Here is a 72,089-nt window from a genome sequence, read left to right as displayed (position 1 = left end):
AGGGTGATGCACTGCAGATCCATTAATGTGTTTTCTGACCTTACCAAGTTAAGTGCCATTGTGAGTGGCAATCATTTCAGGAGGAGTTTTGCTAAAAAAGTAAGCATGTGTAACAGTTCTTTACTTTGAGCTGATGAAAAAGCGCATCATTTTCAGCACAGCCCATAATTGTGTATTAGCAGTTAAATCTTCAAGAATTTAATATTTTTTAAATCTAAAAAATATTTTGTTGAACCCCTAATCTTGGAATGCGTAAAAAATCAATCAAACATTTATTTAAAGTAAAACCATTCTATAAAAGTCCAAAGAAATAAGTTTGTAAATGTTGATACGAGAACTGCAAATTTTTTTAGCAGGGATTCAACTGTTGAAGTGAATCATGACAAATTCAAAACAACTCGACGTGCAAAGTAGCAATGTTTTAAAGTCAAAGATCATTTAAAATTTTTGATTAACATAATATCTGTTGCTATTGTATTAATTTTAAAAAGGGTTAAAAGCAAAATACTGCTTCCACACAACCCATCACTAAAGTCTCAAAAATGATCAAAGTAACACACATTTCCATTATAAAATGCTGCCAGGACATCTGAATGTAAATTCTCTGTCTGTATGGCCTAAGAGCTGCTGTCCCATTTACCAGGAGTAGTGAAATTTTATGTAAACGTCCTTCCTCTGGACACCAAGTTGACCTCACCATAACCCTGTAGGTACACACACTTTTAACTTGAATAACTGTATATTTATAATGAGTGTACTATTCACAGTACCGAGACAATGGTGTAAAGACAAACAAGAGCTTAATTCCTCTTATGAAACTATAGTCTTGTCAAATTTTGATAATAGTATTAAGCATTACAAACCCAAATTTTAAACCTAATTAACATTTAAATATTTCAGAATGCCAAAAGACTCTACAGTATAGAAGCCAAAAGTGAGACAGAAATCCAGAGGCAGAAGGCTTCATTGGGCCTCACTCTCCTCTGCTTGCAGCTTTCTTCTTCTTTCTTCCTATTTTGTCAAAGTCGATTTTAACTGTTTAGCTTTCAGAATGTTTTTGCAAAATGTGTATCTTCTGCTACCCCTTATAATGTGCAGCATTTGCTAAATTTACTTGTTTTCATGGTTGCAAAGTATGTTAATATGTTAATCAATAGCCTGATTGGTTTCTTAGAAAGTTAGTGACCACGGCATCATTATTTATCCGGTTTTAATGTTCTTTATTTTTTCAGCATACTCCCTTGTTTTTTAACTCAACCTTGAGACCTTCTCATGAATTAAGTCACCAGCTCTCTCTATTTAGTGTCCTCAGCTTCCATAATAATGTAGCTTTATGTTAAGCTATGCATTTGACTTCCATAATCATCACACAGGTCAAGAGGAAATGCTGTTCTTCACAACTGCAATTAAGTAAAAGAAAGAGAAGACAACTGCAATCAAGTAAAAGAAAAAGAAGGGGTTAGTGTTATTTGTTTTATTATCGAAAACTCTTAAAATTGAGGAAACAAATGTTATATTCATGTTGGAAACTTGGGACTCTGAAATTAGAAGGAGTCGTTATTTGAAAAGGGAGAACAGATTCTTTCTTTTTGCCTGTGTTAGGTAACTAATTTGCTCTGGACTGAGCAGGAGTCCCTTTTTTTAAAAAGATAAATTATTGTTCTTTTTTGGGGTGATGTTTAGAAAAGCATCAGTACTGACTTCTTATTAGCTAGGAAGCAGATACAGTAACTTTGATATCTGGATTATATTTAGTTTAAACTTTTTCCTTTGCTTTTGTTTCATTGTCACCAGCTACTCTTCTCTGTTCTGTAGTTTATGTTGCTGTCCAGCCAAATGGTATAGTCAGAAGTTGTCTTGTTTTTCTCTGGTTAGCCATTTTACATAAGGTGTGGTAAAAAATTCTTCTTTTTGAATTTTGGACATCCCCAGATCTTGAGTTCTGGAGTTACTTTTACATTCTAGATAAAGAAGATATATAATTTTTATGAACTCTGGTCTCATTTCTTGTCTATGATTCTATGTGGCTTCTAGATATTGAACCGCTGAAAAATCATCAATCCCACACACACAAAAAAGAGCTTTTTATTTTGACTGCAGAACCCATTAAGTACAGGCTTCCCTTGTTTTATAAAGTTAATCTATTCCTCAAAACCTCTTCATAAGATAATTATTCATAAAACAACCATCTAATTACCACTGAGTTACATTGCAAATATTTCTATGTGTTTGCTGCTCCCACCCCCAAAAACTGATCAACTTTTGTTTAAATAACACTTAAATACACAAAATTTGACTAAATTACCTTATATGCTCACGTATAAGTCGAGTCTTGAAACCCAAAAAATTGATCATAAAATCAGACCTGAAATATACGCCCGTTCAAAAATGCAACACTTTTTTTTTTACATCTTCATGCCTCCTCCAATCTTGCATTAGTTTCTCAGACGCATCGAATTTTGTTGCAGCAGCACAGTTACCAATTTCTTTCGCTACTTCAACGACGTTTAATTTAAAACCAGCTCCATCGAAGATAAGGGATGCTCTTACGATAAAGGTGTACAAAAAACACAAATCAGTGCAAACGTTGCTTCAGAATAGTTTGAGTATTACCGTGTGGTCACATAGGCAAAATAGAGAGAGAGAGAGAGAGAGAGAGAGAGAGAGAGAGAGGTTAGGAGCACGTGCTGATACAGCGCATTGCCGCGCCCACATAGAAAAAAAAGGCAGTGTGGATCCGTGGTTACTCTCTCAGGTGGCCGTTAGTATACCATAATCCCTTGTACCAACAGCGTGAGTTTTCCACATTCAATTTATACAACCGACATTATAAAATACCAGAAATGACACTGTAAAATCAAAGTCCAGACTATCCACGGGAGAACTTATCCACGAGTATATGCGGTAGTTTAATAAACACATTAGTCATCGAAACAAACCTTATTAAGACATTGCTCTTCATTATGAACTTTTTAATAAGTTGTTTACCTGCCATTATCTTTTCAGTATTCACATTTTGAAGGACTGACCTTTCAGTCTTTCTTACATTTTTATGAACTCAAGGTATGGAGACTTGATGCTCAGGATAACATAAGAAGATATGTGAACAACACACATGGCAAGCTGAGTTAACTGTAACAAGTGAATGCACAAGTACACCTCACTGCAGCCAGTGGATCCAGCTCTGTCCCATTCAGCAGGCTGCCACAAATACATGTCAGCTGTGAGATTGTGATTATGTGTTAGCAACATCCATCTTTGTCACAAACATCACATGGAGTGCTGCACTCCATTCCACGAGCTGTAGCGAATGACATGACAGTATATAGTGCATGATTGGGTGTTAGTGCTGAATTATAATGTTAGTAGCCACGATCATTCAGTTTTCTAAGTCAAGAAAGGGTTTCTATGTATACCCGAATTTTCTTAAAGCCATTCTTCATAATTCCTGGAAAACGTTTGCTGGCACAGATGCCTAAAGCTTCAAAATTTATTGTAGCACATCTGTAAAATTACAACATTACAATATGAAATTTGTTTTAATGGGAACAGGTCTTTCATCCCAACTACGCTTACCAAAGTCTTACAAAATAACATCAATTTGAGTTTTGAATGCCCTTAGACTCACTACTAGATAACATATTCCATGTGTGAAAATGTACCCTTAACAAGAAAATTTTGGCATAAATCCAAATTCTAATCTGTCCCTTACAGAAAACTAAAAGCGCTATAGTGCAGGCATACAGAATCTACAAAGTGTCATCCTTATCAGTGGTAGAAAAGAAAGTTTAATTTGATGTTTTTGATGCCAGGCAGTACTGCTCACAAATGTACAACTGCTTCTTCTCACTTTATAGAATAAAGACAATTTTAATACTTATATTAGTAATGGTGAAGCAGTAACAATAGTTCCAATGTAATTTGATATTGCTGCATTTGTGATATTTAGCTTTCTTTTATTGTTGTATGTCTTTTATAAACATTGGATTTCCTGGCTAACATTACTTATGATTGGCAAACCCTTTTCAGTTTCTGTTTACACGCTAGTAGGATGTTCATATGGTTAATGTACTATTTAATGATTATTTGATACGTCCTGCAAAGTAGATGGTGCTAAAGTTTCACACATTGTTGATATACAACCTGCAGAATGCTGAGTTCTTACTGTCACCTGACAACACTTTGAAACTTGATGGTTTCCAGATTTACCTCATAGGCAAGTATCTGGAAAAGCCTGGAAAGAAGGGCAAAGCCTTTTTCTTTTTTAATAAGTAGCTCCTGGTGCATGAATGCAGAGGTTTTTAAGACATGCTCTTTTAATCTGTAATACCTGTTGGTAAAATACCATCCCTTTTATCTTCTGAGACAATTCTCTTCAGTTTTTTTCACTTCTTTCTGCATTCATCATTACAGAGATCCTATGATGACATTGACTGAATTGCCGGATGTTATCTATCAGTTTGAGATTTCTTACTTCAAAGACGCCTCCATGGTTACTGGTAATTTTAAGTATCATAATCTTCAAGAATGTTTTCCATAAGTATTTTCCACATGTAATATGTCCAGCTACACCTGTTATAGTTTTAAATTATTTCAATATTACAATATTATTCTGTGTCTATGGAACATAGTGGTACTCATTCTACCTGTCTGTGTAGATATAAAGGGACAGTTCAGTGCTAGTCAGAGCAGTTTATAGTCTTTCATGAAGTTGGTTAAAAGCAGCAGATTAGAGCATTTTTGCACTACAGAATTAATAACAGCAGATACATTATCACATTTTATGAACAGTTACGTGGATAGCAATAACTCCACAAGAATAGTATTTCCATTCAGAATTTTGGTTCATTATGGCTATAAATCAGAATGTGAAATAATCTGATATTTTTATGTCATTTTGTTGTATGTGTTTCAGGACTCAAGAGGATGAATTGTCACTTGCAGAAAAAAACCCTCTTTTGGCATAGATGGCTAAGACGTTTTCTTTTCTTTTTTTTAACAGAACTAATATTTATTCCTCAGAGTAGAACTGAAGGCTTATACTAGTTACTCTGCTACAGCTGTGGATTTAATCTTCTCATTTCCTGAAAGCTTATTGTTAAAGTTATGGATATCTCTACATCTTTAAACAGAATACATTTTTTTTACTGAAAATGATGGGGCATTGATTCACACCCACAGTACACCTCAGTTCAGGTACACCTAAAGACTGTGCTTTAATTTTCAGTTTCTGTCAATAATCCAAATTATTCACTTACTTGTTACTTTGATTTTAATTCTTTTTTGCTGTTCTTCCAAGATTCTGTTTTCTGAAAAAAGGTAATTTGTAACAAAGATCTGGTACATATACCTAGTTTTTGTTAACTCTGCACTTCTAAAAATGTTTTGTAAAATCCTACTAGTGATGAGTGAACACCGCGGATTTTGCTTTGCCGCGAGATTGGCAAAATCATAGAAATGTTCAACTCTTTAAAATGCACTGAAGCCATTAGGCATGGAGGACCTAGACAGGTTTTGAGTGAATTATAATGGTTTAACTTATATTTAAGGTATATCAGAGGGCTAGGACAGCATCTGCCAACTCTGCAAGACCAGGTATTGTGGCCAATAATGTGACCTGATATATGAGGCAGCAGACCTAATCACTGTACCACAGTGCCAAAGAAACCAAAGATGCAGATGGAACAACGATTACAAGAAAAATACAGTCATGTGCCAATTTAAGGCTCCATTTGGGACTGGTAATTCGGCCATATGTCAAATTGGCTGTATGTCGGCCACAAAGTGCACAGGTCATTACAATTGAGACTCTGTGGATCTGGTCTGGGTCACTGGTAGGCATACTTTAAATGCCAGAATGGAGAAGAACAAACCAATGTCCGTATCACTGTGGCCACACACTGGGTCCATGTCAGCCAGTGTTTCTCAACCGCTTATGGGTTGTAGATTGACATTGTTTGTTCATGAATGAAAAGTGGTGGGTCACCTAAGTCGGTGTTCCTTAGCTATTGGGTTGCGACTTGGGTTGCCACCATTGATTTATTGGTTGTCATCATTGGTTCGAGAATGGGTTGTAGTGGGTCACCTGACCAATTGACATTGCTGTGCAATTCGTTTCCCCATTTCTAAGTCAGCTCGTTTCACCAAGGGGCAATTTACAGTTGCTGCTGGTGGGTCTTCAATGAACTTAAAAAGGTAAAGCTGGGGTGCAGGACAATAAATGTTGTGAAACACTGGTGTAAAAAGGCAGTGCAGGCCAAATGCATAAAAATTGGCCATGTGGAGCAGCACCGAACAACACAATACTTAAAGGGCACTCTAAAGAGTCAGAAAATACATGAGACCCTGTGAAATAATAATAACAAAATATTTTATTCCATCTCATTTTGGCACTGTCTAGAGCATTACTACCCAATTATGGCCTTAGCCGTAATAGTGAATTGCCTCAACTCAGTTAACTGCAAATCGGCATATGTCTGTAGAACAAATTGCAATAAACTAGTATTAGGTGCACTTACAAATTTTCAGTCTTGGAACACACATTAGCCACAAAGCAACACTGCAGGTCTAGCTCGCTCTACTTGTTTGAAGATGGGTCTCCAGGCTCAGCTGTAACACCTTTTTTGTTTCTAGATACTTTTTTCTTCCATCAAGAAGTTAGAAACACCTTGTGAATAGCAATACATCTTTCATTATTGTTATTATTTCAAAGAGTCTTATTCTGACTCAATGAGGGGGAGGAGGAGGGCTCCTTTACAGCTTGGTTTGATGCATAAGATTAGCCATACAGTGCTCAGCTAGTACAGGAATAGGTGTTATATATCTGGTGGTCAGCCAATGTACCCTACAAATAAAAATGGTGCAAGGGTTTTTTTTTGTTTTTTTTAAGCACATGCTGGTGCAAATTTAGCTGGATAGTCCCATGATATCACGTGATTGGGCAGCAATCTTAATTAGCATGTGTGAAAGTTCTGTGCATGCATGCTACAGCTCTGTGTTGTCATACTGACCTCGCAAAGCATCATGGGGCACTTGGAAAAAATGTTCATTTAAGCTGTCCACATGGTGGATTTCCAGAATAATATTTGGTGAACAAAGTCAGTGATGAACATATTTGCAGTGTAAAATACTTTGGCGAATTTTACTGATCAGCACTAAAGCTAACATTTATTAAAAACAGACAACAGACTTTTCCAGTGCATGTTTTGTAAATGTATCATGTGTAGTGGGTCCTTTCGCATATTTGAGGCAGGACGCAGTAGTGTCTTTATGTTGAGGTTCAAGACCGGATATTAAATTGCGAGTATCCTTCAATAGGTTTGTCACTGCTCTATAATCTGTGTTTTCTTCTTTTCTACATTTCAAAATATGAACAACAGAAAATAGAACCAAAATCTGGACTACTGAATAATAATTGGGAAATCTTCTACTGAGCTTTCATTTTCAAAGGCTGTTGTAACCACTGAAAGAAAAGTAGTCTGTTTATAGGATATATAGGATGGACTTTGATGCTGAAAGGGTGTCTACAGGGACCAGGGATAGATGAAGCTAATTAAAGTATATCTCTCTTTACAAATAAAAGATGTAAAATTGTCTGGAGTATCAAGTTGTTAGGCTAGCAAGAAGGCACCATGGTATGAAGGAATTGGCGATGGAGTGCAGACAGGATACATTATTGGATGAACCTAGAGGTAGGAGAATAAGTAGGAGAATGCAGGTAAGCTGCTGCTAGAAGGCATTGTACCTCCTCAACTCATAAATTGAGAAATACATAGGCATTTTGTGTGGGTGAACAATCTTTACAGGAAGGTGTGATTTGTAGATTTATGACATGCCAATACTTATGACATCACTCTGAGGTCACTAGGCTAACAGTGGTTAAAAGAGAATAAGAAGAATATTGGGAAATCTCCCACAAAATCACCAAGTGGCAGCACAAAGCCTTTATGGCACCAATGATGCATTATGCCAAGTTAAGGGAAACAGTTGAAAAGGGTGCCTGATCCTAGAGGTATGCATGCTGGCTCAGGAAGGCAGAGGAAACTGGGAGAAGGTGATAGGGCTCTCCTGACTTCAGAAATGGTTCTGGGAGTCACCCTGTAAGTAGTCCCAGGAAGAAGAATTAAGCTTTACTTTAACCAGTGGCTTTTTTTAGCCAGAAGATGGGAGGTGAGATTGGCCAGAGGTCGACTGGCAGGAAGGTATGGTGAGAGGTGGTGAGTTGGAGATAATGCTTGAAACATTGTATTTGGGAGAAAGCCTGCTGGATAAACCTCATCACCTGTAAACATGTATATAACTGGTTTGGATGGCTTCATGGAGGTTCCCCATTACAATTCTTTCTTTTAGTTACAGTTTGCCTATGAGTGAATGGCTAAGTATAGGATCAGCTTCACTATAAAACTGTAGATGATGGCTATTGTAGTAGGGCTGATCACAAATAATGACAAGTTTGCTTATTGATATGTGGCACACATCCTTGCACAGTAAAATCTCAAGGACAACAGAAAAAGTTTGAAAATGAACGCTCATTGCTGGTGAAATTCTACAGGGGTACAACTGAGAACATCTAATTAGCCAGTATGGTACAGTATATGTCAAGTGATACAGGAATCTGGATGTCCAGAATGAGAAGACTCTTTAAAATGAGATTATAGTTTTTCACCTCTCCCAGAGCTGGTTTGTTGACCAGAGCTCTAGATATTATATGACTTTATATTCTGCACCAACAAATTGTCTTGCAAATATGAAGTAAATGCAGCAGTATTAAAAGCAACTTGGACAGTTGGGAGACAAAGTCAGGGGGGCAAGATTGAGTTGGTTTGGACATGTTCAGAGAAGAGATGCTGAGTACATTGGGAGAAGGATGCTAAGGAAAGAACTGCCAGGAAGAGGAAAAGAGGAAGGCCTAAACAAAGGTTTATGGATGTGGTGAGAGAGGACATGCAGGTGATGGGTGTAACAGAGCAAGATGCAGAAGACAGGATGATATGGAAGAAGATGATCCCCTGTGGCAACCCCTAACGGGAGCAGCTGAAAGAAGAAGAAGAGGTAGCAGTATTAAAAGCTCTTCTTTGATCTTTTGAGTATTTTTTAATGCTGTAAACAGAGGCTTAACCTCAGTGATTCATCTAGGGGGCCCCAGATAAACCAGTCTTTGTATTGTTAATCATGGTTACCAAAAAAGAACCGAATGATAGAGAAATGTTTTAGATTCATATGGTTTTTATATGATAAAAAATGAATGTAGTAAGTGACGTTAGAAAAAAATTACACTCCATATTATTTTCTTATACTTTTTGGTTTTGTTGAAATAAAAATATCATGATGAACAGCAAGGACATTTTTTTAATTACATTTGAAGCCTGACTAAACTTTAAGATTGTTCCTAAAACAACAATCAAGTGATTCTCCTTTTAGTACTTACAGCTACATGAATGGAAATATCTTCTTTGAGGGGGTAGTAAATCAAATACAAGTTCAAAGTTTAACTATAGTTAACTTTCATTCATATAGCAGCCACATGACATCAAAAGAAACTAACTGAAGGAACAATTTCATGCAAAAACGTATGATGAAACCCACACTTGTCTGTGCTCAATGTTCATATTTGATCTTTAAAGAAATCACTGAAAATCATGACATTATGTGACAACATCACAAAGAACTTCTGATACTAATCCGTATTCAAAGACTTAGTAGATTACTTACAACTGTTAGCATTTAGTACAAAAAATTATTTTACCTTGAAAAAAAAATCTAAATAATGGTTGATGGTGATATTTGGAAATACTGTAGAATGTATAAAGCATATGATAAAAACCAAGAGACAAGAAAAAGAATATTAAAGACAGTCAGAAAACAAAGTCCTGATAATAGAAAAATGCATATTATTATATATGTATACTCCAGGAAACATTATGTATTATTCTGTTAAAAAAATCAACTGATAAAACAAAATAATTATGTAATGCATTTGTTGACCCTGGATTAAAACTTATACACGTACTTATACATTTATTTATGGAATATATTAAATATCCAATACCTGATATTTAATAACAAAGTTTTTCCAATTCAGTTGTGCTCAAAAAGTAATCAAATTTAATTTTTTTTAATCATTATTCATTTACATTATTAGGTGAGATAATAAACTTGCCAAAGGCTAAATTATATAAAAGTCCAGCTATCCCATTTACCCTTTTTAATGATATTCCTTATCCCAGAATCATTGAATAAAAGTCAGAAACCTTGGATGGAGCACCAGGTCATTCCCAAGGAGCACTTCAGTACAAAGCCACACTCAACTTGAGAGTCAGTGTGTAACATCACAACAGTAATTTTTCTGCAGTGAAAGAAGCCCTAGAACCATAATAAGTTCTTCATCTCTTTTGCTTCTATTTTGCCTTTCAGACTGTTTGTAAACTGGATTAGTTCTGTCTCACTTTCATAACTCAACAGTCTCTCACAGTTTTCAAGAAGAACAGCAGCACAGACAAATAGGTTAAAAGTGAAGCCCAGGTTGAAAGAAGACAATTCTGGTCTCACTTCACCTGTGATTGTGAAAATGGTTGCAACAAATACCTGCATCAACAGGGGGTGCCCAGGACTGAACTTGAGAACCACTGTTTTAAAATACCGGCTTTCCAGTAATCTTCATGTGTATAAGACAGTCCAGAAGTAGATTTCTGTTAAGTATCAGTCTTCTCTTTCAATGTGGTGCAGTAGCTCTCGGTCTCTAGCCAGCTGTCCTTCCATAGAGTTCAGTTCTAAATGATTTGTGCTCAAAACCTCAAAAAGACAGAGTGCATCGCTATGACTGAATTCACGCTGGAAACCCAGAAGTAACCACCTGTGGCAAAATGTATAAGGTGCCAGATGAGAGGTTGGGCATCAAACTAAAAGAAGTGGGAGTTCAGTGTGATGTTTGTAGATGGATGTAGAATTGGCTCAGATACAGAAAGCAGATGGTGATGGTGCAAGGAACCTCATCAGAACTGGCTGATGTTAAAAGTGGTGTATTCACATGGGTCAGTGCTAGGGCCACTGCTATTTTTAATATATATAAATGATTTAGATAGGAATATAAGTAACAAGCTGGTTAAGTTTGCAGATGTTACCAAGATAGGTGGATTAGCAGATAATTTGGAATCCGTTATATCATTACAGAAGGACGTGGATAGCATACAAGCTTGGGCAGATTTGTGGCAGATGAAATTTAATGTCAGTGAATGTAAAGTATTACACACAGGAAGTAAAAATGTTAGGTTTGAGTATACAATGGGAGGTCTGAAAATTGAGAGTACGGCTTATGACAAGGATGTGGGAGACATAGTGGACTCTAAGCTATAGACTTCCCGACAGTGTTCAGAAGCCATTAAGAAGGCAAACAGAATGCTAGGTTATATAGCACGATGTATGGAGTACAAGTCCAAGGAGGTTATGCTCAACCTTTATAATGCACTGGCGAGGCCTCATCTGGAGTACTGTGTACAGTTTTGGTCTCCAGGCTACAAAAAGGACATTGCAGTGCTAGAAAAGGTCCAGAGAAGAGCGATTAGGCTGATTCCAGTGCTACAGGAGATGAATTATGAAGAAAGATTTAAAAAGCTGAGCCTTTTCATTTAAGCAAAAGAAGATTAAGAGGTGACATGATTGAAGTGTTTAAAATGATGAAGGGAATTAGTACAGTGGATCGATACTGTTATTTTAAAATGAGTTCATCAAGAACATGGGGACACAGTTGGAAACTTGTTAAGGTTAAATTTCACACAAACATTTGGAAGTTCTACTTTACACAAAGAACTATAGACACTTGGGATAATCTACCAAGTAGTGTGATAGACAGTAAGACTTCAGGGACTTTCTAAACTCAACTTGATGTTTTTTTGGAAGAAATAAGTGGATAGGACTGGCGAGCTTTGTTGGGCTGAATGGCCTGTTCTTGCCTAGAGTGTTCTAATGTCAGATTGTCCAGCTCATCTCTACCAGATGGGCATAACGGAATGGGTCAAGTTTTTTTAAGAAGTTTGTGCCTCATGCTCAATTTTACGGCACATTCCATCTGCTTTAAAGTCACTGGAGAACTTCTCCATATAGGAAGCAAAACACCAATATGCATCCACTTCATAATCCAGAACTTCTAGAAACCTGCTGCAGAGATCATTCATGCCTTAACTGAAATGCTGCAAATGTGATGAGATATGCTTCTGTTACAGACGTCAGGCTCTGTAATTTTGGCATTGTTTTTCTCAGACAATTTGCGCTATTTATTTTCATGGCTTGTGCATTTTGCATTTTTTAATTGTTTTAAGTAAAATACTAATGTATTTGCACCACAGTGCTTTCTAGGACAATGCTGTTTCCGTTGAGCTAGTTTTTGAACTACTTGGTTAAGCTGGCACTTAGTCCAGCAGGTGTAAGGATCTTGCTGTAAAATGCAAGCACCAGAGGTAAAGATTAAAAACAGGAATTGACCAATATGTGTAGTCTCATGTTTGTATTTTTTTTGGGTTACAGTATTATTTTTTCCTTTTCTTTTCCATGGGTCTTGACCAGCATTTTTTTAGTACAGACATTTGTTTTTCATATCTACAAGTTCATTCAGTTTGTGAGTAAGTTTTCATATCTGTAACACCTCACATCATAACCACTACCCATATGGGGTGTATCATTTTTCCCTTTTCTGTGCATGCAGCTGATTTGTATGGACAAAAAGCATTATTTGAAGGAGTCATGTTGTTTTATTAGAGGTGTGCTAAGACACTGCTTATGACTGGGCTTGTGTGGCTTCAGATGCTTTTACTACTTTATGCAGTACCTGTTCAAGACAGGTAATAGAATAATTAAAAAAAATATTTGATGTCTTTTAATCTACGTGTATCTTCAGGGCCTTTTCTCCGTATTTGTGTGTGTGTGAACGTCTCTTCATCGACTCTCAAGCGTGTTCCTGTAAAGCCTGCTTCTCAGACTCTGTCATTATTTTTGAGGTGCCTTTCTTGTCTCCTGTCCGCTTTTATACTTGCTGTCTTTGAAGGTGACGCTCTCAGCATGCCTCATATCCCATCTTACACTCATGCTTCCTCTGTTGATTGCATCACCAAAGCCAAACTGACCAATCAGATTGCTTAAAGGGACTGGACAACTTTAATGCTTTATTAGATAATGGATTAGCTACTCTTCTTGGAGTAGCTTAATGCCTCCTGTGCACAATGTTCTCAATGAGTTGATACTGAAATATATGATTGAAGCAAATCAATCTCAGCTAACTCTGTCAGCTATCTAAACTAATTTCTTCCCACAACCGCACAATTTCAGAACAATGTGAGTCTGTTCACAAGTAAAATTTCTATCTGAAAGCATATATTGATTAATTTATTCGTGTTTGGAATATTAATCAAAGTTTTGTCAGGTCCCATTGACTAAGTAACACAGATGATTGATCAATAAAATGCTGCAATGTGCAGCCACACTCTTAAAAATAAAGGTGCCAGAATGGTTCTTCATAGTGATGCCATAGGGAAGCATTTTTGGTCCAAAAAGACCCATCCACGTGAAGGTATTTAAAAGATATTATTTATTTAGATTGGTAATCTGCTCCATACAGTAAACAACCATGAACAGATGTTAAAAGATTAGTGAAATGCCAACAGCTCATAATTTTAAAAGGACTCTCACTGCTTATAATAACACATGCTAAGTCCAGGTTTTCTTAATCAGTTTAGTGTTGTACTAGGTAGCCAACCACACATTAAAAATTTCAGGTTTTTTTCTGTATATTAGAATGTTTTTCAAAGCTCAAAGAACCAAATTTATATTCAAAGAACCTTTCCTGGAATGAAATGATGCTTGGTCAAACAAAGGTTCTACGAGTAACCACACAACCCAGTTAAGAACCATGAAATGCCAATCAGAGAACCACGATTTTTAAGAGTGCATGCTTTAAAGAAGTCTGTCACAACTAATTGCAAATTCACATTGTATTGGTGTCCTTCTGTTCACTTCCAGCAGCAGGCCATTTAACTGTAAGAAAAAAAAAAAACATATTTAACTATACATAAAAAGAGTCAACAGATTCATATTACAAATACCCAAAAGAAATGTAAGAGAGTTGATGGTAGCAGCTTTAGAGCTACTTAACGCTAGGGTAAATGCATCTGTGTAAGCAATCGCTATGGTACTGCAAAAATGTTATCCATTATTTTGATATTTCTCTGTTATGCTCCCCACATTTGTATTCCTCTACCCATCTATTTTACAACTTGTTAGGGTTATAGGGGAGCTTGTGACTGTACCGGAAACATAAGCCAAGGAGAAAACAAGCCCTGGACACCGGGTGCACGCATGTACACTACCACACTCGCAGTCAGGCTATTTGAAAGTCATCAACATACATTGGCAGGAGAAGCACATGCCAGTGCAATTTAAAGAGATCCACTAGGAAGTAGTGTGCTCTGGATGTATATAGAGGCCCCAGTCGGGCTAAAGATTAGAACTCTTGGGAGTCTGACAATGAGGTGCAGCCTGGCTAAAGGCAAATACAATTCTCCCAGGACATTAGAAGGTAGGCACCTCTAAATTTTCCACGAAATCCTAGTCCCTGGAAAGAAACAGAAATACTGCCATAGAGAGCTTGACAGAGGTTAAAAGACCTCAATGCTGACAGAGGCAGCACATGGCCCTAGACTGGTAAAGCAAGGGTTGTCTGTTTTTCTTTTCAAATATTTCCTTTTAATATTTTTACGACACTGAAGGTCAATTGATGTTTATACTTCCTTTATATTTTTTGGGGACTTTTAAATTAAAACATTCACCCATCTACACTAAGTAACTTTTAAGGTAGGGCGAACAAAAAGGAATAAATATATAAGTAGAAACACATTGCCATCAAGTGCTTTTGTACACAACCCGATAAAAATATTTAACAGTGTACATATGACTTTAGAAGCATGTGCTTATAGTGAAGGCTACAAAAGGCCATTAAACATTTTTCTTTGTGGCATGCCCAAACAGGATTGGCACCCTGGTCTTGTTTATTTTTTTAAAATATTTTGAGGATTGCATGGTGAGCTGATCTTCAACACAAAAGTGTCAAATCTGGCAAACATATGTGCTCCTTTTAGACAGTTTTTACAATACCATGGGAGTTCTATAATGAAATAGGGCTAAGGGTTTGCAGTGTCTATTTCTTGAAAATAATAACCATTTATAAGATTTGCATTACAATGATATCACAATAGTATCAATGAGTTTTGCTGGCTTATTAAGTGATGCATGTTGTATTTTTAATATTATGTTTGTGAGATAATGTAATGCAAATTGCAAAAGAAAATTCCATAGTATGGGTTGTTCACAAAATAAGGAATGAATGTAACGCAGAAGGATAATAGATTAGATAGTATATGGTTGCAGAGGATATTGAAAATATTTACATAGTCCTAAATAAGTACAGGGCAATGGAGAACTCCAATTAAAATATTAAGAGTTACCCAGGTTGGTAAAGTCTGAGTGCAGCCCCATCTTATGGTAGCCACAAATCTGGAAATACAAGACTATCTGGGGCGGCTTTGTGGAGCTCCAGAGTCTTTAAAACACACCCAAGTCCTCTGAAGTAATGGCTGATATGTACCTGAAAATACTAGCAGGCCAGAACATAAAAAAGCCCTACTGATCAACAGACCACTGAGCCTGGAGTTGGGAGGTGATTATTGACAATGGCTCAACTGGCCAGAGGAAAAAAGGCAAGGGTATGGAGATGTAGACTAACTGTTGGAAAATGCATGAGGAGAGACAGAGGAGTATGGTGGGTAAATGGACCAACCACCCCATGTGAAAAAGAGGGCTTATTTCAGTATTGGTAGACACATTTGCATTTTTTACACTTTTGGCCTATTGGTTCCTTATTGGTATAGGGGTTTGGGTTTATTTGTGAGCACTACTACAGTCTGCTATATATATCATTCTTCTTTCATCATTTGTTACACATCAAACAATGTTTATGGATAGATATTTAGGTTTAAATGATTAAAAAGCATATACTGGCCAGTCTCACGACAAAGGGAGCAAAAATATGTGCTCTCTAATTTCTCACCTGTCAACACTTTTCTTACTTTGTTTTTGTCTCTCTTGAAGATAGAATGGTAATGGGACAGGTAGGGCTTAGGATGGCCAAAGGATCAACCAATCAGCTGTTTATAATTTGACAGCTGGCAGAAAAGCAGTACGAGAAATATCCCATTTTGCACAACAACTTTAGTGATTTTAATAAAGCTTTAGACAGTGTATGGCAAAAGAGACTTTTTCATGTACTCAGAGTTTGTGCTATTGGTAGAACACCTGTACAGTAAGTCTGTGAGTGCACTAAGGTTGGGGTGTCCCTGTAAATTAGAAGACCTGCTTGAAGGGCTGGATACACATTAACGCCATTCCCAGGGATGAAGCAATCGCAGGTTAAGGGCTCTGCTGAAGGGGTAGAGTAGTTACAGTAAGAATTTGACAAGGGTACAACTTATCTGCATACCTATTCATTTTACTTTTAGAGGTGATTATGAGTAAGGCACTGAAGATGGTTGAAGTTGGGAGTATCACTAGATGGGCAAACTGTAAATAATCTATACTTTGTGGATAACATTGAGTTAACTTCAGATTTACCTATGGAGTTGACATATAATGTAAAATAATAGTAGCAAGAGATTTGGATTGAAAATAAACATTTTGAAAACTAAAATACTGCGTATTAGAAAGCATCAAGAGGAGCTAAAGGTAAATATTTTAAAGAACTGATTATTGTTGATTGTTTTACTATTTTTGAAGCACTTATTCTTACAGTATAATGTCCTGTTTGATAGAGCTCTGGTTTGTTTTATTGTGGGGTTTTACTGTGCTGTGTTTTGAGTAAACTGTGCCATGTATCATGGTTGCCAGTCTGGCAATCCATCCCTCTCAAGCAACTGGCATCTTATAAGAGTTTTTTGGGAGTTTTTCTTTGGAGAGTCAAGGCTTTTGTCAAAAGGCAGGGCCTGTTAAAGCCCATTGTGGCACTTCTTGTGTGATTTTTGGCTATACAAAACTAAATGCTATTGTATTGTATTGTATTGCAATTATAAATTATGTTGCCTTATTTATGTTGTTTTGAAAGTGTTTAAAGACATTGCCCTTTCTTTCCATTTCCAATTTCCCAAACAGAGATAACAAACCATGAAGGTGAGCTGTCAATGTAATATATTCTGTCATGAAAGTCTAGCAATTTATAACTCTCAAGTGTTTCATTCTTCTTTTTCAAGACACAGTACACTCTGCAAGCAGTAGATATTCAGGTCAAGTCAGATATGTTTTGATTATGGGAGAGTCAATTGTTTTGGAGAGTCAGTTTGTTTCTGGCTTCATTTTAAAATATGCAAAAATCCGAATGGACATGCTAGTTAATAAAGAATAATTTATTTTGGGGATATTTTAATCAGTGTGAGGGATGGCCGGCCAAATATTCCGGTCCACACCCCCAGGCCGCTAGATGGAGTCCTCCCGGCAGTATGGAAGGTCCCCAAATTCCAGCAGGGCATTATGGACAATGAAGTTTTTATAAACAAGCCTGCTGGATACCATGGGGACCACCAGGAGCCACTGTAGGAAGGCTTACAGAGTGCTACGTGCCCTATAACCCAGAAGTGCATCATGATCACATGACCGGAAGGAACGACGTGCTTCCGGGTTGAAGAAAAGGACTTTTAATCTGACCCAGAAGTGATAAGGAATCATGGGCTGTAGGATTGGAACCACTTCCGGGTCGGGGAATATAAAAGGACCATGGGAAAGCCCAGACGTTGAGCTGAGTTGGGAGGCAGGGTGGCTAAGCGTCTGGGAGTGGAGGATTGAGTATTGTTTATTGCATTGATTATTGTTTATTAGAGTAGTGTGGAGTAGTGGTGCTTTGTGCACATTTATTATTATAATAAACCGTTATTTGGATTTTTATCTGGTGTCTGATGTCTGGTCTGAGGGTTCAAGGGGTCACGGAGACCTTAAACTGTCACATCAGTTATTTTATGGAATTACATTTAAACCAGGGAGTTTATAGCTATGATGTTCACTCAGTCCTCTGTTGACAAATTTACTCCTCATTGTTTTTATGTAATAGAATTACCAAAATAGCTTAAAATAGAAATAACCAATAGCTCATTTGTGGTAGGGAAAACTCCATCATTATTCATTCTGGCTGGATTGAGGATAATTAAAAGGAATATAAGGAAATTACAACTTAGGATAAAAATATTATGAAACATGTTAAAGGAATACTCCACCCAAAAATGACATTTTTTTAAAATGTTACTTGCCCCATGTAGCTTGTAGTGGTGGACAAGAAAAAAATTGAATGTCATGTTTTTGTTGAAAATTACACGTATTCACAATCACCGGGGACCTGAAGTAACTAATTCAAGACAACAGCAAAAAATGTGAAAAACATGTTCGATGTCTGTGTGTATGGTGCAAAATGTGCACATTTTGTTGCTAAAATATTATTAGTTACTTCCTGAAAACTCTGCATTGAATATAAACAGGAAAGATGTCATTCCCACAATGCTATGCATTTGAATTAAAGAAAGGTTTCTTGACCAATGAATAAGTAGGGATTTTAGCAATATAGCTAAACTAAAAAAAATCTATTTTCATATCATTTCCAGCAGTCACATGGGATGGTGCATATACCTGATGACTAGAAATTTGAAATTTTACAGATTTGAAGAAAATAACTTCAGTCCAGGTTAGATGTCAGATTCTCACTCAGGATTTAGGGATCTGAACATGACCAGCTTTCAATGGGCTTGGGGGTGACAGAACCCATCACCCCACATTTTAGAAAGGCATTCGCTATCCCTTAGGACCAGCTGACCCATGTTCAACTGCTGTTCACATGGACACCTGCTCCACTTCTGCCTTCAAAGCACTCATTTGAATATGTACTACTTCCACCAAGGTCTATACCTGCGGCTGCTCTTCCTGGGCCCCCTTCCTAGGCTTCAGCATGCACCGCAAGCCCTTCGATTTGTCACGAGGCTCAGCCTTCATGGTCACCATTGCTGGCGACTACTGGGTATGGGCCCAACATGACACTCTAGTGTCATCCATTTTTAGGATTGGTTGATTCAATAAATGAGTTTCTAAATGCTCTTTAACACAAACCTTTAATGCAAAAGGTTTGTTCAAAAATCAATTGATGAATGAATAGGAATTCCATCCAGAAAAGAAGAGAAAAACATAAGAGATAGGGTAAAACCCATTATAGAGCAATAATCCATATATCTGTTTCTTTTCCATTCATTTATAAGTAACAATCAGATGTAAACCTACATAAACATGATATTCTGAATGATAGCCAACAAGTATTTATTAATGATGGATCCTGTCATACAAATTTATTAAACTGTTTTGAACTTGAAAAAGGGCAGAGCAATGTCTAGGATTACTTATACTTGCAAAAACCTTTGATGTCATTACATAGAAAAATCTTCAGCCTAGAGGCCATGCTTCATTGTTTTTGTAGATATTTCTCTTGTTGCCTCACTAGTATGCTAGCATCAGCAGTTTTTCTTGTGCCACACCCAGTATAAAGTAAACCACTTTGCATTTTCACCTGCCTGCAGCTGGATTACACGCAAGAATGAACTGATGAAAACTCTCAGCAAATGAGGACTGTAATCATGTCAGCAAAAGGCATTGAATTCAGGTATGTACAATTTTACAGATGTCAGGCATGCCAAGATTACAACATTAAGCATTAACGGACCATAATCTTTGATGAGAAAACCACAGTGTGTGATTTGAGTTAAAGCATTGTCTAAGAATATTTACAGATGAAATGTGTCTTTTGCTATACATCTTGACAAAGGACAGATGTCTTTACTTCTGCTTATGAACACATACAAGGCTTTCATAACACAGTGTCCAGTATTATAAAGTCAAAACAAAACATTAAGGTAACTACTCCCTGATCCAGGGACAAAATGCCTAAAGTGAGCAACTGTAAGGTTACAGCAGCTGTGTTTTATGAGTATTGTAAGGGTTGTGCTCAGGGTAATGGATTTTAAGGCAGGAAAGATTGGTGCTTGTTAGAGAAAGGGCCCAAAGGTACTATAACAGAAAGAAAAAGAAAACACACACACTGGCAGTGAGAACATAAATCAACATGCAAGGATAGAAGGAGGAACCCTGCTAAGACAGGGTAATGCCTCTCAGGATACTGAGTGTTCCGGAAAGGCAGTAAGAAGAAATATTAGGAAAACTGCAATGTCTAGACAAAAGACCCAGTAGGTACCAGGGATGTTTGATCCTCCTTGTCGAAACAAAATTAAATAAGAAAGGAAGAATACCAAAAGGCAGTGCATGTTCCCAGTTAACAGTGGTCTGTAACTGCTTTCAAGAGGTTGACTGTTGCTGTCCAGCTCACCAACTTGCAGAACAAAGTCCATGAGTGAAAGAAATGCCCCTTTTGTTTTTCTTCATATTTTCCAAATGAAAGCCTCTTGCCAACTGCCTAAGAAAAATCAACCTTTAGTAGTTTTAGTGGGCAAATAAGTGCAAGTCCCTGACATTTTGTAGTCCCTTCAGACACCATTCTGGATTTAGACAGTACTAAGCTTGGAAAGGGAATGAAACCCCTTTGAGCCAATGGCTTAGTGATCTTAAAGTTTGGAAGTGAATTGGATTAAAGAGTGGAGAGCACTGAACTAGTGGAGGATCTTAAAAACAATCTCTAAATCCTCTCAGACATATTCATTCATGACAATAGTCTAAACCTTGCCTTTAGGTAAAGCTGCACTGGGCATAAAATCTGCTGCACAGTCACACTTGCATTGAGAGGGACTTTCAGTTGGCTTTTGTCAGCAGACACATTTTTGGTTTATATTTTAGGGGAATTTTATTTATTTTATCTATCAAATACCAATTTTGAATTGCAAAAATGATCAGCGGCCCTGGTATCCACTAATTCCATTAATGCCAAATCACAAACATGCACAAACAACAGCAAAGAATTTTCAGGAATCGTTTCAGTACAAATGCCCACCATACCATAGAATGGGAATTAATTTCCTTGCAGCTTGGTGTAATTAGCTACAAAATATCCAGAGCTGCTACAATAAAATGTGGAGCACAGCAGCATTGGTAAACCAAGGATGGTCATTAAAACCAATTGCTGGACACATGCTTGCAGTCATGGGGGATCAGTTAAAAATTGGCAGCCAAGTTAAAGGGCAGGTGGGAGAAATACGAAGAAATCCCACCAACAGAACATGCAAACTGTACACAGAGAGTACCCATGTGAGTTACAAATAGAACCAGGAATCTGTGCTGCCCAAAAAGATTCACACCCTATCACGTGCACACACACACACACTGTATTTTCATAACTGGTTTACAAAAATCGATCAATGTCCTGGATCATTACGTTTGTGACATGTGCAATATATTTGCATGTGGGGAAACTTCTTTTTAGGGAATACTGTAAGCATGCACTGCATTCTGTATAATATTTAATCAGTTTTTTGTAATGATCATGTGTTTTGATTGTGTGGTTCTCAACACTTTAAACTTCTCTCCATCCACTGACAGGAACCCCCCCCTTAAATCAGTTATGTTGCTGCAGAGAGCAGCAGCATAATTCAACATATCAAGCGAAAATAGAAGCAGGAATCTTTCTTTGTACATACTGCAAAGTGTTTCTGTGTTTTACTGTAAATACATTTTTAAAGTGTGTAGTGCTGTAAGCTTTATAATGTGACTTGCTATACAAAAATTAACATGTACATGTGGGCAGGTTAGTCAATACTGAAACATTTTGAAAGGGTATGTACTGTAGCAGTACAAATAATTAAAAAATTATTGCAGTGTTGAATCATTATTGCTCAACAGGTTCAGCTCAGTTCAAGTACACACTCATGTTTAAATATGAAATTCTTAGTTGCAGTTTTCCCATAGACTAGTAAGAATAATACAACATCAAGGAAATATATATAACACTCATATATACATACTGTATTTACACAAAACAAACAATCATACAGTTGTCTCTATGAGTGTCTTGTAAACTTATGACCTGTCAAGTAAACTTATGATCTGTGGATAAAAGCTATTTCTAAATCTTGATGTTGCGGCCTGCAGGAGACACCACTGAGTCCCAAAATCCCAGACACAATTACACAACCTCTGTCCCAGTTCAACTTAAGTGCCTTTTTTATCAGAATATATCTTTTTCTTCCAAATACAGCACAGCACAACTCTTTCTTTTCTTTTCTCCATCTCCACAGCTTTGTTCTTCTTCCTTACATGACTCTGACTCACCTAAGTGAGGTGGTCACTCAGACCTAGAAGTACTTCTGATACCATCACAATATACCCAGGAAGCACATCCATGGCCAAGCAGAACCTCCCTAAAACAAGGAATGCTCCATCCCAAGGCACCCCCTGGTGACTCCCAAGAAACCCAGCAGGTCTGACCTTGGGACTACAACTTCCATGCAGTCCTGCAGGTGTGCACATGGGAGATTCACCAGAGGGACAATACCACCTATTGCACTAAGGGAGTAAATGGCCCTGACAGGCGACTTCCCCTCATCCATTCAATATTTAATTACTTTTTCAGATACACCTGAGTTCAAAAAAGACACTTTCTTTATGAAAATACAAAGCTGTGACTTAATATTTTGTATATTTCTGCATACAAATTATAAGGTGTTTTCTGTATGATGCAAGTAATTTGTCTTTTATATAAATTATAGTTTTAAATGTCTACAACACCCAGGGCTTTAAGTTATATTATATAAAAATTAAATTGAACTTAACAGTTCATAATGTTTATAGGCTCTACTTCAATGTTTCATGTGACTCACTGGAATGGACGTGGCATGAAATCAGACTCAGACCGGACGATTTCTCATTAAAAATAGCAACGATTGGAACCAGCCACAGAAATTTGGATTAGTGTATCTTCAGCAGCATGATCTGATATGGAATTAAAAAAACACTTCAATACTTCATATTTTCAAAAGGTATACAATTACATATGAATCAAGAGAAAGTAGAAGAAAAACAGCTCACGGGTTCCATACAACTTATGGTTATGAAAAAAGAGAAAAATAACACAAATTGTTCTGTCAATGTAAAGGATGAGCCTGCTTCATGGCTGCACAGTTCTACTTTTAGGTTTAGCCGGTTCTTGTATTTATTTTTTGAGGAAGAAGAGAGGTTATCAAACATTGGCTCTATTGAATAACATTAATAACGCTAAAATGAAATGTTATATACATGTATTTTATTATTAACAATTGTTAAGTTTTGGTTTTGCTCTTTATTGTATATTCTTTGCACTAGGATGCCAATTTCTAAAACTGTTCTGAAAATGATAACACAGCAAAAAAGTTTACTAAAACTAAAAATGTTTTAACATTGACAGACTGGACCTGAAAGAGAAAGAGAGACAGAAAGAGATGCTAAGCAGACTTATGTTGGATCGAGAAAGACAGAGCTCACCCGTTACAATGCTCTCTTTCACAAAAATCCATCAGTCTTGGTGCGTCATTCTAGGGCTGTCTCAATCATGCCATGGGTTGTCTCAAAGAGGTGGGGAGCAAGGGAAAACTGGTAACTTGGACACCACAGGCATTAATGGGCATGGTTGTCAGAATTGGCTGTCAGAAAAAGGGGTAAGCTCAAAAAACTTTAGAAATGTGAAACTGTGCTGGAAAGTGGTCATGCAAATGGATAGTTTGATATACCCAGCAATTTCTAGTCATGTAAACTGACATGCACAGGCAAAGGTGGGTACGGTAGCCAAAAATTGTACTCAAGTAAGAGTAGCGTTACTTCAAAATAATATGACTCAAGTAGAAGTAAAAAGTAGTCATCCAAAAAAATACTCCAGTAAGCATTAAAAAGTATTTGGTGAAAAGACTACTCAAGTACTGAGTAACTGATCATAATAAATGATTTATTTTTTACAAATGTTGTAATAAGACAGACAAAAATATAAAATAATGTGCAAATTCTGCTATTCCCAAATAATAAAATAAAAAATGAGTAAAAATAAATAACATCTTTACAAAATAAAGATGCACAAATAACACAAAGTTCCAAATCTCAGTTTTTCACAACAAAGCTTTTGAAGCCAATACCTACAGTAGGTAACATGTATGTTTGAACAGTGCAAACTACTTACAGTGACAAGATATACTGTACACTGACAGTATAATACTGCATATTCACTTTGTGGTGTAGTGGGTCAGCAGCTTCAAAAAAAAAAAAAAGGCCAGTTTCAAATCCATAAAGCCATGTCACTCTCCATAGGCGCAATTGCACGACCACGGGGAATTAATGAGGTAGTTGGTGCGAATCACATCTGCACGTGCAGGTGCGATCATTCTCAATTGCTTCATTGGCTTTCTGCGGTGTGTGATTAAGGCCTACAGAGACGGGAGTGTATATATACGGGTCGGCACAAAAAAAGAAGGGGGAATCAAAGAAAAGGAGAAAAGAAAAGAGTCTGTAGGGGACCGGCATCATCACACACTTGCCATCCAAATGCACAGCTGATAGAAAATAACATTAGAACAAGGCAGCTTGTGCACGTACAAGAAGTCTCACTTTACCATGACTGTCTGTGTCTGTGCATGTTTGGTTAAAACGTGCTTGTCCTTCACTCAGTGAAGTGATGGTTAAGTTTCAGCATGAGTTGGCTCTCAAGGTTCTTGCAGTGAAGCTGTGACCATTTTGCAGTGAACAGGAGCTCCGCATGACTAAAAGTTCCTCACAGGCTGCAGACGCAGGAAGTTTGTGTGTGGTCATGTGACTGCATGGCTACATCTGATTGGTGAAACGGAGTCATGTGATTATTGCTGCTATGTCTGATTGGTGAAACGTACTCATGTGATTATTATTGCTATGGATAATTGGTGAAACAGTCATGCAGTAGATCCACTGGCGACTTCTCTTTGGCAAAAATATAGCATATCTGATGTATAAATGGAAAAAAGTAACGAGTCGAGTGTTGTCCAATGTAGAGGAGTAAGAGTAGCGTTTCTTCTTCACAAATGTACTCAAGTAAAAGTAAAAAGTATGGTGCAGTAAAACTACTCTTAAAAGTACATTTTTTATAAAAAGTTACTCAAGTAAATGTAACGGAGTAAATGTAACATGCTACTACCCACCTCTGTGCACAGGTGATTCCCAACTACAGTTGTCAAGTCTGACAACCTTCTGACTAGAAGTCATGTAATGTGACATCAGCATAATAGTTCTTCATACGGTAATAATAATAATTCTTTGCATTTATACAGCGCTTTTCTCACTACTCAAAGCACTCAGCAATTGCAGGTTAAGGGCCTTGCTCAAGGGCCCAACAGAGCAGAGTCTCTTTTGGCATTTACGGGATTTGAACCGGCAACCTTCCGATTGCCAGTGCAGATCCCTAGCCTCAGAGCCACCATGGGCTTCTTTATATGGTACAATCCCAATATAACTACATTGACATAGGAATAGTTTCATTCAACAACATTTTCAATTATGTTTATTTAAATACTATGCAAGACATTTTAAATACAAAAGAACGTCAACCTCGCCAATTTGAAAACCATTGAACTAGACATACATGATGATACAACTGACATATTTTTATTTTGTAGAATAAATAAAATAGTAAGGTAATTAGGTAAGATGATTGTGGTCAAACTTTTCTTTTTAATAATATTCTGTTCAAAACAGTGAACTGGAGTTTAGAGTTAGAGAGCTTTTAACTTTAACAAAATCTTTCTGTGCCAAATTGTAAAATGAACATCATTTGTTTCACTCCTTTGTCTTTACTGTTATACCCAGACTACACGAGCCCTTCAAGACTTAAAATGGCAGAAAGCTCGCTTATCAGTGTTGACTTAGACTGCCTCATTACATCCCTTAATGGGACCAATTCAGGCTTAAATTGTAGGTTATTTTATTCAGCATGCATTTGGGAACAATTTAATACAATAAAAATAAGCCATAATCTAGCATATTATGGGGTTGATGGTGAGGACAGTTTTAAAAGTTTCAATTTTAATAAATGCATTACGAAGCAAGATAAAATACAAAGTGCCCAAAAATAAACACATTGTGATTGAAGTATTCAAATTCAATATGAAACAGAATAACATTACAAAGCCACACTTTGAATGTCATGAAAACCAAAACCAAAACCAGCATCTACATTTAAACTGCATACACACCAAACAAAGTTACCAATCTGATATTCCGTCCTTTTCTCAGTAAGTGCTGACCCTGTCTTCGCTTTGGATATGACAACAAAACAATACTTGCCCTAAATCATTAACCCTTCGATGGAATATGGCCGGCCAGTCAGCCCGGCTAATACCCCCAGGTCGCCAGGTAGAGCTCTCCCTGCAGCATGGAGGTGCCTCGAATACCAGCAGGGAATCATGGACAGTGGAGTTTTCCTTTACAGCCCTGCTGGATACCTTGGGGGCCAACAGAGGACACTGCAGGGAGGTCCAGAGACAGGGAAGTACATCTTAGTCACAGCGACAGGAGGAATGACGTACTTCTGGGATGAAGAAGAGGACTTTTGATCTGACCCGGAAGTGATAGGAGGTTATGTGGACTGTAGGATCGGAAACACTTCCGGGTCAGGAAATATAAAAGGACTGTGGGAGATCCTAGTCGTTGAGCTGAGCTGGGTGGAAGGGTGGCAACGCGTCTGGGAGAGTGGAGGATTGTTTATTGATTAGTATTGTAGTGATTTATGAGTATTGTGGAGTGGAGGGTGCTTTGTGCACTGTGTAGTCTAAATAAAAATTATATTTGGACTTTTATCTGGTGTCTGGCATGGTGTCCGAGGGTTCAAGGGAGCGATAGCGCCCCCTATTTGTCAGACTTCCTACAATAAAAAGCAGCAAATGACAACTCAGTCGTTATCTGCTAACCTGTAACTATTCCTATGCACACCATCTTCAAACAGGCCAGTTGCAGTCATCTCCAGAACAGTCAACTACAGACAAATAGTCCTTGTGTCATAATTCCAATACACTTCCATTTAAAGCAGAGCTGCTTTGTGAGCATCATTAAACGGTTAGAAGCTGTGCCTCAGTCCATGGCTTCATTATCTTATTAAAAACAACCAAAATGACTTAGCTGATTTACTGATTTTCCAGAAACACACATTTATTAAGCCAATTACTTTAAAAGTGATATACAGGTCAAATTCCATTACAACGAAGTGCCAGGGACCTAAAAAATATCTTGTTGTAGTGAAAATTTCGTAGTAATGAGATTCTGTATTTGTTGCTATAGTGCTTTCTTTAACTTGTGTCCAGGCATTTGCAATCATTTCAATAGTTTCTTTCACGTTAATTTTCATCTCCTCCTGTCTACAAGTTATGCTGACGAGAATTTTTGCCCAGTGATGCCCAAATCCAATGGCTGAAGCACTGCCGTCCAATTGGGTGGGAGGAATTCAATGTGAATATTATCTAAATGTCAAAGCCTGTTGTGGGCAGCACAGTTATCAATCAGAAGTCAAATCATCCTTTTCTTCTTCTTCATATTGTGAGGCTTCTGAACTCTTTTGGGAAACCCCTAATAGGACGACACGTCGAAGTGCATCCCAAAGCACGATTGCTGCCTCTGTGGAAGACTGTTTGTCCGTTGCCAGGGCAAGGCAACTGCAGGCTTACAGCACTGCAGCAGAGCACCGCAGAAGGAAATCCAAAAAGATTGTGGTTGCGCTATAAGTCCCTGTCTTGCACCCCAAAATACGAGGCTGAGTCTCAGTATTTTAGCAAAACCAGCTTTATTCAGCTTGAAACAGGAACAGCACGGTTATCTAATGTGAACTGTTGTTGTTTTTTCGTGTCTGCCATTTCTATAGGAGGATGACAATGAGTTAAATTCCAATGGATGTTTTTCAAATGTTGATGACCAATAAGCAAAAGGTATCACTGAAAACCACAGAAAACAAACACAGCAAAAAAAACAGTACAAGGAAAGTTCGAAAAAAGAAAAATTCACTATGTTTGTGTTTGGGGATCATTTTGCACAACTGAGCTGCGACCACAGAACTAACTGCTCAGTGGATGATTCATTCAGGCATTTCACCTTCTTTTGGGTACTTTGTTGTAATGAAAGTATCTGCTGAATGTACTCGTGTCATATGGGGAAACTGTAGGTACCGTAAAAATACTTTGTTGTAATGTAAATATTCGTTGTAATGGGATTTGACCTGTATGCTTAATGCCAAAAAATACAAATCAAGCAAATTCACCAAATGCAGAAAAATGTAATTAAAGACACTGGCAACAGACTCCTCCAAACTGAACAATCACTATAGTCTGGTGCTCTTAAAATTTGCTTAACATGTAAAATAATCCAGGTGTGAAAAATATGATTGCTGTTCCTGTGATCAGAGATATGTGATATGTAAATTCTATGGCTTTAAATCAGGCCTGATTTAGGCCAGTCCTTAAAATAAATCTCAGTAGCATTGGTCCTTATCATTAGGAGTAAATTTGACAGCAAAAAGCTTTTAGAGGTATCTTATGAAAAAAACAAACAAACAAAAATAATACTGAAGCCCTCCATGAAATTTGTTGTTGATGTCTGTCACTCAAGATTCAGAAAGGGATTGCAAACCATTTTATGGCTGTGAGCCCTACCAGACAACAGTCAAAACCATGTCTAGCTATGAGTCATTGTCCTTGAAGTAGTCATCCAACCAAAATCTCCCTGAGGGAAGGAATACAATTTTCTATAAAATCATAAAGAATCCTGCCACAATCCAGCTGAACATGATTTTTTATTCAGCGATCTTAATCAAAGAAGTGGATTCCAGGCTTTGCTTCACTTTCCATCCTGATTTTCTAGTGAAGGTCATGATGGTGTAAGGCTACCCTATTTTCAGCTCTTATTCCAAATTAGCATTGGATCAGTACTAAAAGTTTGACTTCGGTATCGATACCAGCTTTCAGACCTCAGTACCAGTACTGAAACGGTACTGAAGCAAATAACAGATAGCTTCCCATATCTCCATTCTTCCCTTCACCCGCACTGGTCGCTCAATTGCAAGTCTACCAGGGTTTGTTGCACAAACATGTGTTGCACATGTTGTACTGCATAATCATGTGACTCCCAACTTTGCTAAGGTTTCCCTTTGAATTCTGCAGTGGGCTGAAATTTTCTGTCACCCACAGAGTCCACAGCCCATCGAAGAGAAGAAGGGAGAGAGTATGATGGTTTGTCTACGGTGAAGTCTAAAATGTGTCAAAGGGCATGGGGTGGTTTAGGGTGATTTTTGTTCCTTTCAAGCATATTTCTCACATGTATATTACTAAGAGAAAAGTGGCAAACAAACGTATTGTTAAAACAATACCTCATCCATCGAAATCTGCCTTTCCTGAAGAGCGTTGCAGTGTAGCACAAATCTGGAACAACAACTGAAAAGGGCGACAGTCCATCACAGGGTGAACACACACAGACACACCCTAGGGCCAGTTTAGCATTGCCAATCCAATTAACATGTCAAGAACAACATGTAAAAAATTGTCATTTTACCAATTTGTTAGTCGATTTCACAAGCTAGTAAATTTGTGTAGCTCTCATTATTACTTAACATTAGTACTAGGGTGTTGTACCGTGTTAGCCATTATGAATGTAGAGGAAAGCCAAGCAAAATGACACCTTTTATTGGCTAACTAAAAAGATTACAATATGCAAGCTTTCGAGGCAACTCAGGCCCCTTCTTCAGGCAAGATGTAATCATTACAAGATGTAATCATTACATCTTGCCTGAAGAAGGGGCCTGAGTTGCCTCGAAAGCTTGCATATTGTAATCTTTTTAGTTAGCCAATAAAAGGTGTCATTTTGCTTGGCTTTTCTTTACTTAACATTATAAATCTATATGGCAGTAATTTGTCAGATGCTGCTGATGTCTTTGGGTATCACGTTGATCTGACGCTGACCAAGACATGGCAGGCACCAGCAGCCTATTGCTTGTATGATTTTTTTGTGACACAGTGCGTTAAGTTGCAGGTCTCGCTAGTCATTAGCAAAAGAGGAAGAAATATTATTAGTTGGGTAAGTTAATGTGAGAAGTCTGCACACAGAAATATACCAAAAAAGATCACTGACTCTTTCTTCAATATATTTTATTAGAAAGTTTCTTATTTTTGGCATGCAGACAAAAAGAATATTTAGATGTCTGCTACTGAAAAACTGTGAGAGTATTTCTGCAATATTAAGCCATCCATTTTCTCACCTGGGTTTTATTATAGTTTTGGAGGGGCAGAAATTTGTCCTGGCAGCCTAAGGCACCTGAATGCATAACTCAAGTTCCGTCATGGTGTGCCAATTTAGAATCCCCTACTATAAACATCTTATTGATGTAGATGGAAGCAGGACTACTTGGAGAAAAATTAAATATGCACAAAGAAAACATAAAATATCCACAAAGAGAGTGGATAGGTAGGGAATGAAACTCAGGTCCCTGATGTTAAATGGCAGCAGCACTACCTGTGTGATACCATGCTGCCCCTTTCTTGAATGCACTGAATGATGATGCACTTTCTCCTATTCAAGATCTTTCATTTCACATCCAAGATATTTAAATTTGTTATAATTTTCAACAGTTTATAATGTAATATTATACTTACTCTTGTTAGGGAGAGGAAAAATACTTCCACAGTTTTGCTTTAACATACATGCCAAAGAGCAAGTTTAGGTAACATATTGCAAACACATTTTTTCAAGTGTTCTTCAGCACGACACATATTTATTTAAAATTGACTGTACTTTTGCAGTTTTTATCTTTTGCAGCTGTTGGCTATTTTATCTCTGTGCTTAACGCCTGGCTGCGCCAAGTATCTTGGCTTTTAGTGGCACAGCGTTTATGAAGAATTAAATAATGATTGATTCAAGCACAGATTTTAACATTTTTATGGTGATTATATTAGTTATACTATGTTTTTACAGCTAACTGAAGGCAAATTTTAAGGCAAATCTTTTAAATGAAAACATAAACAAGTGCAGAAAAGAAATAAAAAAGAAATACAACTTCTTATTTGATTTTCTCTGTAGTAAGGTCAGTCAGATGATTAGCAGTGAATGCATTTTAAATTAATGTCTTTTTGCCTTTGTTCTAGAATAGTTCTTGCTAGTGTAAAAAACCTTTAAGTCATTTGTCAGCCTCCTCTCCCTAAAAGTATTAAAATCTTCTTGATTCATCGTCTCCCTTAAGGAAAAAATAGCCCCATGCCTTTATCCTTAACATACATACATTAAACAATATTAAAAAAATCAAGACCTAACAAAACCATTAATTTATTTTCCAATTCCACTCTCTCTCTGATACAGTTCCTTTCTGACAGCACTTGGCACAAATCTGATTCTAAGAAGGGATGGAGAGCTGGGCCATCATAAGGCAACCCCACCCACCACTCGCCCACCACAGGCCACATTAAGATACACCAATCAAACTAACATACATATCTTTAGATTGAGGGAGGAAGACGATAACGCATGAGAAAATGCAAACTCCACATACAACATAGGCTGAGGTTTAAACAAATGACACAGGAGCTGTGAAGTAAACTAAAAATGATACCACCACAACACTGCAAAGCAACAATACGTATAATACAATTAATTTTACAGATATAATATTTAGAAATCAGAATGAATGACCCAATACCAAAAGATTATACTATTAGCTAGAACTCATTTATACAGTAATCCCTCGCTATATCGCGCTTCGCCTTTCACTCTATCGCGGATTTTATATGTAAGCATATTTAAATATATATCGTGCATTTTTTGCTGGTTCGCGGATTTCTGAGGACAATGGGTCTTTTAATTTCTGGTACATGCTTCCTCAGTTGGTTTGCCCAGTTGATTTCATACAAGGGACGCTATTGGCAGATGGCTGAGAAGCTACCCAACTTACTTTTCTCTCTCTCTCTCTTGCTCTGACATTCTCTGCTCCTGATGGAGGGGGTGTGAGCAGGGGGGCTGTTCGCACACCTAGACGATACGGACACTCGTCTAAAAATGCTGAAAGATTATCTTCACATTGCTCTCTTCTGTGTAGCTGCTTTGTGAAGCGACATGCTGCATGGTGCTTCGCATACTTAAAAGCTCGAAGGGGATGTATTGATTTTTGATTGTTTGTTTTTATCTGTCTCTCTCTCTCTCTGACATTCTCTGCTCCTGACGGAGGGGGTGTGAGCTGCTGCCTTCATTGCAACTGCTTTGTGCCGCGGTGCTTCGCATACTTAAAAGTCAAACAGCCCTATTGATTTGTTTGCTTTTCTCTCTCTCTCTCTGACATTCTCTGCTCCTGACGCGCACTCCTTTGAAGAGGAAGATATGTTTGCATTCTTTTAATTGTCAGACGGAACTGTCATCTGTCTTGTCATTGAGCACAGTTTAAACTTTTGAAAAAGACACAAATGTTTGTTTGCAGTGTTTGAATAAAGTTCCTGTCTCTCTACAACTTCCTGTGTTTCTGTGCAAATCTGTGACCCAAGCATGACAATATAAAAATAACCATATAAACATATGGTTTCTACTTCTCAGATTTTCACCTTTTGCAGGGGGTTCTGGAACGCAACCCCCGCGATCGAGGAGGGATTACTGTATTGCTTCTTCTTCTTCTTTGTTATTATTATTGCCTTGCTTATTCTTTTTATTAGATCATATCTCTTTGATGACTATAACGAGAAGTAGCCTGATTTGTTGTTTGAGGCAGTAACATATGTAAGGTTACTTCTAAAAATCTAGATACAAGGAGTAGACTAATGTACGTAATTTCATCTTCCATGTTGTCACGCATGCGCGTCAGTGGATCATCAACTGAGCTCCTCTGAGGTATGCACTACAACCTTGGATCGAGAGAGGGTGCTGGCATTAACCTTATCCTCTACTGTTCCCTCCACAGTTTTGAGAAGATGCCCAGTGGGGGCATTTGACTCTACCCCTTCTGGTCCCCCCAGCTATGTATTCCACGGTTCCCAGAAGGAGGTGTCACTCAATGCATGAGTGACTAAAAGCAGGTTTTGCAGGCTGAGAGAGGCTCCCTAGCTGAAAGAAACCCTTGTTCTATTCATTTTTGGTGCCATTGAACATATATTTGTTTGCAATATTCATTTGATTAAACAAGGACTACCGGGTTGGTGCCCCAGCATTTCAGTTTTTCAGTCCTTCCATTGACCACAGTGTCTAGATTTATTTGGAAAAACTTCCATGCCTGCTAGCATACTCTTCTTTAGCATTTTGTAATAGCAATGTGACTGTGAAGTTTTAAAACTTTGTAGCTATGATCTCATTCAGCCTTTCAGAAAGCTTTTAAGAGTGGTACCAAAAATGTTGCTGCCTGTTCAAAGCACATGTGACACAGTTCAGTGCTGGGTTGGTATGACTCTTTTAGAAACATTCTCCTTATTTTCAGGCATGTTTGTTCCAGAGACTTCAAATGCTCACTACTGTCTAGGATGACTTGTGTTAAACACAATAAGTATGTGTGGTGAAAGTGCCATCTGGGATTATCTGGCATCCCATCCAGGAAGAAAGGTGGCTCTGGAGAGGAAGGAAAAGAATGGACTGGCATCCCAACCAGGTTGGGAATTGATCCCTTGCCAGGAAGGGAGGTTAGAATGATGGAAGGACCAGGGGAATTAGTCTCTTTGAAGTATATACTCCTCCAACACGCTAGAGGGCAGTGACCCAATGTCACTGCTCCCAATTACATGTCAATAGGGCAAGCTAAGAGTCGTAGTCCCCCTACCAGGGGGAGCTACAGGGATGAACTGTCCCCACTTTGTAGAAATTTCCTTTTGACCCACAAGTACTTCCTATGGATTTTGTCAGCTTAAAAAGTAGTCCTCAGCTTCCACCTCGGGGAGCGGGAGTCAGGAAGAAGAGGACAACACTTGCATGGGGGAACAGGAGCAAGGTGGAAGAAGAGAAAGAGGAAGGATTTGCAGTCCCTATGTATTTGTGTTGTGTGAAGCATTTCTAAAGGATCTACAAAGGTATTTGAAAGAAATAAAACTTTTGTACTTGAACTTGTGACTGACATCATATCAGTTGTGTCCAGGGTTTGGGGCCAAATGACAGCCCCCATAGTGGCTAGCTGGCACACTCTGTAATAGATTGGCAAAATTTACAGGATTTGATGCTGTCTTGTTTCCCATTGCTTCTTGGAGGAGTTCTGGTTCTGCAAACGTCTCAGCAAGAAAAAAGGGGTTGATGTGTACAAAATAAGACATAACTTAATAATAAGAAAAGACTATTCAGTTCATTTAACTCTAGGAGTTATCTAATATCCATCTTATTCAGCTATCTTGTCCATTTGTGTCTGAAATGACAGCAATATACTTATTTAATAACAAGAAGAGTAATTATATTGAAGACTCCTTTTTCTACTTTGTGTGTAAAGAATTCAGCAGAGAAATGTTTATCATATACAGTAGTGTCTGTATTGTAATGAGTACATCATGTTAGCTGATCAGTGTTTCCTGTTAAATAAAATGAAGGCATGTATTTCAATGCCTTTGTTTTACCATAGCACTGGACAGTTGTGACGTGTTGTATCTTGCTCTGACATGCAAGTAAGAATTTCACCGTACTCTGTACATGTCACAATTCTCCCATTACTACTACTACTGTTACTACTACGAGAAGTGTCTCCTCAGTCATCTTTATACTAAAGGAAATGTGCTATATTTTTTTTCTAGAGAAGTCATTCACACTTTTTCCTATATGTTGTATCAAATGAGGCTTTGATTTTGTAAATAGTATGCCCCCGTCTACAGACCCCCTAGCCAAGTGTAAGACAGGATGCTCAAATCATCATAAAATGTGTAATATCACATTGAAAGTGATGTTGTTTGCACTACTGCTGGAGCTGTGATATTATATTACAGACTGGGTAAGGATAATTCTGGAAACAACAGTGAAGCAAATAAAAGAAAATGTTTTCATTGTTTCCATCTGTTTGTCACCAAATGGTGGTGAAAGGAATGACAACTGTTTGATGTTCCCGTCTCCACACAGAAGAACTGAACAATTTTTCCTTAATACATTTTGTATCTTACCATGCTGCATACATGTCAGATTCATCAAGGCTACAAATGCAAAAGAACAGACTCCACATTTTTTGTAACAGAGAAAAACACCAAATTTAATTGTTTAAGTTTTAACTACTAAAGAATTTTTTTTTTCACAGATTCCAGTTATCTTGAGAAAACCACAACATTATATCTAACACAAAAATAAATATTTGTCCACCTTTAATAAAAGGACAAGTGTCTGTGTCTGTTTGTCTGTGTATCTGTGTGTATGTCTGGTCATCTCTGTTATATGCCATTTGGCATCATATTTGTAAAAGCAGTGCTAATGTTTGTTGTTTGGAATGAAAATACAGTGTGTTTTATTACTACACGCATTACAAAATACATTCCAATAGATGGTGCATCTGCAAATGTTAGTGCTAAATACCTCTGACAGAAAGTAGAAATAGAATAGAAATCAGCTAATCCTCCCTATCAAAAGTATAAGTGTCTACGTGTGTGTCCCTGTATCTGTCCGGTTGCTAGGGGAAGGAAGAAAAATGCAAAAATTGGCAAAACATTTGAAGATGGGTCAAATAAAAATAAAAGTGATAGTAAAAATACCAAATAAGGGTCAAAAAATATTCTGTTGTCTGACATTATACACTGCCAGTAGCAGTGTAGTAGTGACTTTTTTGCACCTGTTCGGCCACATGGGTGTAATGCTAATGACTGGTAAGTTCACTTGGTGTGCAAAGGATGGCTGAATATTAGAATAAATTGACACCCACCAGGGAGGTAGCTATTAAGAGTAATGTGTTGCAAAGTACAGTGTGATCAGGAGTTCACAACTGACCTCCACACCTTATTGCTTCAAAGTGATTGCGACTTCACAGGGAAGATTATTGCTTTGAGGCAGTGCATGGCACGATGCACCAGGCAGGTGGCTATGAAGAGTTATGAGGTGGGAACTGTGGTGCTCCATTTTCACTGATAACTCACCAAACTACTAACAGATATGTAACATGGCGCCAGTACTTGTGTTCAACCAATCAGCATAATTCATCACTCAAGCCTCACCATGATAATTCCAGATTGAACAAAAAGTACATACCCCGGAGTAGGAGCTAAAAAAGGATACCAGGAACTACAAATAGTTTGAGCTCTTGCAGTAAGAATGCTTCTAAAAAGCCCTGGTTCCTGAAAAAGAGTCCCCGTGGTGGGAAAATACCTTTAGATTTCAACCCGTCTTAGAGAAGTAGAACGGTTGGTGTTCAGTATAGCAACAGCATTCCGCAAGAATTTATGTTGCACTGTTGTTAAGCACACTGATGTTTTCAAACAAAAGCTAAACATGATTGTTGATTCTTTCCCTTGTACAAACAGAATAACGAATTTGTTTTGTACAGTATTTATAATTTAAGAAATTTGAGACCTTCTATTTATTCTATAAAAAGACTATAATTGCATTTCCCATTCTATACTGTTCCTGTACAGTATAACAGGCATTTTTTACCTTTTTGTTGTTCTGTTTGTAAGCTTTGGGAGTTTCTGTGGATATCATTTCTGATGTCAAACGTTTTGTCTTTATTTAATTTTATTTTAAGTTAGAGGTTTAGTGTAAATGTAAAGGACAACAACTACCTACCAATTGAAAATGATCCATTTTATGCCTGAAAAATTAGTCGAAGATCACGTCTCTTCAAGTACAACACAACAAAAGAATAGTATTTCTGGAGCTCTCTTTTGTTTTCATTTTTTTATAATCTTGAAAATCAAAATAAAGTAACAGGTCAGTATTATTGTACGATTTTGTGATTATTACTGTAGAAGATTAGAACACTCTAGACAAGAACAGGTCATTCAACCCAACAAAGCTCACTATTCCTATGCACTTAATTTTTCTTAAAAACATCAAGTCTAGTTTTGAAAGTCCCTAAAGTCTTACTGTCTACCACACTACTTGGCAGTTTAATCCAAGTGTCTATGGTTCTCTTTGTAGAGAAAAACTTCCTAATATTTGTGTGAAATTTGCCCTTAACAAGTTTCCAACTGTGTCCCTGTATTCTTGATGAACTCATTTTAAAATAACAGTCTCGATCCACTGCACAAATTCCCTTCATAATTTTAAACACTTAAATTATGCCTCCATTTAATCTTCTTTTGTTTAAACTGAAAAGGCTCAGTTCTCTTAACCTTTCCTCATAATTCATCCCCTGTAGTCTTGGAATGAGCCCAGTCACTCTTCTCTGAACTTTTTCTACTGCTGCTATGTCCTTTTTTGTAGCCAGGAGACCAAAACTGTACACAGTACTCCAAATGAGGCCTCATTGGTGCATTATAAAGCTTTAGCATAATCTCCTTGGACTTGAAGTCTACACATCGTGCTATATAACCTAATATTCTGTTAGGCCTCTTAATGGCATCTGAACACTGTCTGAAAGTTGATAGTATAGAGTCCACTACGACTCCTAAATCTTCCACATTAGGAGTACTTTCGATTTTCAGACCTTGTATTGTGTATTCATACGAAACATTTTTACTTCCCATGTGTAATACTTTACATTTATTGACATTAAATTTCATCTGCCACAAATCTGCCCAAGCCCATATGCTGTCCAAGTCCCTCTGTAATGATTCAATGGATTCCTGATTGTCTGCTATACCACTTATCTTGGTATCATCTGCAACTTAACCAGCTTGTTACTTATATTCCTAACCAAATCATTTATTTATATTAAAAATAGCAGCAGCCCCAGCACTGACCCCTGTGGAACACCACTCTTAACGTCAGCAAATTCTGATAAGGTTCCTTGCACCATAACCCTCTGTTTCTTGTGTCTGAGCCAATTTGGCACCCATCTACAATCCTCACCCTGAACTCCCACTTCTTTTAGTTTGATGCACAATCTCTCATATGTCACCTTATCAAATACTTTCTGAATGTTCAGATAAATAATTTCATATCCACTTTGATCAGTTCCTTTTGTTGTATCCTTACAGAATTCCAGCATATTAGTAAAACATGACCTCCCTCTTCTGAACCCATGCAAACTGTTCTTGCCATGTGCTGCTAAATCTTATCCTTAATAATTCCTTCCATTAATTCACCTGTGATGTATGTTAAGCTTACTAGATCTTAGATAAGTTCTAAGTTGAGCAAGTTAAGCTTGGATCTGCCCGGTCACCCTTTTGATATAACGGGATAATAGTTGCCATTTTCCAGGCCTTCAGTATTTCCTGACTCCACAGTGACTTCCTAAAAATATGCATCAAGGGTAAATATTATCTGTTCATGGTGATTAGTTTTATTTCAGCCTATTTAATTGAAACAGTACTTTTCCCTCTAGAATTTTAAAATCCCTCTTTACCTTCTTAGTAGTACATTTTACCGCTAGAAGAATATCCACTTCCTCACTTGTGAAGACAGCAGAAAAATCCAAGTTTAGAGCATCCGTCATAAACTGTCTAAATTGTTTAATTCCCCTTTACTATTCTTTTATTACTAAAATATTGAAAGAATCTCTTTGAATTGTCCTTATCTGCTATCTTCCTCTCTAGCTGTATTTTAGATTCCCTAATATCCTTCTTAATGGTTGCTCTCATGTTCTCATAACCCTAGGATTCACTATGGAGTCATTAGTTTTATATGCCTTATAAAGCTGTTTTTTTTCTTTTGCAGCTTCTTTTTTTAACTCTTTATTAACCCACTATGGATTTTTTTCCTATTAATTCCAAATTTAGGTAGGTACCTGTCCTGCATTACATGTAAAATATTTTAAATTTTTTTTTTAATCTGCTCCTCAACTGTCTTCAAACTTAAAAGATTATCTGCTCAAAATTTGCTCTTCCTTAGTTAAGCTTTGGGTTAAAAAATATCCCCCACCATTTCCTTCTGTTAGTAACTACATTTCAATGTATTTACATTAAATATCCCAATATCCCAATGGATAAATGTTTCCCATTGTTAAATGCATGGGAATAGCATACGTATTACAAGGAACCTATTTGATAAATACATGGGGAAGGATTTATTTGTGGCCTCTTCCATTTTTTCCTCTTTTGCTCACAGCCCTAAAATAATAACTCAGATTAGGAGCAATGACCTCACTTCCAACTCTGATTCCACCTCTATACCCACTTTTTCCAGTTCCTCATCTTAAAAGATTCCATGAAAAGGATAATGGCATCAAGCTAAGCAACCATGAAGGAAGATACACTAGTGATGCCCAAATCTGTAAATATGTTTATTTCTGCCAAATTTATCAGCAGTTAAACAGGGTTACCCCATGGTGTCCCAACAATTTTTTGTGTTTTGCCTCCATACTGCATAACATGTAGCTATGATAAGAACTGTATAATATCAAAATACAACATAATACATTTGCTCCTACAGTCCAAAAACATAACAAGGAATATCACAGTTATGCTATTAATATACAGTATATACCTGTAGAGTATATGTATTCAGTTCAAATTAAAGAAGTATTAATTTGATTCAGGATGATCACGCATGCGCATTGGAGGATCTCCTTACAGGCTCTGTCAAGGTATGTAAAAAATCCACTGGTACAAGAAGGGGCGCTATCACTAACATTGTCCTCTACTTCTTTGTCTATAGTTCCAAGAAACTGCCAAGTGAGGGCAACTGACTCAGTCCCTTTTGGTTTACTCTCCGTAAATGTCTCAGCTTCGGGGAAGGAGGTGTTATTTTGGCAAGAGCAGACCTGCATAATAGAGCACTCAAACTGACTGATCTTAACTTGCGGTTAATAAGCTGAATACCTCTTTGTTTCATTTTCATCCCAGCACCCATAGGGCAAATACGGCAAATGTATTTGTTTCTATTGTTAGACATTAAATATGTTTTTCCTTTCGCAATCTGTCATTCCTACACGCAGCACTATGTTATTTCATTTTAATCAAAATATTGTCATATTTACTACAATAAATTCTTCTTCGTTTCTATTGTGGTTCTTAACAATTACTGCATAATATACAGATTTGACCTTCTTTTGTTACCTGTTTTGGGTCATTAGTGCAGGTTTATTTTTTTCATTACAAAATTTAAAAAAAAGAAAAAAACTGAATGAGATCAATATTAAATACACAGCAGTACAGACAGATGTCTTGTGTCCATGTACAGTTTCAGATATGAAGATAGAAGGTACAAGTTTTAAAACTTTTCTGTAAACAATTCACAAAAGTATATGCTTGTATTTCTGTTATGATCTTGTGGAATCATAAAACACAATATGCAAAAATATGAAAAGCAGGCAATCGTCCTCCGTCTGGCTAATATTTTTCTTGAAGTGACAGAAACATCAAAGATTTTTGGACTACATATGTATCTGTTAGGCTAAGAATATAATGCCAAGAAAACAGGTGTTGACAGCAAAGTGCGGCAAACATTTTTTCTTGTTGGACTGGTAAAGTTGGCAGGATGTTGTTTAAATTACATTATTCAAGATCAACAAGAACAAACATTAGACAGAAATTAGGCAAGACTAGTGAAAACACTGCTGCATGTAATAGAGGATTTCATAATTTGTGACATGTCTCACATCTCAAAGCATAAATTACAAGGGTAAGGCTTTATCATAATACACATAGTCTGTGAGGATTGAATAGCATAAAAAAGATCATTAGACAGCTAAATGTTAAAAAAAACAGACTGGAATGTCATATCTGCAGCAGGATCATAACTCACTAACATTCTTCTTTCACCAATGATATGTTCTACAAGATAAATGATAAGCATTGATTAAAAAGAGTGCAATTCATGTGTATAAAGAAAGAAAAAATGAATAAATAAACAGAACTCCTAAACACCAACATGACATTAATAGCTTGCCATGTATTGAACATACATCTCCTCAATAAAGTTGTGCAAAAACAGTCAAGCGCTGACTTACGGACAACCGAGCTCAGGCCATTCATACTTATGGCCAAGGGTAATTGGAAAACAATAAGGTAATAATGTTCTGAAAATTGGCAAAAACAGCCACTACAGGCCACAAAGGACATTCACTTTTTGTTTATCATGTACTGTACTACCAGCCACAGAATGACACGCACTTCATAGACGCCGTGAGAGAAGTGGTGGTGGAGCTGCAAAGGCAGCAGTCTCTTGGCTGTACAATCAGTAGAGTTTCTGTACTGATGCTGCAAAATGACCACAAACTAGCAATAAGTAAAATAAAAATATACTATTGCACTCACAGAGTTCCAAGTTCAGAGCACTGATTGGCCAGACCACGTGGCATTTTTTTAAAGTCGTGCTTCATGCAGTTGGTACGTCTTTCTTGTTTTTGATCTGTACAGATAGTTGCACTTTTTTCTTCCATCAAGAAGATAATAATGCCTTGTAAATAGTAATAAATCTTTTGTCATTATTATTATTATTATTTCACAGGGTCTCATGTGTTTTCTGCTTCTTGGTTAGCACTATAAGGTTTGTTTTGATCTGTGCTGCTCCATGTGGGTGATTATTATGCATTCAGCCCACATAAGCCTTCACTAACACTGACCTGGTGTACAGGATCTTCAAGACTTGAAGATCGGTTTGTGCTGCTACTCCACCCCAGCAGTTAAAAATATGTGTACCAGTAACCTGCACAAGACCAGGGGCCTCATGTATAAATGGTGCGTACGCACACAAATGTTGCGTACGAACGTTTCCACGCTCAAATCGCGATGTATAAAACCTAAACTTGGCGTAAAACCACGCACATTTCCACGGTACCTCATACCTTAGCGTACACAATTTCTCCGCTCGGTTTTGCAGACTGGCGGCACCCAGCGTCAAAGCAGTGCTACTGTTCCTGTGTGGTCATCCTTTCTTTCTTAGACACACATTCCTGATGCGGCTTTATAAATACACTGAAATTAACTGCATATTGTTTATTAGAGTAATGCATCTGATTGTAATTAACCTGCAGCAATATAATGGTCCAGGGAATAGCCATAGTATTCCAAATACCATAACTGCTTTAGCGTTGTTACGCTCACTGCATCTTCTTCTTCTTTCAGCTGTTCCCGTTAAGGGTTGCCACTGCGGATCATCTTTTTCCATATTACTCTCACTGCAGCACTCGGAGTATTTATATCACTGTATCTGAGTGGGGAATCACAGCAGCAGCTGATCGGAAAGAAAATTATCAGTATACAGTTTCAAGCACACACTACCTCAACCAAGGCAAAACGCGTCAAAGCCATTCCTTTACGGACCTCGCGTTTCAGAAACAGTTTCATCCCAAGAACTATAAACGCACTCAATCAGTCCATCAAGTGCTCCTTGTAGAACTGTTTGTACTTATAAGTACAATTACCGGTACCCCATTGTAAACTTGCACTACAGTTATAATATTGCACAACCTGCGCCACTTTATAAAGCACATATGATGATGATATCATTTTTAAGATGAAATGCAGCAAAATATTTTGCATATAGTATACAGATAAAACTTTAACTTTATTTAAATAATCTGTATTGTTAATAATTAAACATGTCAGGACACGGTGCCGCAGTGCCTAGCTAGTTCACGGATAGCTCCTGCCTTGAGCTGTATTATTGCTGGTGCTGACGCGACACTGAAAGGATAGACGGATAGAATAATTAAACATGTACTATAAAAGATATTTCAATGTTCCTTAAAAGTTTTGAAGAATCTGCGTTCTAAGCTTACAGATGGCTTCACGTCTATTATAGAGCTGATTGTGTGGTGATTGGGTATTTGGAGAAAGAAAAGTAAGGACAGGAATTGGAGGTTAGTACGTTTGAAAGAGACAGTATTTCTGTAATAAATTATTTCATCGAAGGTCGCACATGGCGCAGCAAGCCTCTTGCGTGAGATATGAACAATCACTGCATCACCGTGTTCCCATGTTTAATAACATGCTTTCATTCCTATCATCATGAAAAAGATATCACGTATACATCTCAGTATTTTAATTATTCAGAGAGCTGTAATATCACGAATGCAATGGATTCTGTGTCCTGTCGGAGAAAGTGAAAGAACGGAAGCATGTAGTGATTCACACACATAGAAGATCAAATAGAGAACAAAGCATTTAACGTGCTACTTGAGAAACTAGTAAAATAAACGATTTTAAGATGAAGTTTATGATGTTCTACTTTAATGACAAAATAAACTACGTGATTAAAGTGGAAATTTCAAGATTAAAGTTGACATTTCGTGCTTTTTTCCTACTGTGTGCCTATTTGTTTTTTCTCTGTACCCTAATAAGCTTTCATATGACACTCAGACGGTGGGCTACGAGTCGCTTTTTCACGCTGACTTTGATATGTGACTTCTTTTTTATTTCGGGCACTGTGCGACTTTGTGAAATTGAGCTTTCGAGTTTCTCCAACACTCTGTCACTCGATCAACTTTCTTTTGTTGATTATACCACTGTTTAAACCAACAAAGAGCACGTTTTTCCTTTGCCTCCACTTAGTATTCGCTGAAATTCTTATATTTTCCCCCGTGCTTTTCCCATTGTCTTTTCACAGAAGGCTATTTATATCGATTTGCATATTCAAAGAGGCGTAATTCTGGGAGGAGTTGGGGTGGGACAGAAGGCGCGTGCACGTGCGTTACTTTTCACGCTGATCGGGATTTATGTAACGGAAGAACGTGAAAGTTTGCATGCGCACAGATTCCTGCATCTGGATTTTTCTGTGCGTACGCACATTCCAGCTTTTGTGCTTACGCCATGTTATAGTGTGAGTTCTACGCACGGCGTTATACATGAGGCCCCAGAGCCTTCATTGCAATGGCATGTACACTTTGTGACCGACATATGGCCAAATGGAACTGTAAGTTAGTGCATGACTGTACAAAGTAACCAAATTTTATATGAAAAAAATAATTTATACATGAAAAATTGTGTATTAATCATTTCAGTTTTTCATGTACAAGGTGGTGGTTCCAGGGAACCACTGGGATACGCATTCTTCAAATGTCTCTGTGGCTTTTCTCAGAAAACTCTGATTTTATCCCACATGTCAAAGATGTGCATATTCAGGGTAGATGTTTCAGTGTGAGGGAGTGTGTTTGAGCCTATCGATAGGGTAGTGTTCTGTCCAGTGATGGTCCCTGCATTATACCCCGTCCTACCTGCATTGGCACCAGGGGCCTCATGTGTAAAACTTGCTTACGCTCAGAAATGTGCATAACCAATTTCGTGTGCAAAAGTAGAGGTTTATAAAACACAAAGTTGACATTAAAACTGGTTTGAAGTTAGGAAGATTTTTGACCATCCATCTGCGAAGATGTTTTTGGTGTTCACATTTTAGCAACTCCAGGTATCAGTAAAATGTAGTGAACAGAAAATGTAATTTCATTGTGCATTACAAAAACATATCAGTTACATTCTGATGTCCATCCTTCCATGCCTCCTTTTTCTAAATGGAACAGGGATCATGTGATGGTCTCTGTAATGTAGGCTCCAAATCAGCACACAACCCCAAAGAATATGACTCTTGGATGTTTAAATGGACTTATATGCCAGTCATCATCTTGTGGAAGGACACAAATGCCATTAACAATATTTAAATGACAGAAAATATTAAGTTTTTAAGTTTGTCTGCATTTTACAAGTGTGACAAAATAAGCACTTTCTTATTTTAAGAAGTTAGAAAATGTATGTGTAGGATTCAGTTGTGATTTACTAACTGATTTGAAAGTTGGAGTGTTTTCTGTTATTTATTTGCTTTGTCACAGAGGCAACTATCACATTTTTATTTTTTAAATATTTTGTTAGGGTGTGACATGTGATTTAGATTTATTCAGACTGCCAGACCGCTTTTTGTACAAGCAGGCCTAAGCCACAGTCCCATTTAATCACTCATGCTGACTACTAAGGATCTGTTTGCTGACAGAAGCATCTTTTGGGCATGTAAAAGAGGAAAGTACTGTATACAACATATTCAAGTTGAAATAACCCTCTTTAGCTAAATCTGAAACAGTGAACTAACCTGTAATTGAAGTTGTATAGATTATTTCTCCATCTGTTTTAAGGATTGGCAATGTTCATTGATTCATCCATCCTCTAAACTCGGTTATCCAGGGCAGGTTGCAGTTGCAGCCTATCCTAGCAAACAATGGCTGCAGGCAGGAATAAACCCATCAGCCCATTGGTGGGTGAATGCACACACACACATTCACATGTACATATACATCAGGGGACATCACCACCAATTCATCTAACCTGTATGTCTTAGGACTGTGGGAAGAAACTGGAGCAAACCCACGGGGGCCCACATGCAAACTCCAAGCAGGGAGCACCCAGGGTATGACCTCCAAACTCCTTACTACAAGACAGCAATGCTACCGCTGCACTACTGTGTATCTAGTTTGTTGATTAACATATTGAAATTAACTGTGGCCTTACAAATTGAGGAAAAAATACTCTTTATCTGAGACTTATTTTAGTAACATAGTGCATTTGTGGTTGGGGGGTCGATGGGATGTTCAAGGCCCCCCCTTCACATTCTTCAAACTTCACCAAACTACATTCACATTCAGTTTAGTATTGTTTTCTGTTTTCTTCCAGGGTTTGAAAGTAAAGATATCACTCAGGAACATGGCCAAATTTATATGGCGATAACATCATGAAAATTCAAAAACAGCATTTTTTAAGCCATACATAGTTACAGGTAGGAGGTAATGGGGAGCAGCTAAAAGCATGTGCACATATAATTATAACTTATTGAGATCTATAAATAAACTTGGCCAGGCACATGGTGTATGTATTGTTTTATAAATCTTTTTCTTCTTTTTTTTTGTTGCGCACACCATTTTTGCCACTTAGTGTAACCAAAATTTTAATATGAAATCTAAGCAAGTGTGTAGATATTAGACCCTGTTCTCCATTATTTCGGCATCGACAAAGCTTTTTCAATATATGGAAAAATTAAGAACATGTACTGTATAACTGTACTTTGAAACATATCAGAAAACAGTCCATTGTATACATTTGGAAAAATAATTAAATAGTGTACTGCCTTACTTCACTGTTGATTAAATGTAGACATATGTTTTACCAAGGGAACAGAGACAAACAGCTTTGGGTTAGTATTCTAAACTGGAATACTTTATATCATGAACTCCCAAAACACCATAAGTTTCCATCATGAAAAACATGCCAAGAGAGATAAAAATGTTTACCAATCAATTAAAGTTTTCCTTTCCCTTTATTGACCTAAATGTACTGTGTTAACAACAAAGAAACATACAAGAAATAAATCTGCAAAGAAAATATATATACATTCTGTTTAGAAACTGATATACCTAATTAATACATTTTATGTTGTCTGAGTAATCAAACCTAAGTAAGTTAAACTGTTTTGAATCTATTTGCACATTTGTATGCTCCTTATTTCAACTGAACATATTTACATTTTTATTTGCTGAAGCAAAGAAGGCCACATGGCAATGATTTTACAAGTGATGCATCAAGACGTTTGATCCACACCTTCAACTAATATGGGAACTGTTTTTGTGAAAACATCAAATTGACCTCCACTTGTGTTATACTTTTGCAAGTAGAACATTAAATTTCTTGGAATGTGGGCCCCTTGAAATTGATTCTGTTTTGCTTCTAGCAAAATAGAAAAAAACAAAGTTTTACAAAGTGTATTGGCAAACAGATGTACAGTATCTCAGAACATCTGCTTGCCAAATTAGTTCCTGTAATGAGAAATGTGTATATATTCACTTTTAAATTTTGTGGCAAAATAAAAAGAAAACTATGTAATGCTTTGTTCAAACAAGAAAAAATGGACTTCCACATGGCAATATGGCAGCTAGCCCTGGACAAGGCAAAGTTCATAGAAAGGTTTCATATTGGTACTCATGTAAATTTGCATATGCTTGAAATTCCATTTTAAAACAGCATCTACTTCCTATGATTTGATTATAATATCTACTATAGGAAATTCTAAACCAGAAAATAGTCTGACCAAAAGAACTACAATAAGAACAAAAGGCTTTGTGCACAATGCTAGAGCACACACTTTGACCAGCACTCCTCTTTTACATCCATAAATTAACAATCACACGACTGGTATGTAAGCGGAATTGCCAAATAAAATAATATGTCGGATGGGGCCACAGAAAGAAAGAATGTGAAATGAGAAGGAAGGGAAGTTAATAAAATTCTGTTGTTAGGAAATGACAATAATAATAATGCGACATGCATTGGAAGATGCAATGTAAATCTATTTAGCTTGGAAGCAAAATATTTTTAAATCATGTTTCTAAGTAGTTTGTACCATGCTGTCCATAGTATTGTTTGGGAGTCTGTACTAGAAAATTACAATGATACACAATGTACATCGACACATCTTACTTTCAAAACAAATTTACAATGCGGCATCTTAATTCACTGTAATATTGCTTTTAATCACACATTATCTACAATGTTAGACAAGTAAAACAAATATTTTTTAAGTACTTACTTTTTTAATTTTGTGCTCAACCCTTAAAAAGAGGGTAAAACTGTCATAAATCGCTTTCTGGAATACTGAGAGCTGAGAGTTAATGAATTAAGTTTAATACACTTCATTAGTCAGTTATCAAAAAATTGCCCTTATTTATGATATAAGAAAGCAACGTAAATGCAAATTAAGTTAAACGTATGTTGACTACTGAATAACACACACAAAAAAAACCCCAATTAACTAAACTGAAGAATAACAGATATTAATACCTAATGAAAACAGCAGTCAAAAGCATAAATAGCAAACCAATTAGAAACAATACAATAAAAAAGAACCAAATTAAATCAGAAATTCCAAAATGCCTAAGCTGCAAATATACATTCTTTAGGAAAACATTGATAGCTGGTACATAACTATTACCAAGATATCTAAAGAACTGAAATCTTCTATCAAAGAAAAATAGATTAAGAGCAAATCAAAGAGCTGTGATAAAAAACAAAAACACCAAAAAACGTAAGGCATTGTTACCTATCTTGTGGCATTTCATATTTTATTGTGTGCACTGTTTTTATACTGGTAATTTTTTCCTTGGTACTGATGCACATCACAAATACATGCATTTGTTTCCTGTTCTAATTTGAATTTCCACAAATGACTGTAGTTGTGACAGAGTGTGTCTTACAATGAACCGGTGCTATGCTTAAGGTTTGTTCCTACCCTCACGCTAAGTACTGGCAGGATAGGAACCTTATGACTCTTTACTGGATATATCACATATAAATATATCACATTCTATTCTAAATAAACACAGAAAGTGTGTCTCTCTTCCCTCTTATTATGTTACATGTTTCTTTTATACATATTTAACACAGTAGTTCACCAGAGAAACCTTTAACTTATGGACCATTTCTGCTTTTCATGCAATTATGTTTATGGCAATTGACTGGCAGTATGTGAGAACACAACATAAACATCCTGCTTGTTTAGAAATTCCCAACCCTTGTTCATATTTATTCAAATTTTTAGGCAGGTTTGCAAATTACGCCCACACATTTGAAGGATTTTTTTTCACCACAGAATCATAGTTTTTCCTCATTCTCAATGAAGGTATTGTGGGCCTCAAAGACCAACATGACCGCTAAAAAAGGCATGTGTTCTCATGTATATGACTTTGATTTATTTCATGCAATGATATATTAAACTGACTTGTTCTCAATACAGAGTTTTTCAAAACTTATTGGTTGTTTTAGTCTAATGTGGTCTGGTATCTGCTCTTCTGATGCACTAGAACTTTAACTAGATCTGGATACATTCTTGCAAACCGTTTCACTACATAAAAAGTCCGTGAAAGAATACTGTTTTCAATCCAGGCACTTGTGAAAACTGAGCGTTTACATCTACATTCTTAAGGGTCATCATTTTATCCAGCGGCTTCTTAATTTGTGAAATCTGTGATGTTTTGATTAGTAATACTAATTAAGTATGTTATGCCAGACATGAGTATTTAAAGTGTCTTAGCTGCACAGCAGCACAGACACTCACTGCCTGCTTTTTAATTTCCAGCCATCTACTTCTAGTAGCCTTTTGAGGAAATGAGAGAGAGCAGCTGCTAAATGTTACTAGCTACAGACCAGAGAATGTGTGTGGTTTTTGAGACAGAAACTAGAACAAACAGGTTATTACATAGATTGCAGATTGCTATCAAAACCAGAGATTATAACTCTAATTATTCAAACACGAAATACCAGAAGCCATTAACAAGCACACAATAATTCAACCGGTGCCAAAGTGCTATTACTGAGAATCAAACAGGGACGAGAAAAGCTATGAGTCTATTTTTCTGGAAAACTCATATTAGCTGGTCTTCCCCCAATTCCTGGGAGTATCAGAACAGAAATGTTTATATATTTTCTGATGTTAAACTCCTTTAGTCACCTGAGTGACTGTGACTTTTTTCTAACTCAAGGAAAAATTAGTCTCTGTATCTGACTCCACACTTGCTATCTAAAAAATATTTGATGAACATATACCTAAACATTTATTTGCTTTAATTATATTTGCCAAACACATTTAATGACCAAATGGCTCCTTTTACCCTACAAGACAGCATAAAACTTGTCAACATACCTGAGATCTAGCTTGAGTAAGACTTGTGTAATAGCACGTTTGTAAGACTGCAGAGTCAAGGTATGATGGTTTGAGGTCATAGTGTGTCATTTTAATTGCATTAATTAAGATGTCTTACAAGCACTAAGGTGGATTGTTTTGGTTTAGTGTATCACACTTCTAATGTTATCTGTGTCTGTCTCATTAAAAGGTTTATTTTGGTACATACTTACTTACATATATTAATGCTCATACCCAAAGGTTTGCTGCAGGATTGCCCTAATAAAAATATGATGTCAGGAGAAAGTAGTGAAGATTTCAATATTCAGTTAAAACATACATTAAATGTTATTTTTCTTCTGGAATGAAACATCTCTACACTATTGCTTGAAGTCTGTCCATCGATGTCTGTAAGGCATTTCAGGTTTTTATTGGCAGAAGAATCATATACTCTACTTTCAGTTACACACAGGACTCCAGACTGTAAGTCATTCTTTGTTAAATTGCCATTTTCTCTGTTTCCAGGAATTTGAGTTACAGTTATATATTTTACAAATGTGAATGTTGCACATTTGCAAAGGAATAAGGACAGCCACCTAGTTTAAATGTAGTTGGTCATAATGTTTCCCAAATTGAGATAAAATCCTTTGAAGACACATTATTTTTTTAAAAAACAATTTCTTCTTGCTTGTCATGAGTGAGTAACTGCCAGGAACGAAAGGATAAGATACACCTTTTTTTTTTAAATTAACTAGCCACAGTACGTCAAAGACAGGCAGTAGAATATCTTCTTATATAATACGCTACTGTGAATGTTTGTTTGTCTGTCCAGGATTTTAAATCACTTGATTGGCCTCCAAGGTTATTCCTCTTTTTATTTTTTTTTTATTTTATTGTAGAATCAACTCTCGGCAGCAGCAAGCAGGACGGCTGTGCGGTACATGTGTACGGGCATCGTTCTCATTCCCTACCACCTTCACCATCACTTCCCCTACCTCTTCATATTTTAAATCATGCTTGAGGCAGATTGAAGACTTAAGTGCCAGCTTAATTGTTCACTTAAGAAAAACGTACTATGTAATTGAAACACAAAAACGGACGTAATCAGTTTTAACGCGAAAAGATGTCTGACGAATGAAGAAAAGAAGCGGGCCGCTAGGGTGGAGAAAAGAAGAGCTGCTCAGGAAGCAGCAAGCGCATCACCCTCTGAGCAAACGAATGCTAAACGTACAGAGGAAGAGTCTGAAAACTAGGAATGCTTAAGTGTATTCATTGCACGTTATCGTGCAGTGCGCCGTTACTGGTTTAAAATATTTGCTGTCACTTATTCTACGTGTACCTTCAGCGCTTTTCTTCCTTATTCACATGTGTGTAAACATCTCTGTCACTACCCGATCTTCGGTGCCTGCCTGATTTGCGCGCGCATGCACACAAAGACAACCTAAGCCACACACGCATGTGCAGAGCTTTACTATTACGACCCTGCCCGATCTGCGTTTTTTTACTTTGCGACAGGAGTTCCCATCCAATTTGTCTTGCGAACACGCTCTCTGCTTAATTAAAATGAATTTCACAACGCTGCCCGATTTGTTCTGCGCATGTCTAATGTTTTACGACACACGTCACTCGTCAGGTTTGAATTGTACTTTCGAGTCATTTTTGTGTTGACGTTTATCTCCATCTGTAAGTGGACTTCTTACTGGAAAAGATGGCAACTTTTGAATTTTAGAACGTCTTGGAAGAATATTTGTTGCCTGAAAATTCGAATGAAGAGGGAGCGAAATGAAATGCAACGTATGTCTGTGAACTTTATAATGGATACGTATAGCTTTTTGTAAGTACATCGTATTGATGATAAAGGCAATAAGGATTTTCATTTTTAGTTGCAATACGACATTCGTAATCTTGTGGTTTAAATGTGAAAGTCGCAGCATTTTCCGTATTTGGGTTAATTTAATTTATTATGTAACACCCTATTAGTATTTGGTGGTGTGTTTCTTTTAACACTTGTTCACATTTTTTATCTTGGCATGCTAATAATTAAGCAAGGCGGAATGGTGGCTCTGAGGCTAAGGATCTGCGCTGGTATCACGAAGGTTGCAGGTTCAAATCCCTGTCACTGCCAAAGGAGATCCTACTCTGCTGGGCCCTTGAGCACGGCCCTTAACCTGTAATTGCTCCAGGGGTGCTGTGCAATGGCTGACCCTGCGCTCTAACCCCAAGGGGTATGCGAAAACTAACAAATTCCTAATACAATAAATTGTATAAGGCAAAATAATGAACAGGGAGGCACGGTGGCGCAGTGGGTAGCGCTGCTGCCTCGCAGTTGGGAGACCCGGGGACCTGGGTTCGCTTCCCGGGTCCTCCCTGTGTGGAGTTTGCATGTTCTCCCCGTGTCTGCGTGGGTTTCCTCCTGGCGCTCCGGTTTCCTCCCACAGTCCAAAGACATGCAGGTTAGGTGGATTGGCGATTCTAAATTGGCCCTCGTGTGTGCTTGGTGTGTGGGTGTGTTTGTGTGTGTCCTGCGGTGGGTTGGCACCCTGCCCGGGATTGGTTCCTGCCTTGTGCCCTGTGTTGGCTGGGATTGGCTCCAGCAGACCCCCGTGACCCTGTATTCGGATTCAGCGGGTTGGAAAATGGATGGATGAAATAATGAACAAAAAAAAAAATGTAATCAAGATGTCAAATTAGGAATAGAATTAGGAGTGTGCGTCTGACACTCGACCGGTGTAAAGTGTGCCCTCCAAAGCCATCAGTATTTTTTGTTATGTTGATATCAGATTACATCATTACAATTGTTTTTCCATAATAAAGTTAACAAATATACAATAATGAAGGCTAAATTACATACAACAGTAGCAACAGCTAAGTTATTTCAAGAAAGTGAGATGCAGATAATAGCTTTGTAAATTGTTAATGAACCAGATCAGAATCTTACACGTTTTAATTATTTTAGTGTGTTTTCTGTTTTTAAAAGCTATTTCTAGCATATTAATGTCCATACAGAAAGATGTAACAGAGGGTCTAATGTTCTGAACTTTACACTTATGTATCAGAAATTTATGAAGCAAGGAAACCGCAGTTACTGTATTTTCTCAAATTTATTCTTCAAAATTGTATATAGAAGAAGAACAATACTTAAAACAGTGAGATATTGGTTTGTCATTCAAGACAGTAACAGAAATAAATCTTTATAAAACAATTGGGAATAGGAACAGAAGTTAAAGAAATGTGAGAGGGGATTTGTCTTCATTTGTACATAAACTACATTTTGGCAATATATTAAAGTCATACTTATGAATTAATTTGTTAGTTGGGTACTATTTGTTCATAATTTTGAAATGGATTTCTTTAACCTTGTTTGGTAGAAAAAAATTCTATGGCAGAAAAGTGGCAATTTTAAAATTTATATCCAAAGCCATCAGAGAAGTGTAGTGTGCATCTGATGTGGCACGATGACAGGCTGGGCACCTGCTGTTGTCATTTGTCATTAGCTTATCATTTAAGCTGTTGGTTTAGGAGGAGTACACACACACATAAATTTAACTGAATATAATGGAGAAGGCTTGCTCCTTAGAAATAACATTTCTTATTGCTGCAGTTAGAAATACAATGCCCCTTTATTGTATTTTTTTTTTCTTGACCCTACAGGATGCCCGGTGGTAACCAGTCTTCCAAGTGGCTGAACAGATGCCAGTGTACCCGAATTCTGAGACACAACTGGATGTTCTTTTCTTCTGCTTTTAAGAATTCCAATTCGAGATGATGTGCAGTTCTTGTTAGATTTGCTATTTCTACAGGTAAGACTACTGAGGCTTTCAGTTTCAGAAGTAATTTGTGCACAATTCCTGCAAAGCCTCCCCATATTTATTACTTGATCTGTAATATTTTGCTAACTTGAATACTGTACTGTATGCTTGCTCACTCTGTCCAGTAACTAACACTGGCTTTTTAATTTTAGACAGGAAAGCCTCAGAGTGTGAATCCTCACAAACACAGAGACTGAGGTGCATCAGTACCAGCAGTCACTAAACAGGGATGTTGTTCCGTTTTGCAAAATAACATTTATTTTCTTAAGTTACTGTGCTTTGCTGTTGGATTTTGAAAGAGCCGAGAGTTAATTTTAAATTAAAACAAAACTAAGGCAGCAGAGAAAAACAAAGATGTTTTCATGTAAGTAATGACACCTGAGCACGTCACATGAGAAGTTCAGATATACAGACATTGTAACACAATGTCTATTGAATGCGTAATGTAAAAGGAAAAAAATGATGCTATATATAATGACAATTAAGTTAGGGTTCTTTCAAAATCCAACAAAAAACCACAGTAATTATTATTATTATTAGTTGGACATTACTCTAAGCAGAACTTTATCTATTGTGATGGTTTACTTTGGTAATAATTGATCTGCAGGTGTACCAAGGAAGGAGGCAGAACAAGAAGTAAGGGTACACTTTATTAATGTTTGAACTCCGTGAGTGAATATCTACTATGTTTATGTTTTTAACAGTTACAGTGAAGTAGAAGAGTCTGGCCGTATTATGGGGCAGCAGTTAAAGAAGAAGGAAGGAGAGATGTGTGCTCAGTTGAGGTAGTGGCTGGTCCTCCTGCCTGCACTTCTAGAATCCTCCATCTCAACCTCTGCTCTGATTGATCTGCTGTTCTTTTGCCAAGTGATCACGAGGTATTGGACAATTTTGGGTTTTTTTTTCTTTTGAAAACTGTCTGTCTCATTACACTGGCTGCCTGTCTCACATACAATTGATTTAGATAGATAGATAGATAGATAGATAGATAGATAGATAGATAGATAGATAGATAGATAGATAGATAGATAGATAGATAGATAGATAGATAGATAGATTTCAAGGTTCTATTAAATAATCAGAAGACTTTGAGTATTTTAGACCCTGCCAGTATTTTGGACTGTCTGCTCCCAACATTTCTTTTCTCAAACGTTTGCTTTTTATTCCAACATCAATCATAAAAACCAGCAGCTTTCTGTACTCATGCAACAAAATCTGGAATGCTTTCCCAATAGAGAAGTGCCAGGCTACACATGTCAAGCATTTCAAAATTTCTAATTTGGCTTTTCCTTAATTACTTGCATTGGTTGTAATAGATTAGAAATGGCACCAGTAGCGTAGCGTGGGTGTCAGCCGCCCGGGGCAGAGGAAAATTCCGCCGCCCCCTTATTTAGGTATGGTTCAAATTTTTACAAGATATTATTATTATTTATTGTGAAATTTTGCCTCCCCCTAAAAGTGCCGCCCAGGGCGGGCCACCCCTGCCGCCCCCACTACGCTACGCCACTGAATGGCACTGTGTACAGTTTGTAAGATCTGCACTGGGCACTAACTTATGCTGTGTTTCTCTGTTGTCATTTTCCAGTTTATTGCTATGGTGCCCCCCCTGAAGCTCCACTGTCTGTTATATCACCTCAAACTGCCTGTGATGCCAGGGAGAAGAAAAGTTCATAAGACGTCCTGAAATGGAATTGTGATTGGAGTGAGATGGCCATAATTTTGTATGCTGGGATGTGCAGAGGGGGCTGTGCAGGCTTTGGCTTGTGGCCCCCAGAGGTTTATTATCTCTAGCAACCTTGAAAGCTGCAAGTTTGTGTTTGTCCCTGGCATTCTGACCATGCAGTGTATTTATTATAAAGGACAAGGACCCATCCATTTGCTTCCTATTTACTTTTATAATATCTTCAATTTTCTTTGTAACTGTATATTTTTGTAGAGCAATTTGAGCTACACTTGTAAGCAAAGGTGATATAAAAATATTATTAGTGAACTAATGTTAAGGGACAGATCAAGAAAAATGTTTAAATAGAACACATGTTTTATAGAATATTGCTGGATAATAAGTCGTTGACTCTGAGTAGTATCTTGTTCATAAAGCTAAAGTAGCATTTTTCCTTTTTTGACAAATTTAATGATTCACTTTTACTGTGTTCAAAACCTTGGCTAACATTTTTTTAATAGCAAGGTATAAAAATCTGTAAATATATGTTCCCTTTCCCTAATAATTTTTAACACCTCCCCATTGTTGGCCATTTTCATTGTGTGTGTGTAATGTTTTTTTGACAAACATTGTTCACAGATATTTCACTTTTTTATTTTTAAACATACCATTTATTTATTAAATAAAAAATGTCTGAAAAAGTATATTGTATTTCCTTTTTTAACGTTATAAAAATGAACTGACTCTGTATCAATATGGGTGAATAAAACCATTCGCATGAGATGAATCTGCACACAAACAATGGTGTGTTATGTTGATTAAACTTGTAAGAAAGAATGTCACTGCACTCTGTTCACATGGTGTTAATCATAAATTGAACTATTTCATGCTGTTTAAATTCTGCTCAGTTACTGCAGAATATTTGGTTTTACAGCTGTTAAATTCAGTTTAGTTTTATTGTCTTAATAGGTAAGTTTGGTTTCTCAGTGGGTTTTACATAGACACCTTGAAACAACATTAAAAACATCACTAAGAACAAATGTATTACAAATATGAACTACAGCAACAAGCACTTAGTTAAAAAAATTGAAGTGATAACAGCTCACTCACTTAAGTCTGTGGATGTAAAGTTAAACTTCTTTGTAAGATTAATAGCAGTTGGAATAAATGAGGATTTGAACCGGTGGCTTTATACTCTTGATTCCTTCAGCATCTGACCTGATTGCACAACTGAGAACGAATTAAAGAATTTTAACAAGTGGACTGTCACAGTTAACACTAAGGGGGACAGTCAGCACAAAGCAATACAACACAGTGTTAATTCTTTTTTGTTGAAAAAGGACCATTTATTTCTATAAAACTGGATGGCAACATTAGGTTTTGTAAACCTAGGGGGTATTTTTCGTACGTTGCTTAAACCATCCGAGATTAGGTGCCTCATCTTGAATGAGTTAATGCCATTGAAACTCATCCAGATAAGTCGGTTTTTCAAACGCAGCTGTGTATTAGATTAGTGTAGCTGGATCTAATCATACGAGATGAATGCGCGCGCCCGCGCTGAATGAAAAGCCCATATATATTGAGTCTAGAAAACATGATCAGCAAGTCTTTGATAGGCTGCAACAAAATGACAAAAGAACGGGCGCATTTTTTTTTCACACACGCGGCGCAAGACCTTTTATTCGAAGGACATGAAGAATTTCAAGATTTAATATACACAAGGGGTAACACTGCAAAAGCAGCCCAGACCAGAAAAGACGGCTGGCAAAAAGTGGCCGAAAAAATTAAACACTAAGTAGTGTACATTGTACTTACTGAATGCAGCGTTTCATTTCCTATGTGTCAGATTAATTATTATTTAATATGTCATAATTCCAGATCAAACGTGAGCACAAGGAGAACATGGGAACAGGTTAAAGTGAAGTACAAGAATATACTTCAAACTGGTAAATATTGGTATATAACTATTTAAAGAATTGTTGACATAAAGAATCATATATAATATAAAAATATTAATTTTAAAGCTAATAAGGAGGCAGACAAGCAAAAAACAGGTGGAGGTCCACGCGGTCCAGACCTAACCCCTGCAGAAGAGTTGGCTCTCCAGCAAAATGCCCATCGCCCTGTTTCTGAGGGCATTCCAGGGGGAAGCTCCTCCTCAGAACCAGTGGCAGGATGCAGTGGTCATTTCATTTCAGGTAAAGGATGGTCATTGCATATTTGTCTTCCATGTGTGCTATAGGTATGTTCCATATAGCCCTCTTTTTTGTTGGGTCAGTTGCAGGGAATGTCATATCCCTTGAACCTGTGTCTGACCAACAAGATATTAACGAAGGTCAAATATTTAATGAAGACACTGTGTCTGATTATTCATCAGGAGGAGAGGTACATTTTCCAAATAATGTTTGATCAAACTCCACTCTGATCAGTCCCATGTGCCCCAATCACATTTGGAAATCCTGGTAATGAGAATGTTAGGCTGATTGTGGGATTCTTTATGGAACTGTGGGTGTTTTAGCCTGTGTATTACCTACCTGCAATGGCATGAAACGCCTCTTTTATTGTCTGCACACACAGGTGTCCAGGAAACACAATGAAAACCTGAAGGAAATGTTTCAGAGCCAAACAGACTTTACGAATTGCCTGGCAAACTGCACTTTTCGATAGATGTTCCGCATCACCTACAGTATATAAAAAAGTGCCGCTTGCAAGAAACCTCAAAGCAATGCCTACTGTCTGTGTCGTTGTGAGAGCCCGACTTCGCCGAGTTTGACTTTGAATATACGGAGCTAATAAATCTTTGAGGTACAATATTCCCCCTCGGCTAAAGCGGTATCTTTCGTAAAGAATTTCCTCCGGGGGCAATAAAGGATCTTGCCGATCGCGCGAAACCCTCTTTATATGAAATTCTCTTCGTATAATTTGCGCACCAATATCAATTGGTCGCTCATTCATGAACGGCGAAGCCCTGACTGGATGACTTCCACGCACCGTCATTGATCATTTGTGTAAACTAATCCTTGTTTACGCAGAACAAACCTGCTCCGAGCAGGTTTGCGGATTTGGATGTGTTGCTATGACAACACTTCCAGCAAGAGTTTCAAAAAACCGACAGATCCAGGATCAGTCCAAATCGTCAACAGTTACATCCGGCTAAGCGAGTAATCCACGTACGAAAAATACCCCCCTGATGTCTTAAGTCAAATGGCAATTTAATAATAATTGATATCTAAAGATATTTGTAAACAAACACAATTTGTCCATAGAAGGAAATTGCAACAATAGACCAAAACAGAAGGGACTTTATATAATTTATTATGTGAGTGGAAAAATAAAAATACTACATACTTATATACACACACAGTACCTGCCAAATAATACACAGAGTACACAACATGTGTTTCGCCCTAATTGGGGGTCATCAGGTGTGCAGAGCTATGCTTCCCTTTACAGCAATCGAGCCCTGGACGTCAACATTACACCATGAAAGCTGCTTCGTTTATTTTGCAGGATGAATATTTTCATTATGGTAAACTAATGTGGAACTAAAATGAGTATACTGTAATGTCAAGTTGTGAATCAGCATGCACAGTTCAGATCGAGCTGTGCCGTAAAGTGGATTTTTTTTGTTTGTTTCATTAAGTGCATTCTGTGTGTGTCACTACCTGGTTCCTGTTGCCGGCCCGATCTGTGCACACGTGCGTATTGAAAAGTTACGTCATCGCACACTTGACGGTGCTGCCCAATTCGTTTGACGCATGCGTGAACACTTTACGGCATGTTAGGCTTTCAACACGCCTGCGCCCGCAAATCGGGCAGGCACGCAGATCGGGTAGCGACAGTCTCTTCTCCGGCACTTACTCTCTCAAGCGCACTCCCATAAAGCTTGTTTCTCAAACTCTCATTATTTTCGAGGCGCCTTTCTCACCTCCTGTCCACTTTTGTTCTTGCTGTCTTTACTCTTCTCAAATTGTTTATATTACTCACCTGATGTAGTCTAGTCTAGTCTAGTGAAAGGCAAGAAAACATCACGTTTTTCATGTGGAACGAAAATATCAAATTGTAAAACAGAAGACATATTTAAGACATAGTCTCATACTGCAGTCTCCATGTATTTCTCAATAATGCTTAATAAATCTCACTCGAAAGCCATACAAAAACTCCAGAAACAGGATTTTATAAACAGAATACTATTCAAACTTCTTAATGTAGTTAGCCAAGTTAATTTCTCAGCAGAAAAAGTAGGTTGGCCTTTTGGATATATGAATAATACACTATTTCTATGTTATTAAACCAAGCCAATTGCTTAAACATACAAATTTGGTCACATTTCCAGAGGACAAGGCAGCTCGCTTTTTCTGCACAATATGCCCAGAGAGTGAAAACAACCTCTTGCAAGGCACTGATGTGGCAGGTGTTGCCAAGTACTTGCGAGCAAGGCAAGCTAGCTCTTTGTATACCAGAGCATGTGTGAACCACCACTTTTGGGGGCAATCCTCCATGCTGATGACAGGTTCTGCTTTATAGTGCTCCAGACATTTTTCAATACAGCCTTCCTCCACACTCCCATTAATGACTGATGGAGACGCACATTTTTCAATGACAGTGTGTGAGATTGTTAGAAAAAAAAAACGTGTGTATTACCTGCAGGGCTCAAGCAATGCCTCCAGCTTCTGAAATTTATCCAGCTCAGCATTTGCTGGCATGACCATGTTAGTTTTATGTAGGGCTAGTGCATCTCTTAGTGGTTGCTCGTTTCTTTGCACATGCTTCACCCTCTCCAGAGTGGAGTTCCATCTAATCTGTACGTCTTGTAAGAGTGAACTTGCTGTTTCTCAAGTTCTGCAGTATTTGATGGACTGTGCCTGAAGTGCCCCAGTATCTTTCGGCATTTGGAAAGTGCGCCGTCAAATGCACTATTCTACAGAGACACTGTGACATAACGTTGAATGCTGTGCGCAATGCATGGCAAGTGTTCGAAAGGCAGCTGTCTCGTCGCTGAAATTAAATTTTGTGCACTATCTGTACTGAGTGTGCTTACTTTATTCTCAATGTTTCACTGCTTTGCTACATCCATAAAATGTTCTGCGCATGTTTCGGCATGATGTCTCTCCGATGTTTTCATGACCATCATAGCATGTGAATGCAATTTCCACTATTCATCGACATAACGGGATGTAACCCCGAGGTAGCTATGATTTCTAAGTGATGTCCAGTATTCACCAGTAAGGGTGACCGTCTCTGTGATCTCCAACTCCTTAGCTAGTTTTGCCCTCTCTAAGTCATACAGCTCGTGTTATTCAAGGGTTATTCAAAAGTTGGGTCGTTGGACACGATCTGAATTATGTCATGCAGACCTTCGTCCTCCACTATGTAAATCGGCCCGCATGCTGTGGGTATCCATTTAGCAATTGCTACCGTTAATTTGCTGGAGGTTGACACGTCCATTGGTTTCTGCCAAACACTATCGAGCGTGATCTGTCGCATATTACCCGAGCTAATGCTATTAGTGTAAAATGGATGTTTGGCTTGCATGTGACATTGTTCAGGTAGGCTGCTTGTACTCCAGTGATAACTAAACTCGGCTTGACAGTAACTACACACAACCTTAGTTTCACTGAGTGAGCCATCAGGCAAAGTTTTGAAACTGAACTTCCCATTTAATAGACCTTTTCCATCGTTCCACAATTAGGAATATGGAGTGACTTCTACGAGAAATAACTTGAAGGCTAAAGTGGCACACATTAAGTCAGCTTGAACTACTGGAATTTCATAGGGTCAAACAGAACCTGCGTTAGCCGCACTAATTTTTTTAACGGTGTTAAAGTTAGAATGCGTTAACGCATTATTAACGCATTAACTTTGACAGCCCTAATATATATATATATATATCTATACTAATTAATAAAAGGCAAAGCCCTCACTGACTCACTGACTGACTGACTGACTCATCACTAATTCTGCAACTTCCCGTGTAGTTGGAAGGCTGAAATTTGGCAGGCTGATTCCTTAGAGCTTACTTACAAAAGTTAGGCAGGTTTCATTTTGAAATTCAACGCGTAATGGTCATAACTGGAACCTCTTTTTTCACAATATACTGTAATGGACGGCAGCTCGATGGCCGTGGGAGGAGGAGTTGAGTGTCACGTCATCACGCCTCCCACGTAATCACGTGAAAAGACTGTGAACGCAGTAGGGAGAAATGAAGGAGGAGCCGCAAACAGCGAAGAACAAAAAATTCATTAAACAATTGAGAAGGGAGCGAAACAATAAGAAGCGAGCGAGTGAACCATACAAGCATCTTCATAAGGGAAACAAAGCACGGTGTAAAACGTAAGTTTAAATTAAGTTTATAGAAACGCTCCCACTGCAGATTGCAATAACATATTCGCGAGATAAAAGAACGCAGTAGGGAGAAATGAAGGAAGAGCCGCAAACCGCAAAGAACAAAAAATTCATTAAACAATTGAGAAGGGAGCGAAACAATAAGAAGCGAGCGAATGAAGCATACAAGCATCTTCATAAGGGAAAAAAGCACGGTGTAAAACGTAAGTTTAAATTAAGTTTATAGAAACTCTTCCGCTGCGGATTGCAATAACATATTCGCGAGATAAAAGTTTAATGAGAAGACACGAGGTATAAACGAACTACAAGCCGTAGCGCAACGTTAGGGGCTTCACCTCTGGCGCTGACGATAGAGATTTGATTCCCGAGAGGGGATGCAGTGAGTGTGTACGCCTGATGAGCCCAGAATTAGGGAGAAACACATGTCACATAGTCTTTGCATTATTTGAAAGTAAACTATTAAAACCATTCTATGATCTGCTTCTGGGAACAGAAAGAGGGCATGTGGCAGACGTAAGGAGACTTGCTGACAAACCACAAGCGTGACCTGGCAGGTAACCACCCATACAATCAGATTGTGATTCAGACTAGGAATGCAATGAATGTAATTACCCTGATCTACATACAAGGCGAAACTCTTGCAACATTCAAAGATGATGGTTTGGGATAAGTACACCATGGAACATAAAAGAGCTTATGAAGCCTTGAACCGAAAAAAGCAAGATCTCAGAGATTGTAAAAAAAAAAAAAAGGAGGTAATTTCGTTTTACTCGCTGTAGATTTTAGTCAAACATTGCCAGTTATTCCACGAGGGAGACCACCAGATGAACTCAACGCGTGTTTAAAATCCATGCTTCTCCCACGGTCGGTTATATGTCGCGTGTTCTCGGGTAGGTACACCAAAAAATGTATACATTTAAGCATGTAATGGGCAAAGAAAAAATGAGGTATACCCGAAGGCACTGCAGTAGTACTCAATGTAACTTTACTTCTTAAATGTTAATGTTTTACTGTTTTATAATTTATACGCTTCTTATATGTTGTTCAAATTCTTTTATCAAAATACCAGTGACAGCGCAATGCACGATAACATGGAGTGAATACACCATACGCATCCGCCCACGGCCGCCCTGGTGTGCGCAGATAGGAGTTGATTCTACAATAAAATAAAATAAAGATAAAAAGAGTACTACAATCATCACCCATAAAGTGGATAGCAGACGTGACGTACTATATGTGTACCAGATTTCAAGTCAATAGGTGAAACGGTTTGCGAGCTACAGGTGATTTAAAATCCTGGACAGACAAACGAATAGCCACGGTAGCAAATTATAGAAGAAGATTTTACTGTTTAATAATTTATATTTATATGAAATGTGCTTCTTATATATTACTTCATATTCTCATATGATAATGATGTTCATGTTGTTTATATTGATTTCTATTGTAAGTGCATGTATGTGTGTATATGTATGTATGTATGTATATATATATATATATATATATATATATATATATATATATATATATATATATATATATATATATATATATATATATAAAATATATGTGTATATGTGTTCTGACATTTATAAAGAAGTTGGTAATTGATACAAAATAGTTAAAATGAGCTCTGTGAGAAAAGGGCCTGTTGGAAAATTTATGATACTGACTTCTCCTAAAGAAATTCTGGCATCATAAATCAAATGAGGAAAGTGAAACACAGAAAGCATAGACTGGCAAAGTGTAAGCCTTTGTAGCAGTACAAAAGTACAAACTTCTCCTAATTTGTTTACCAGTAACCATTCTCATGGGGAAAGAAAATGACAAATGGAGTAGCAAATATGCATAAAGTATCCAACTTGACATCAGCAACATTTTCATTCTGCTTTTCCTGGTGATGATCATGGTGGCAAAAAGTGTCTCTGTTAAATTAACTCTTAAATTCTATATATATGGTAACTTTAACACTGTAACAGTTAATTATGTAGTCTGTACAACACTGGTGATATTGCTGTGCAGGAAACATTTTTTCAAGAAATGTCTTCTTGCTCTTTAGGAATTCTCTGATGCTCTGATGAGTTTAGTCAAGACATGTAATCATGAGCAAGACCCCAGCATGCTTGAATTTCTCTGTTTGGGGCTTCTGCTTACCCCTTTACTGGAGTAACCAGGTCATACTTTACTGATAGAGGACCATGAGCTCTGATTTTGAGGTGATAATTGTAATTCCAAATGCATCTCACTCAGCAAATATTACTGCTAGCAGAGGAGGACAACAGGATTATATCAACTGCAGATTGCAGAGGTGCCACTCTTAGGTTTCCAAATTGAATACTCCCCAAACCTTTCTGTTCTTTAATATTCTGACCATGAAAATGATGAGCAGAAGTAGCACCCTTTCCAGTCTCCAATACCTACAATGAATGAACATGACCTAATGCCAAATATGAGTACAACTCTTTTTCTACAAATGCAGGAAACTGAATGGTACTCAGCAGTGGCCCTGGAATCCTTTACCCTTTTGCAAGTTACCACTGGATTACAGGATCATAAACATTTTAAGAGTCCAGAAAGTACATGCAGACATTATAGGCATTACACCTCAAACAACTGTGCAAGGAGAAAGAGTTTCGTGGCCAAGGCAGATTCTAGATAGCTCTTTCTTGATCTAGGTTTTAACTACTGGACAAAGTATTCTTTTCATTACTGCAAGCTTATACTTTCCCAGGTATGCAGAGGATTGTAAGTGACCCTAGATTTGAAACATACTCTCTTGTTCACCCTGTTTAAAAGCTGGGACAACCAACCCAGTATGCCAGTCACAAGGTACTGCTCCCCACCTTCTTTGAAGAGATGTGTTAGACTACAGACTCCATTTATTTCAGCATTTCCAGTCACATCTCATCCACCTCCAAAACTTTGCTATTATGGTGCTTTTTTGTCACTGCAGTGACCTCAGCCATAGCAGTAGACTCAACCTATGCCTGTGCCTCTGGCATGGCTTCCTCTGAACAGTGTGCATTTCAGTGGCTTTAGGAATTCCTCAAAGTGTGGAAATTCTTGAGAATATCCCTAGTTGAAATCAGTTTTTACCTGCTCTTATCAAGAATAGGCTGGGTGATGTTCCTTTTGAACTTAATACAGTAAGTATGGTACACTATTGCAGAATTTTTTAAGGCTATCCAAAACTCATTCTCCATGGTTTCACCAGTCCATTTACACATTGGTCTTCAGTCAGTGCCACTGGTGCTATCTTTTTGGCCTACCAGTACTCCTGCTAACACTGCACTGAAGGTCTCTTTATCCAAAGTAACAGCTACACTACTGCTGACATCTGCTAACAGATCCTAGGTTTGTAAACATATCAGGGAACTCTTTTAGCCAATGTTTTGTATAGATGTCTCCATTACTACAATACCCATCCAGAACCTATGTCCATGACCACTCCAGAGATGCAGGAAAGGCTGCAGAGAAGATTAGAGTGAACTCAGTTCAAACAGAGACATTATTTAGTCATTCATAGTATACTCTGATGAACCTTTTGGTCTTCCAATCCTCTCTAGAGTACACTCCACTTATCCGATCCAGCCTACTTCCTAGTGGTAATCAGTTGACAGCTCACTACTTCTGTTCACTTGAGCACCCAGAAATTAGGTCTAAGAAGAACTGACATAAACACAGGTATAACAGGTATATTTATAGGCAATCACATGGCAGCTTCACCATAACCTTTTTTTCCCCTGGTCCCTCATCATTATTAAAAAAAAAAAATATATATATATATATATATATATATATATATATATATATATATATATATATATATATATATATACAGTGGTGTGAAAAACTATTTGCCCCCTTCCTGATTTCTTATTCTTTTGCATGTTTGTCATAACAAAATGTTTCTGATCATCAAACACATTTAACCATTAGTCAAATATAACACAAGTAAACACAAAATGCAGTTTTTAAATGATGGTGTTTATTATTTAGGGAGAAAAAAAATCCAAACCTACATGGCCCTGTGTGAAAAAGTAATTGCCCCCTTGTTAAAAAATAACCTAACTGTGGTGTATCACACCTGAGTTCAATTTCCGTAGCCACCCCCAGGCCTGATTACTGCCACACCTGTTTCAATCAAGAAATCACTTAAATAGGAGCTGCCTGACACAGAGAAGTAGACCAAAAGCACCTCAAAAGCTAGACATCATGCCAAGATCCAAAGAAATTCAGGAACAAATGAGAACAGAAGTAATTGAGATCTATCAGTCTGGTAAAGGTTATAAAGCCATTTCTAAAGCTTTGGGACTCCAGCGAACCACAGTGAGAGCCATTATCCACAAATGGCAAAAACATGGAACAGTGGTGAACCTTCCCAGGAGTGGCCGGCCGACCAATATTACCCCAAGAGCGCAGAGATGACTCATCCGAGAGGTCACAAAAGACCCCAGGACAACGTCTAAAGAACTGCAGGCCTCACTTGCCTCAATTAAGGTCAGTGTTCACGACTCCACCATAAGAAAGAGACTGGGCAAAAACGGCCTGCATGGCAGATGTCCAAGACGCAAACCACTGTTAAGCAAAAAGAACATTAGGGCTCGTCTCAATTTTGCTAAGAAACATCTCAATGATTGCCAAGACTTTTGGGAAAATACCTTGTGGACTGATGAGTCAAAAGTTGAACTTTTTGGAAGGCAAATGTCCTGTTACATCTGGCGTAAAAGGAACACAGCATTTCAGAAAAAGAACATCATACCAACAGTAAAATATGGTGGTGGTAGTGTGATGGTCTGGGGTTGTTTTGCTGCTTCAGGACCTGGAAGGCTTGCTGTGATAGATGGAACCATGAATTCTACTGTCTACCAAAAAATCCTGAAGGAGAATGTCCGGCCATCTGTTCGTCAACTCAAGCTGAAGCGATCTTGGGTGCTGCAACAGGACAATGACCCAAAACACACCAGCAAATCCACCTCTGAATGGTTGAAGAAAAACAAAATGAAGACTTTGGAGTGGCCTAGTCAAAGTCCTGACCTGAATCCAATTGAGATGCTATGGCATGACCTTAAAAGGCGGTTCATGCTAGAAAACCCTCAAATAAAGCTGAATTACAACAATTTTGCAAAGATGAGTGGGCCAAAATTCCTCCAGTGCGCTGTAAAAGACTCATTGCAAGTTATCGCAAACGCTTGATTGCAGTTATTGCTGCTAAGGGTGGCCCAACCAGTTATTAGGTTCAGGGTGCAATTACTTTTTCACACAGGGCCATGTAGGTTTGGATTTTTTTTTTCTCCCTAAATAATAATAACCACCATTTACAAACTGCATTTTGTGTTTACTTGTGTTATATTTGACTAATGGTTAAATGTGTTCGATGATCAGAAACATTTTGTGTGACAAACATGCAAAAGAATAAGAAATCAGGAAGGGGGCAAATAGTTTTTCACACCACTGTATATATATATATATATATATATATATTTGTGTTTATAACCATGTTTACTATCCTATGTATTTACATAGTTGATAGGGAATTGCAAATTATTTCATAAAGTAGTCAAACCAACACTTATCTAAAGAATCCATTTAGAGGCACACTGTTCAGGCAATGCTACTTTACTGTTTTTCTCCTTTTAAGGTCTTTAAATGAAAAGCCCATTAACAGAACAGTTGGCTTAAGGCATTTTCTTTCATCAGCCCTATATTTTTCAAGTGAAATTGCAGATCAGCATCTTTTAAGCACTAGGAAAAGGAGAGTTGCAAGTGTATCTCAGGAGAAAGAAAAGGGCCATATTTGGCAAGGGTACACCTATGTAAATAGGTGGAGGAAAAAAGTGACTCACTTATATCAGTTAGATAAAGAAGAAGCATTTTGAATCCATTCTGGGAGTATGCAGTAAGATATACCTTTTGCCAGTGAAGATGTGAAAGATGAAAAGAAAAGAAATTCAAAGAAGTTCAAAGTGGGCTGAGAGAAACCAAAGTATTTCCTGTTTTTTATAGTCAAGACACTAAAAGTTTCAAGGTCAGCAGGCTTCAAAAGCAAAAATGATAAGACATCAATTTGAAAGTAAGGGAGGCCTGACATGAAATAAAGTGTGTAGGTTCTCTGCTACTACTATCTATCTACGCTGCTGGTAGTACAGATTAAGTATTTGAATGTTTCCCTGTAGTTGCTCTTTAGTGCAATTCTAAATTATGGTCAGTGATGCTTTTTTGCAAAGCTGTTAAACTATATGTATTTTTAAAAATTTTCCCTTTTATTTCCACCCCCACTGTAACTCATGTTCAAGCCATATGTTGGTTTGATTTTATCTTTGCACTAAATGTATATTACTTAACGTTATAAAAACTACAGTGCTACCTATAAAAGAGAAGTTATGATTGTTTTAATGCAATAAACTGTTACAGAGCTGTTTCATTATTTGTCTGCATAAAATAGCATAATACCTGTCTCATCACTGTGTAAACCTTTAAAGAATTACTTTAAGAAATGCAATTTTTTTGCAGCTTTTTTGGTTGGTGTGTTTTTGGTCCAGAATTCAAAATGACAAATACTGTAACTGAACAATTATATTACACTTTTCTTTTGATGTTTATTATAATGAACCCATCTATTTAATCTTTCTAATTTAAGACAAAAAAATAATTAGGAAAAATATGACAGAAATAAATATTATTGCTGAATTTTAGAAATAGACTTACTGCATTATTGATTAAATGTACATTTTGATAAGGCTATTTGTGGGTGGTAGTACTTCTTGCCTCACAACAAGGAGACTGAGGTCCAGGTCCTAGGTGCTCCCTGTGTGGTATTTGCATGTGTTCCCATGGGTGTCTGCATGGGTTTCCTCCCATATTCCAAAGACTTGCAGGTTAGGTGACTGGTGATGCTAAATTGGCCCCTGATATGTATGTGTGTGTGTTTTCACCCTGTGATGGGCTAAGGCCCTCTCCATGGCATTTTTCTTGCTTTGTACCCGATGCTTGCTGGGATAGGCTCCAGATAAGTGAGTTTAGAAAATTAATGTTTGTGTAAAGTATTTAAATGAATCAGTATATCCTTTAAATTACATTGGAGAATAAAACAATCTGAAAAGAATGTGAAACAGCTTAACAAGTCTTATTTGGCTAATGTTAAATGGAGCTCTGAAGACTTTCAGATTACATAGTAAAGAAAACTACAAATGAATTGAACTGTCTTTTTATTACCCATTTCAGGACAATATCATGTTTTTTAAGGACAGTGTTGATTAGTTGCAAGATCTAAACATCAATAAGTATTTAATGATCTCAGAAATAGATGTTAAGGCTTCTTAAGTAACCATTTCTTCAATTTTAATTTTACAGATTACCATTTAGAGCATGCACCATTACAAGGTGCTTTCAAAAAAGTAGTTGAATTAATAAATCACTAACAATGTAAGAAAGTTGCAACAGTATGATAAACAGACATTGCAACACCAAGTAAACCATATTTTTGAGGGTAGACATCGATGTAACATAGTTAGTACTATCACAATGAATATTGGAATTCTATTTTAAATTGTAATATCAGGGATTAAGAATTAAAAAGAATGAAAGAACATATTTGTCTTTAGTCTGCATTTGATTGCCAAGTCAGAAGAAGCCTTATAACAACCTCAGGAAGACAGTTCCATAGAGAGAGAGAGAGAGGTTAGGAGCACACACTGATACAGCGCATTACCGCACCCACCACATGACAAACCAACTCAGGAACCCAGATTAGGACCCAAGTGCAGCCATGTGATTGGTGACACCGCAGCACCACACTAGTTCAGATGGAATGGAACCAGTGTGAGGTTTTTTATGGTGGCTGGAGTGCCAATTGTGCCACCAACGCCCAGGTTTTTCCCTGTTCCATATAACAGAGCATAAAAAGCTGACCAAGTGTTTGGTTAGATTTGCAAAGAAGTTCTTTTAAAAAGCAAGAAAGCCAGCATGATCTCATCCCACATACAGTAGCTGTAACAGTTTATATGGTAGATACAGAATTCTGATATCTTGGGATCAACAGCTTTGTAAGTAAGAAACAATTTTGAAGTTGATTCAGTAATACTCATTTAATCAATGAAGATAACCTACATGAAGGGTAATGTGTTCACAGTGTTTGTTACAAAACAAGTTAAGAATTAAGAAATTGATTTTATTATTAATCATTTGTTATACGTGTAAATAATTATGACATAAGGACTCAGTTTTTGTGATTTATTTTTCATTTTAACGTTATTTGGAAAAGTACCACTTGTTTCCCATCTTGCCAATGCAACACTTCTCAAATGCATCTTCGGATGTGACCTTAGTCGTTGTGGTGATGACAATGTGAAAGTGACATTACAAAAATGAGAGTCCATTACTAAATGTTATCCCTCGGTGGATATACAACCTCTTGTTTTTCTAGTGCAGTTATCTTATTTTTAAAGTAGGCCCAAGTATTAGGTTTCCTATCTTGATCCTACCTTTCATTTTGCCATCAGCTGTTGTGTAACATCTTAACATTTAATTCTGTTTTAAAAGTCTAATCTCCCAGGTTTGACCCATCACTATCCCTATGTCTCTGGGTAAGAAATCATCCCCAGGTTTTTTGGTTATTCACGGTAATCTGTAAAACACACTGTGAGTGACATGCCAAGAAAGTGACTCCAAGAAGATCAATGTGTTGATTGAACTAATTGCCTCCAACAGGTTTAAGGAAAAAGTAAAGAAATTAACAGCCACAATTCAACATTTGTTACATGAGGTTACTAACTTGGAACAAGCAGGAAAGCTTACTCCTCAGTGGCTGAATAGTGGCAAACATAAGAAATACAGAGGTCATCAGTGAGAGTTGATCTTAGACCAACAACTTTAGGCCTACAGTAAATATAGAGGAAAGATAGTATTCATCATCACCCTTTTAACAAATATGCCACTTGAATAAGCATCCACTCTGTACACACATTTAATCTGTAAATCTTTCTAAAAGAATCCACAAAAGTTTTTGTTGCATAGGCTGATAGGCTCAAAGGATAGTCATGAGACATGAGGAGCATAAACATGAGAAATGATGTTTCAAGCCCTTTATGTTTTTTATTTATTTAAAAATATGCAGCTCCACTGTGAATGAGCAGCAAGAAATAATTGAAACTGGGAAAGCTGAGAAAGATAGTCAGGAGTGGCATCATAGAGCACCTCGCTTCCTTAAGCTCCAGAGAAATTAAGAAGCTCGTCCCATAAAAGAGCTGCTGGGACAAGTGCATGTAGTCAAACCCATTTAAAAGCCAAGTTATAATTGCCAGCATTGTTAATGAATAAGAAGACTTGAGTATTGTTTGTGTCTCAGGCAATTTTGCAATTTTGGAATTTTGCAAATGACTGCATGCTGCAATGTCTTTTTGAGCTCTTGGTAAATGTCTGGCAAGAACGCTGTAATACATTTTTTTTGCCCCAACAAATTTTTTATTTGGATTTAAATTGCTGATTTTTTGTGTTTAGTGCCTTACTAAGTGTTTGAGACAATGGTTTATTAGTTATATAAAAAACACTTAATATTTTTCCTAATGGTGTATGTTAGGGTGTTAGTAGTCTTTCACTTGATGAAGAAGTGACAGTGCAATAAATATTTTGTAAGGAAGCAGCTTCTGGGTCAAATGGAAGACCCACAGAATAGGAATTACTAAGTACAGCAGCTCCCCCTGGCGGTCCTCATGGAATCAGCAGGGCTGCCCCATGGGACTACAGCTCCCAGTATGCCCTGCGGGTGTCCATTTAGGAATCCTAGATTGAGTATGCTGCCATCTAGCATATCGGGGGAGCCACTGATCTGAATACATCGTCTTACCCCTGTTCCACAATTACATTGTCCCCCTGGCCAGGTAAGGAACTTAGATCCATTCCTGCCTTCTGCTAACATCCTGATAATTCAGGGAAAAACCAGTATGGCAGCATCCCAGCCAGGTAATGGAATTATGCCCTATCCAAGTTGGGACGTCAACCTATGCCTGCTATTCATTACAACATTTTGCTTTAATTTAATTAATTAATTAAATAAATCTATGCACCAGTAGTTATAAATTTTCCCAAGGTTGATTGAAAAACCTTATTGAAGTTGTAATAAATTTCCACAAAATTAGTTCAAGTTATATTAAATACTAAATAGTTTAACATTTGAAAACTGCAAAAATATCTTACTTCAGTTCGCTACCAAACTCTCAAAATGCATGCTTTGTAAATATATACCATATGTGTTAAATATGCATTTGTAGAGTCAGTGAAATAACTGCAATCTGATGTTACAAAAAAATAAATTAGGCTCTACTCATGTGAAATTAAATTAAAATCCAATAAAAAAATAACCACCGTCAATGAGATATGCCAAGCATGTAAGGTACATAAAAGGTCAATAGTCATAATTAAGCTTCATGGAATTGTGGGACTAACAGCATTAACCTTTACATTACAATGTCAAGTAGGAAAGTATGTTAATAATAAAAACTTGTGAAAAAACAACCATGTAGTCACTCTGGGCTTCCAGGCCTCATGGCCTTGTCTGCACTGCATATTGTTATGCCACTGGATGCTGACTGTTTGCTCTTTATTATTACTTTTTAGCTTTTCAGATTTTCAAAAATATGGTAGCTATTTCC

Source organism: Erpetoichthys calabaricus, chromosome 3, assembly GCF_900747795.2.
Source record: "Erpetoichthys calabaricus chromosome 3, fErpCal1.3, whole genome shotgun sequence".
Lineage (NCBI taxonomy): Eukaryota > Metazoa > Chordata > Cladistia > Polypteriformes > Polypteridae > Erpetoichthys > Erpetoichthys calabaricus.
The sequence above is the reverse complement of the archived record's forward strand: the minus strand, read 5'-3'. Positions refer to the sequence as shown.